The following is a 72,089-nucleotide window of genomic DNA, read 5'->3' as shown; positions in this document are numbered from 1 at the left end:
ACTTAGAACATTCGTTGGTCTATAACTTGTTACATAATTGCCTTAGCTTTTTCTTTAGACATCCTGACTCTTATTCCAATAAAATAATTGCCCTTTTTTTTAAATGCTATGAAAACAATATTCTCTGCAGTTTATATACAGTTCTATGTTTAGGACAGTCAACCAACTCATGTTGGTAAATAATAATGGATTGAATTACTATTTTCTTTTCAAAATCTGGAGTTTCAATGTTATTATGCATTCATCAGTAAAATGTTTACCGCATAACATACAAGCAGTCTCAAGTGAAACACGTGTAAAAGTTACGTTATTTATAATGGTATATTCAAAAATTAAAAGTTACTCACAGTGTATATATATATATATATATAATATATATATATATATATATATATATATTGGTAAAAACGGTAAGATAACAAAAGAAAGAAAGGGACATCAATATTATGTAAAGAGAGGAAATTTATCTATAAAATAATATGTTACATTTACTCAATAGTCAAGATAAAACTCTGAGTTTCAGATGCCGAAGTGGAAATCCACAACACCATCTCTTCGGTTATCTGGCCATCTGGTTTTTCAGATGGCCAGATAACCGAAGAGTTTTATCTTGACAATTGAGTAATGTAACATATTATATATATATATATATATATATATATATATATATATATTAATATATATATATATAATATATATATATATATATATATATATATATTATATATATGATATATACAAACATACATACACATACACACCCATATGTATGTGCATATACAAAGATAATACCTTTACTAATGTTAGCAGCCAGTTAACGTACTGCAACAAAAATATTTGGGCCGAAAAGGAGTAGCAATCCCAGGGTCAAACACAGTGCGTGATCTGGGGATTTATATGAGCAAGGACGCTTCGTTTCATATACTTATCCCCTAGATGGTGGCAATGTGCAGTTGAACGGCCTGATGGGTTCTGAGAAATTTCAGAACAAGAGACCAGGACACTATGCTGGTTTTATGGAGGACATTGGCTCTCAACTGTCTGGACTACTGCTCTGAACTGTAGGCAGTGTCAAATTAATAGCGGAATTTGAGGCAGTTCAGCGGTGCTACACTAGGAAAATTGCATCAATAAGACAGTTGAGCAACCAGGAGAGATTGAAAGAGTTACAACTCTTCTCTCTGAAGCGATGAGGGGAGAGATATGCAGTGATATATATATATATATATATGAAAGATCCTAGATGGGTTGGTACCAGCCACCGAACTGGTGGTCACTGTACTGTTCCCAAGGCTCTAAGTATCCCATCTTGTTTGAGGACCGGGCACGCAATAGCTTACGATTCAAACGCCCACAGCTATTTAATATCTTACCCAAAAAATGTCAGAGATCTACATATATTTGGGTAGATGCTTTCAAGACACAATTTGATCTCCTAATATCCGAGGTCTCACATGAACCTACATCACGAAAAGAAACTCAAAAGAGGGTAGCAATATCAAACGTCCGCCTTTATCAAAAGTTAATCGCAAAAGATTAGCCAATGGAAATGTGATAAATACTCACGGCGTCCGAGCATAGTTTCGGCTGGAGCGCATAACAGAATTGAACATAGGTTCAATAACCTTTGGCTACATAATGAATTTATATAGTGATACTCCAGTGTAGTCTTGACCGTAATGCCTAAAGCAAAGTAAAGCGTAAACACAAATGTTTGTACCTATTTTTAATCTGCAACCTCACTCAGTTATACACCCATACACATCTTATCAGATTATCAGACATGCATGTTTATTTCTCAAAACTTAATCAGTAATATATTCCAATTTTTCAGGTTCGCGCAGCTCTAGCAAAGAAAGTTCGAGACCATATGGAAACAAGAAGTGTAACTACAAAATGTACCCACGGATCTCCGAGTCTTCAGAAGTCTTCTCACGAAGACTATCATCTCGTCTCCCTGCGAATGGCCAGAGTGAGTCCAGGCGATCAAGATAGCGTTTCCCCGCAATGGGATGCTGAAGAAACGTTATGTATAGATCTGAAAGAAAAAAATGTACAATGAATAAACTTGATAAATTCAGAATTATCTGTGTATGTTTTTCTGATACTTCATATACAATCTCAACCTAAGTTCAAATACATATTTTAATTATTCACTGGTGTACGTGCGTATATATATATGTATATATATAATTTTATATATATATATATATAAATGTATATATATAATTATATATATAAATATGTATATATACACATATGTATACATGAATTCAGAACAAATAAGAGAAGAGGTGAGAGAGTAGATCTACATACATATACAAACTTATAAACATACACACATACACATAATCCCCACATACATACATACATACATACATACATACATACATACATACATAATTGTGTACATGCATACATACACTGCACTTTTCTTGGCAGAGAGTGTAGCTGCTTCTTCACAATAGTCACTCTGGTGGGTTATTGTTATTTGCACAGCAGTGCAAATACTAATGATAATAGTAATAATAATAATAATAATAATAATAATAATAATAATAATAATAATAATAATAATAATAATAATAATAATAAATAATGATGCAGTACCAGGCAGTGGCTCTCATGGCTTCTGATCTTAACTGATTGGAAGTGTTATCATGTACATTGTTTTGTCTTGGTATAAAAGATGGGCTACAGCAAATATTCTGCTCAATACTACAGATTTGCTTGTCAGTTGTTTGACCATAACCAGTTGAGCATGTCCCTTGGTAGTTGATGATACGTGCATCTGTGATCACGAGCAGAAGTAGTGGGGGAGCATCATAGTCATGTGTTGAGAGGGATTCTTTGGGGTTTGAATAATTCACCTCTGGAAACATGGGTGGTTCTTTCAACATCCTTAAACAACCCTTATTCAGGGTCCTTTTGAGCAGGATGGGCTACTCGACCTGAAGAAAATTCTAACTGGGCCCCACCTGCAAGGTCATGTGCTGTTTATCTTGATATGAGATCACCATATCGCGCACATATGGTTGTGAGACATTCGAAGCTCACAGTGGACATTCTGAGCATGGAAGACACATTAATTTCGTGGTTCAGTTGCAACGGCAACTACAACAGCAACAGCCTGGTGTACCCTTATCAGACGGGTAGTCATGATAGGTATATTGGGCTTCGTATATTTTACCCTAGTGTCACTTTGATGGCATGAACTGCTCTCTCACTCAATAATAATAATGATAATAATAATAATAATAATAATAATAATAGTAATAATAATAATAATAATAATAATAATAATAATAATAATAATAATAATATAACAATAACTCTTTTATTCTTACTTGTTTCAATCATTTTAGTGGGGCCATGCTGGAGCACTGCCTTTAGTCGAGCAAATCGACCCCAGGACTTATTCTTTGTAAGCCTAGTACTTATTCTATCGGTCTTTTTTGCCGAACTGCTAAGTTACGGTGTCGTAAACACACCAGCATCGGTTGTCAAGCGATGTTGGGGTGTGGGGACAAACACAGACACACACACACATATGTACATATATATATACATATATATGACGGGCTTCTTTCAGTATCCGTCTACCAAATCCACTCACAAAGCTTTGGTCAGCCCGAGGCTACAGTAGAAGACACTTGCTCAAGGTGCCACGCTGTGGGATTGAACCCGGAACCATGTGGTTGGTAAGCAAGCTACGTACCACACAGCCACTCCTGCGCCTAATAACAACAACAACAACAACAACAATAATAATAATAATTATAATCAATTCTTTTATTAGCCTCAAGGGCTCACATACAATAACATTAAATGACATGACACAGGCATAAAAGACAACACAAACTGATACAATGGGTTTTATAGCGTGTAAACAATATATATAATGATTAAAAATTAAACAAATTAAAACTCTCAATGGGGAAGGCGCTTTAAGATCGGAAAACCCCACAAAAGCAAGAGCTCTTCTGTTATTTCTCACAGGTGTACGCTCAGAATTGGCCCTTTCACATTTGCCATTCTTCCAGTATTCACTCATCTTTCAACAAACTTACTAAAGGCAACACTTACCTCTCTACCCCCAACTTCCTTTTCAAGTGAAACTTGAAAAAGTTGAAGAGGGCTCGACCATAGAGGAAAGTGTCTGACTTTAGCCCTTTCAGACGAGTCCATCATACTACCTCTTTCGCTACAGCCACCAGACAGATAAAAACTGCCTACCCCTCCCAAAGTAGGACGGTGAGGCAATCTTCACTATGGATTCAGCTGATAGCAGATGCGTAAACACGCGACAGCAGGTGTTCGACACAAACCTATAGGTTAGCAATGTGGTATGTTTTGTAACGAGAGTGCAGAAGTCGTTGAGACGAGATATTGTTTGGTACGTGTTTTGTCTAATTTATATTTGTATTGTTATAACCTTGTTATAAGTCAAAGTTATGAAGTGACATATACAGTGAGTTCAAAGAAGGACATAACAGTGTCGACGAGACACAATAGGGGCGATGAGATATTCGAAGCTCACAGTGGACGTTCTGAGCATGGAAGACACAATAGCTTCCGTGGTTCAGTTGCAACGACAACTACAGCAGCAACAAGAGCAGCAACAGTTGTAGTGGCAACTATGACAACAACAACAATAACAGAAACAGCAAGAAAATGTATAACGGCAACTACAACAATAAGAACAGCAAAATCAACAGTTGTTGGAATTATTGTTTCAGTCAAAAGCACTTCAGGTTAGTTTTCTGCAGACGCAGTTGCTAAATCAATTGAAAAATTCCCACATAATCCCGAAGAAAAGATTACTTTTTCTGCATACTTCAGAAGCTATGAAGGAATCTTCAAAGAAGAGTCTAAAAGCTGGACGGACGAAAAGGTATGTCTTCTTTTAAGGAAATTATCACCAGCAGAACATGTAGTTTTGTAATTACATCATGCCGAGAAAACCATCCAAAATTTGTTTCGAGAAAACAAGCTATTATCTAAAATATTCAGTGAAAGAAGTTCACTATTTAATATTTGCTGAGAGTTTGAAAAAAAAAAAGAAACAGAAGATTTCGTCACGTTTGCCGGAATCATGGAGAATGGGAAAAATTTAAAATCTACGAATTAAGCCCGGGCATGTTTAAATGTTTAATCTTCGTACAAGGATTAACGGTAAATAAAGGTGTAGAGATAAGGGCTCGAATATTGAAAAAGCTTGGACAAGATTCAAAATTAACTCTACATATAATGTCTGAAGAATGCCAAAGAATTATAAATCTACGACAGGACGCAGAAAAAAATGGAAAAAGATTATTCAAATATACATCTTGTCGACCGGTAACAGATACGAGAAAAGAAAAACAACGGTCAATACTAAAACTACGTTATGGATGTGGAGAAATACATTTCAAAAGAAATTGTCCTTTTAAGAATCTGAAATGTTTTGGATGTGGGAAAATTAGACCCAAGAATTCACAATGTTGGGTGAAACAAAAAAGGTTGAACGAAAAAAAGTTGAGAGAAATTCTTTTGGATTTGAATAATTCACCTCTGGAAAAAAGGAGTGTTTTGTTCATCATCCTTAAACAATCCTTTATTCAGGGACTTTTTAGCGCTACGGACTACTCGACCTGAACAAAATTCTAACTGAGCCCCACTTAAGAGGTTATAAGCTGTTTATCTTGATATGATATCACCATGTCGCACACATATGGTTGTGATGCATATGCTTGGTGTACAAGGGCTCGGGAACAGAGGTGCAAGGGGTGCACTTGTAACCCTAGAATTTTTAAGGGGTGCAAAATCAAAATTTGAACCCCCTACATAGCTTTGCCAGTTTGAGAAAATAGTGACTAAAAATTGATTTGTAAATGTTGCTCGAAGTTAGATTTCGCTTCAAAATAAAAACAAAGGACAAACATAAATTCCGAAATATGATGAAGCTGGTCATAAAATTCCCAAGGACATTTACGACCAAACGACCAACTTCTGAACGAAAGCAGTATCAACAAGAGCAGTTGGCAACAACAGCAGCAGCAACAACAACAACAACATGACCAGCATCCACGGCTACTCCTCAATACATAGCATTAATTGGATTATTGAAGACAGCTTTATTCTGAAATCAATTCGCACTCCGTTAAAAATAGCTTCGAAGTCATGCAATGCTGAAAATGTTGGAAGGTTATTATCCTCTCTCTATCTGTCAATACATTTCTCTATTTGCCGAAGGCAAATGATGTAGCGGGAAATTCGGTGAGGAGGTGGCAAGGATGACCACCAAATTTAAAGGGAACGACGAACAAAAGCTCGAAATCTTGGTTAATATAATATATCAGGAAGGAAAGAAAAGATTTGGCCTTGAAACAACAGGGAATGGAGAATCATCAGCAAAGGTGGGGACCATTGAGGAGAAAAAGGCGGATCGCAATGATACGAGAAGAAAAAACGCAGAAACAGAGAGAGGGATGCAAAGGAGGAGGAAAGAGAAAGGTTAAAACAGCTGTATAGAATGATAAGAAAGGGGCATCGAGAACAAGAAAGAAAAAGAAAGAAAAACAGAAGAAAGGAGAGAGAAAAGAACGTTCGTAGTTTTGTAAACAGCTCATATCAATATGCTAAACGTTTGTTTACTGAAAAGTAAGAGCGGAAGACTGGATTGCACTAAAGAAGAACACCATCTTAAAGGGACATACAGCGACGCAGATAGAAATAAAGTACTCCTAGTAATGCTTGGGCTGAAGAAACCACCTGAACCAAGGGTACCATTCGAATTGAATGACATCAGACGGAAGAAATTGATGAGTTCATTAGAAAAGTAAGAGCAAAAAGTTCATCAGGGAACAACAGAGTTTGCCACAAGGTTTATAAGTATTGCCCGAAATTACGTTTACAACTATTTGCACTGATAAGGGAAATGTGGAAGAAGAAAAGCATAGCAGAACGATGGTGTTTAGCGGAAGGTATCTGTTTACCTAAACAGAAGGAGGCAAAAACACTAGAGCAATTCAAACCCATTTTCACTACAAAATACCGATAGGAAAATCATGTTTGGAATTATTGCCAGACGAATTATAAAATTCGTACAGCATAACGGATATGTTAATGAAGCAATCCCTGGATGCATAGAACATGCATTTGCCATCCGGGAAGCTATCAACTGTGCAAAACAACTGAAGAAAAACCTGCGCATTGTATGGCTAGATCTTGCGAATGCATATGGATCTGTTCCACACGCACTAATTCAAGCAGCTATGGACATCTTTTGGATTCCAGAAGATGTTCAACGAATGTTCATGTGTTACTACGATAAATTGAGGATGAGATTTACAGCAGAAAAGCTCACAACAAAGTGGCGACGGCTTGAAGTAGGTATTGCAACTGGATGCACGATTATCAGTCATCTTATTTGTGCTTGCCATGGACATGTTACTAAGATCAACAAACTGTGAGAAATCTGTTACAAAGACACCATTAAGGGCTTTTATGGACGACGTTACTGTATTATCAGAAAGTAGAGAAGCAGCAGATGGAACCTTAGAGAATGTAATTCAAGGCAAAAAATCTCGAAGCGTGGCTTTCATGAAAGGAGTCCAAAAAGAAGTGAAATTCAGGATAGAAGGTGAAGATGTACCGGCGGTGAAAGAACAACCAGTAAAGAGACTCGGCAGTTAGTATAGAGATTTACTAAATGCTAAGAATCAAAGCAAAGAAACACGATTTAATGGAACAGGGACTAAAGTCAATTGACAGAACAACACTACTGTGGAAATTCAAATGTTGGATACTGCAATTTTGACTGTATCCAAGGATAATGTGGCCATTGCAAGGGTATGAAATAGCCTCGAGTAGAGTAGAAAGGATGGAACAAAGATGCAGTGTGTTTATCAGAAAATGGCTTGGTCTTCCAAAACCACTGAATACAACTGCACTATATGGAAAACCCGTGCTGCAACTGCTGATAACATCAATCGCCGAAGAATATAAGGCAGGAAAGTGTTGGGGTTAGGGTTAGGGTTATTCGAAAAGTAAGGTTTTCGAAAGATCAGATGCTAAGGTATTCGAAAGATCAGAACATCCGAGAAAACCTTTCAAAGGAAATCTAAGGCATGCCGATATAGTCGGAGCGACACATGAAGCAAGAGCCGGTCTAGAGTTGCACAATTTCAAGCCACATTGCCTGAGCAGTGTAAAAGAGATGAAAGTGGCAGAGATACACAAAGTGTAAAAGGAGGAAAGAGAAAGGCGAAATGTACATTTGGTGCAATGCAGTCAACAGAGACAGTGCCTGAGATGGGAGGAATACGTGATCAGGTGCAGAATCTCATGGAAGAAAGTTTTGGCTTGGAAACAAGTAAGAACATCCTTCCTGATCAAGTCTACCTTCGATGTTTTACCTTCACCGGCGAATTTAGTTCGGTGGAATATACAAACAATTAATGAATGTAGATGCGGAGAGAAACGACGGTGAGACATGCTCTGTCAAACTGTAGGCTAGCACTAGACAGGTATAAATGGCGTCACAATCAAGTCCTCCGTGTCATAAGCGCAGCAATCAAGGAGAAGATGGGGAGATATATAGTGGGGAGTACCCAAAAGTGGAAAAGTGCGGAAGGAGAAACTTCATGATGGAGGGAATAGGACATAAGGCCAGGCTTTCAGATAAAGTATTCGAGACAGAAGAAAGATGGAAGGGTTACTGGGAGCTGGCCGCGGTTTTTGAAAGACTGTTAATATTTCCACTTATAAAAACAACAAATTAGACCGGACTTAATCCTATGGAACAGAACGGAAAATTGGAATTTTGTTTGAGCTGACAGTGCCATGGGAAGAACATCGCTAATGCAGATCAACGGAAGAAGAAGCGGTATTAGGGATTAATCGAAGGGTGCGGAGAACAGGGATGGACTGTCGAGTACTACCACCTGGCAGTGGGGCTAGAGGCTTCACTGAAAGGAAAATGGTGACGCTATTTACATTTTCGAGCTCAGAGCTGAGAAAAGTAATAAGGTTGTGGTCGTGGTCGTAGTGAAGAGAGGAGTTCCGGATCTACTCTGCATATTCGTGCAGAGGAGGATCCCATTCCACCTTTTATCGCTGCCTCTGCGCTTGTTTATTAAGTTGCAGAAGTTAGGGTGTTGGTAGCAGCCATGGTTTAAGGTATTCAGGTCTCCTCTCGTCCATAGGGCAGACTGCCTTGAAGGGTTTCTTTTCATTCTACTGCAACACGCATTTGCTCATTGTCTTCGAAGTAAGTGTGTGTAATCCGGAATATCTGCTACGTCTCCAGGTGGAACCTGGAACTCTAGAATGAAACTCTAGAATTATTGCTATTGGAAAGTGAACTTGAGTGCAATTATCTCGCCATGCTTCTACACAATTGCCACCTCTCTAAGTTGGTCCTTGTGAGGTGACACATTGGTGACCCGTGCTTTCATCACTTGTCTTTCCAGATATGAGGTCAGAATTTCCAGATATGAGGTACGCTTGTATTCCCCTGGGGGAATACAAGCGTACTAGCTTCCACTTTATGTTGTAAACAGCAACAACTCCTCCGTGTTAAACCACATTTCTTGCAAGCATTTTCCAATTTGTGCTGGATTGAGATACTGTAGTTTTCTTTCCATATTGTTTATGCATTTTATAGACAATGGGTTTCTTTTGAACGATTTTTACCTCAGTGATTGTAAGTTTCATCAATCACGGCGGAGTAACATCACTTTTATATTTTCACCATATCTTTCCTTGTGATCGCGTGACTATTTAGTGCACTCAGTACTGCTTCTATCAGCAAACGAAATCCATACACTCTGGTCTTGTTGTTGTCGTTAACATTATTATTTTCATTGCCGTCGTTGTCGTTGTGGTTCTTGTTGTTGATTCGTCTTTCAAAAGCACCACCCTGCCTCTCTAACTTTCTTTTCCTATTTACGCATTCTTGCACTCCCTCTCCTTTACATTAAAGAGAGGTGAATAATATTTCTCCATAAACGTCAATGTTTGAGAAAATGAATCTATTCAAAATTACACTGCTTTCTTTAGCACAGTTTTCTAGCTATAAGGTAAATTCGTGCAAAAAATTGCTTCTAGGTCTTAAATTTTCAAAATTAATGATGCTAATTTATGTTGATTTTTCAGTATTGATTTCGCGTGCGGAAATGGTACTTTCAATATCCATAACAATCTTTTAGATTTAACTTAACAATTTTTTAAATTTGTAATTTGGCCGGTAATTGATGAATGTAAAAACAGATTAGCATCATTCGATATGGAACTTATCTTTAATTTTTTAATTTACAACCGTGTTTCATAAGCATTAATAAGATATAAATCCTGATTTTTTTTTTCAAAATTTTAACCCTCTCGTTATTTGAAATGTTGTTTCTCGTTCTTAGGAATAGTACTTCTGTTGATCAAATATGGTTATTAGGACGGGCGTTCTTTTTCGCCAAATACGCTGTTTTTTAATCGTACTTTTCATTTCATTTGCATTCTTTTGTTTCGGTTTTGGTTCATTAGTTGCTTAGAAATAAATCGTGTATAGCTATGGAGAGATCGGTTCATATGAATAATTTGACCTCCGAAATACTGTGATAACACAGGGAAACAGGCGGTCAGTTGTAGTTCCGAATGTAAATTAATAATTATATACAAGGTTCAAAAGATGTTTTCAGATTTCTGTTGATGTGTGCTCTTAATCTTTGCACACACACACACACACACACACCACACACACACACATATATATATATATATATATATATATATATATATATATGCAGGGTGTCCCAGAATTAACTATCTATTTCAATGATATCTGGCAAATTTAAAAGAAAAATATATGACAGAATTTTATGTTTATTACTTAATTATGATACCAAAACAAATATATTTACGAATCTTATGTCAAAACTTTATTGAAAATTTTGAAAATGTGCTCCGTCTGTATCCCTGCGAATTGCAAATCTATTCTTAGCGTGCGAAACACAATTTGAAGCATTTCAGGAGTTATCACCTGCACTGCTAACTGAATGTGTTGTTTAAGTTCAGCTAAGCAAGTGGTCATCAACCGGGGTCCAAATGACCCTCGAGGATCTAGCAAAATAGCAAATTGGGGATCAAGTGTTATTTTAGGGGTTCATGAAAAGTTTAAATGTGTGTATTACAAGAAACAGCTAGGTTTCTTTCTCTAATATTTTACATAGTTCACTCTATACAAGGGAATGAGTGAATAAGAAAATAGGAATTTTGAAAGGTACCCACAAAATTAACTTTTAAACATGGAATTGTTATGGAAGCCCAGCAGATTAAAATAGAAAACAAAGGGGTCTACCAGAATGAAATAGTAATCATAGGGGTCGTCCATAGCTAAAAAAAAAATGGTTGAGAACCACTGAGCTAAACTATTGCTCCACCCTGGGGATGGAAGTAGAGAGAATGATTGCAGCCAAATTGAAAAAAAAAAAGCCGTTGTGGGCAGATAAGCGGGATCCAACAAGAATGAAAATAAATTATTAAAAAATTATAAAAATTATAAAATCATAGACAAAATTAAAACTTCATACACATTTAACACATATTAAACATAAACATAAATAAAAGCGAGGTTTTACAAAATTGCCAGATTTCACTGAAATAAATTCTGGGTCATCATGGAAATATATATATATATATATATATATATATATATATATATATATATGATTTGATTTTGAATTTGATTTTTCCAGTTTCAGCTAATGAGCTGTGGCCATGCTGGGGCACCGCCATTTGGTTTGCTACACGATTTTACCTTACGGATGCTTTTTAGCAAACGCCATCTGATGCATGAGAGAGTTCGATGCAGCTGCCCTCATCTGCACCTCCTGCCGCGAAGTTGGTTCATCCGGGACACCTGGCAGGAAGAGATCCAGTCCTACTTTAAATAAATCAGCATCCACACCATGCAGGTCCCTCAGGTTCTTCGGGAGGATATTGAAGAGCTGTGGGCCTCTGAAGCCCAGGCTATCACAATATCTTGTCCTACATCTTGATGGCAAATTTGGAATCCTTGGTACTACGCAGTGGCGTCCGGTTCTGGCATTTGTGTGACTCTCGATGCCAAAGTCTGGGACAAGTCCTTCCAGGATCTTCCAGATATATATTATGGCATATCTTTCTCGCCTACGCTCCAGGGAATAGAGCTTTAATCTCTTGAGTCTTTCCCAGTAACTCATATGCTGCACAGAGGCTATCTTCTTCGTGTAGCTTCGTTGGATCGCCTCAAGTTCTGTGATCAACTTGACACTGGATGGTGACCATAGCTGAGAGCAATAGTCAAAGTGGCTTAGGACAAGTGTCTTCCAGAGGACCATCATGGTTTCTTGTTCTCTTGTTCTAAAGGTTCTAAGAATCCATCCAGCCAGCCGTCTACATTTCATTGCCAGTTTAGCAACATGTACATGAAAGGTCGCGTCATCACTCATGTGAATACCCAGGTCACGCACTGATTGTGCCTCTGGGATTGCAATCCCTCCGGGTCCAGTGTATTCATTGGGTATTGCATTTAGTCTTGCATGCTGATAGTATAAAGCTTGAAACTTTTCGGCATTGAACTGCATGCTATTCTTTTCAGCCCACTTGTATATTTCGTCCAGCTCACATTGCAGGTGCTTAGTGTCCTCAGGTTTCTGTATTGCCTGTGAAAATTTTGTATCATCTGCATAACTTGTGATCGTGGCTCTCTGCGTGGCTGAGGGCATGTCTGAGAGGGCCATTATGAACAGTAGTGGTCCCAAAACAGTGCCCTGCGGAACACCGCTCATTATTTGCGTGTTAATGGAAGTGGCCCCATTGGCTGCTACCACCTGACTTCTATTCTTCAGAAAGTCATGAAGCCATTCTCCCAATTTTCCAACTATGCCAAGATCACGCAGTTTGTGACATATCATTCCATGATCGACTTTATCAAAGGCCTTTGCAAAGTCGAGATATATGACTTCCACATTTGAGTGGTTGAGCAGTTGTTTCAGCACCCAGTCATAGTGTTGTAGGAGCTGAGTTAAGCAGCTTCTTCCTGGTCGGAAACCATGTTGGGTATCAGGCAGCAAGTCATTTTCTTCAAGGAAGGTGATTAGTTTCCTTCTGACTATTCGTTCCACGACCTTGCTGATGTGTGAGGTGAGAGAGATAGGTCTGTATTTCTTGGCCTCCGCTCTGCTACCTCCTTTATGAATAGGGCATATTTTACCTTCCTTCAGTTTTCTTGGAAGTTTGCCAGCTGCAAGGAAGCTCTGAAAGAGGAACTGCAGTGGTCTTGCTAGGACTCTCTTACATACTTTTTTAGGAGGATTGCCGGGAATCCATCGGGGCCAATAGCTGAGTCTGTTTTCATTTCATCTATAGCCTTTATTACATCGTCTTCCTTTATATCGATGTAATTTATAAAATATATATATATTTATAATTTCTATAAATGCAAGGTTACATAAGTGACACAATGGACGAGAGTTACGTGTGATGTGTAGCACTTAGCAAATTAATTTATAGTTGTAAAACTTTGGCTTTATATATAAGAATATATACTTTCTAGATATCCTTTTTTATGAAAATATTCTTAAAAATCACTTGATAAGTCTATAGTTTTCAAAATCTGAGCATCAAACAGAAAGATTAGAAGTGAAATATAGTAAAATGAAATAATAGAAAACATACAAATATATACGCACACATATGCAAAAACATACACATGCACGCGCGCTCGTACATATACAAGCATATACACACTTTTACACATATATACATACAGGAAACGCACACGTGTATTCATGCACACACACATATCTAAACGCATATATAGTCATATAATCTGCATTAATGAAGATTTCTCAAACATAAAAACGCGATTGTTTAGAAAACGCGGTGCTCAATGTTCCTGTAGCTGCGAGTCTAAAGAAGGCGATTCCTAATTGGTATTGTGTAAAATGCATTTGACAACATGTGATAGGGCCAGAAGTTGGACGTCTGCTGGATGATGTCTGATGGAAATTGCTGAACAGACGTTTATAACACAATGCAAAAGAATAATCTTCCTTGTTTTTAGTAGACAATACAATATAATTTCAGAAAAATTTCAAGAAACTTTATGAAATAAAGTTATCAACCAATCGCTTGCAATTTACAAACTAATCCCATTGGCGACAGCACTATGAAATTTCAGATTTCATTTTAAAATATAGCTTGAACTATTGTAATATTTGTAATTTCTCGGAGAGACTAGAAGGCAATTACACCCCCCGGACGAATAGGAATGAGTCTTATCAAGTGTGCTCTTGTTTATGAAGTGAATGCAATTTCCCTGGTCCCGAATCTTCCACATTAAACTATACAGAAAGCTGGAGTTCTATCTCTCGCTGAACTTTGAAGGGTATGTTAAATTTAGTGCTAGTTTTAAAATGTGAGATTTTAACGGTGAATTTGTTTCTCAGAAGTTCAGAACTTTTCAACATCCAGCGAAGACACATACGAGGTCTTCGTAGAGTTGATGAGATTATTCATGAAACGGTTGGACATTCTAAGACATGACTAGAAGCATAAATCAGGACAGTGCTATCTAAAATCGCCCATTCACCAACAACCAACTACAGAAGAAGCAGTAACCATGGGTTGGAGCTAGTAAAAGAGTGATTATATATAATTCTTTGGCATGGACAGTATCGACAGTGACTTCGAAGATTTGTCCAGCTAAGCCATCATCGGGGAAACACACACACACATGTATGTGTGTGTGTATGTTTGTGTGTATGCGTGTGTATGTGTGTGTTTTTGTGTCTGTATTTATCTTCCATCCCCACCTTCATCTGGTGTGTTCATGTGTTTACGTACCCGTAGCTTCGGCAAATGAAAACGACAGAATAAGTACCAGGCTGACAGAAAAACGTATTGGAGTCAATTCGTTCGACTAAAATCCTTCAAGACGGTGTCCTCAACATGGTCGTAGCCTAACGATTGGAACAAGCAAGATTATAAAAGATACATATATATATATAATATATATAAATGTGGCATCTGTAGTGCAAATAATATCGTTTGCGTTATTATATCTAATTTACGAAACATTTATAAGTTATCTAGAAAAATATGTGGGCATTCAAAATACGATATAAGTTATCGATTAAGATTATTTTAATTTGTTGAGAATCGAACACAAGTTCAATACTTCTAAATTATTGAATATTTCAATTTCTCTTTGTGTATCGTTGGTGGCTTCCATGATTTTCACCTTTAAATGAAAAAATCAAGACGTTTTTTTGTTGAGCGATTTCCACGTAAAATCCTATATAAATAAAAACCTCTGCCATTACGCTTAATAGAGAATTTGAAAATAAACAGCCTTAACTTATTACAGGATGTTTATTCTCAACACTGATGTTGATTTTGCTGTCGTTGTTGCAAAAGAAAAAAAATGTAGAATTTTCAATCTAATTATTATGTCTGAATCTCTTGTGCTAAATGTGATTAATTTTGCAGCGGTACAGTATTCGTGGTGACAGCAGAGGAACTGCAGTGAAAGAATATTATTAGATTTTATTTCTTAAAGAATGTTTTGACATAAAATAAAGCAAAAAAAATATGTATTAGCTTTAATCTAAGACATTTTATTAAAATTAGCTTCCATCGGGTTTCCATTCAACAATACAAGATTTGCATAGATAATCCACAACTAGAGGGGGACAACTATATTTCCATAATGCAGATTACACAGCAGTTGGTATTGAAACAAATCCATTTGCTAAAACATTAAGCTGATCTTTAAAAATACTATTTTATTTTATAAAATGGATTATTTTATTTAAGAATATATTAAATACAGTGGAAATGGATGATACATTTCGAATGGGAGTTACACAAAACATAGCAATAAAATGCTGGTGGGATTTTGGCATTAACGAATAAAATATGTAGAAAATGTCATTAATTCATTCTAATTAAACAGCTGTAGTTCGACTCATATAAACACACCTACACCCACCCGCACCCCTACACACACACACACTCTCTCTCTCCCTCCTCCTCCTCCTCTCTCTCTCTCTCTCTCTCACACACAGACTACATAAAATGGTAAGGTGGTCGAGTTGTTAACGAAATGTCGAAAATATAACAGATCTAAACGACTTCATACACGGCGCAGCTATGTTGCTGTAGAAATTCGTGGGGTTAAAATCAAGAGGCAAAGGCTTGGGAATTAAATTAAACAGCTCAGTAAAGATCTTGAAAAAATAAACGAAATAACTGAAGAGAAGATTGTCAAGGACAGTGACAGGAATGAGATCCATAGGTGGAACATTAGACACAAAGGACTGCTGGCAGCTAAAGAAGAAAGGAAAACAGAAATTAAGGTAATATTACGCAAAAAGAAAAACAACAAAAGAAAACTAGATAACAACAAGGAATAAACTAATAGCAGAACAGGTTCTTCAGAAACAATGAAAAGAGTGTTTACCAATAATAATAAACACCTGGGAAATGACGTGCCAAATGCCGAAATATTTGATATTTGGAACGAAGAGTTTCAAGATAGTTGGAAGTGGACTGGTTACGGATATTTAAATGTGAAATGGTAAATAGATCAAAACAAGGGAATATAATATCACAAATAAAAAAGTGACAAATATGCTTAAGAAAACGTTAAATTGGAATGCCCCTGGGTCGGTTTGTGTTCGGGGATTCTGATTTCAAAACTCTCTTTCGCATACACAGCTATATGCAACCGTTTTGCATTGATTGTATAGAAACTATATACTGTAATTGATGGCAAAAGAAAAGACAGTGCTAATAAGAAAGAGAAACAAAAATGGGTAGAAAGGTCAGGAATTGTCGGCCTGTTACATGCTTACAATCACTCTGGAAAGTATTAACTGGTCTTACAGAATCGGTTACCTAGCGCTGCTGCAGGATGATAAGATTACAGAAAGAGAAATGAAAGAGATGGGGGAGGGAGGGAGTTTTCAAAGAGTCTATCTATCTATCTATCCGCTCAGTCGAAGTCGACTCTCGGTTACTCGTTGGATCAGTGTCCTCCAGTCAGTTCTATCCTGGGCCGCATCTTTCAGATTGGCTATGTCCATTCCGGTATCCCTCTTGATGGTGTCAAGCCAGTGGGTTCTTGGTCGGCCTCTTCCTCTCTTGCCACTGACCATTCCGAGCATGATGTCCTTCTCCAGGGATTTTCTCCGCACAACATGAGTACAAGAGAAGAATTATGAAGGCGCTAAAAGCAAAACAAAATGGAGCGAGTGTTATCAAAGCAGTGAATTTATGAGCCATACCAATATTATGCCAGGTAGGCGGAAAAGTCTATCCCTATTTTCGATCCATCGACCGTCCCAAACAGTTAGGAAAAGTGCCAATAAAAACCCACACGCATCCGCTTGGTAACGAGGAGCTTTCACCCATCCCGACCTGCTTAAGACAGAATGGTGGCTTTATTCCTACGTTACGTCTCTGCCACCCGGGTCCATCGACTAGTCCTTACGCTGGAGCTTTCCACGTCATTGGGGAAGTTATCCCTCATTGCTTTGTATGTCTCTGAGACCAGCATTATTATTTTCAAATATTTTTTGCATCTAAAAAGTGCTGCTCCTAAAGATTAATGATAGAATTTGTGAGACATTGTTCCTACAAACAACGCCCGGACCACTGTCACTCACAGAAATATTGCGGTCGTTGGTGTTCACACACCCATATGTCATTAGAGTGCGAACAACACTAAGACACATAGCCATAGACTACGAGTCTTGAGTTGACATTCATAGTCGACTGAATTCCCCCCAGAACGTGACATGCATTATAATTTACTTATCTTGGAAGAATGAAAGACAGTGTAACCTCGGCAGGATTTGAACATAAAGAGTCGCAACCAATTACCCCAATACTTGTTTCCCTGTTACATAAAGTGCTATCTTTTACTTCGTCGCAGTTGGTAGATTAAGTTAATGAGACGTAATCTACCAGATTTGAAGAAGAGAAGGCAGCCCAGAACCCGCAACATGACAGAATGGCTAAGTGCATTAAAGAAATTGATATACTAACTTTACAAAGAATTATTTTCTGAATGTTATTTTAATCTTTGAATTCAATTAACTTTCGAGACATTTTCTGCGGACGTCAATGTCAAAGTGTGAAGCACCTCATTAAAATAAAATCTTGTAATAGAATATTTAATATTTTGCTAGCAGACCAAACATGTAATCAATAAAATGGTTCAACTTTCAATGATGTTTCTAGAAATATACCACACAGCTGGCGTAGAGACCACCACAACAGAAAGTTATATTCACCTCTAAAACAGCAGCAATGTTGTTTCAATGAAGATTCGTGTAGCAATTTTTTCAAACCAAAACGAAGGGAAAATATCGGATGATACAGAAGTAGACTTCTTTATTGATTATGGAAGCGTAAAAGAAATCATTGTAGATAATTACATTTTCTTGGGTTACACTTACTGGACAGGTAGACGAAACTTAAAGCCTCAAGGGAGCTTCCAATTTCATGTCAGATACTGAGATTCTGACTATATCTTCAAGCTGAATTTGAAGTAGTTTTTCCTAGCACTTACACAGAAGGCATCGAGTGAATGTTAATTATAAATATGTTGGAATGATTTCCCTGTATGAATATTTTTTTAAAGTTGTATATAACAGTGAATGACATGCAGCAGTTTAATACAATTTAGAAATCGTGTTAAACAATCGGGTTTGATTTATTTGCTGAACAGGAAACACATTTCTATGAACGACGAATACAGTCAATTGAATCGACTTTCCGTAGTTTATTACAGGTATTTTACACAATCTTATGAGATAAAAATCAAAATCGACCCAAAAGAATCAGGTTCCATACTATAGAACAACAATAAATACTGTAAGAAGCCTGCGATCAAATTATTTTTCGTGTTCGGCTATTTCATTTTCTTCAACCAAAATAACACTGGTTCATCTGAATATACGAATACAAAAATATAAATTTCGTATTCGTAAATTGTACAGCAGTAGTTGTTCTTGGTACGTAAATTTTATATTCCATATTCATATCGGTAACTATAAATACATAACTTCATATACTTACATACATATATACACATATATAGACATGCATATGAATGTATGTGTGTATGTATACATACATACGTCCGTACACATATATATATATATACACAAACATGTATATATATATATATATATATATATATGTATGTATGTATGTATGTATGTATGTATGTATGTATGTGTGTACGTATGTGTGTATTTATATACAGTTTGCAAAGCGATGTTTTCAAAATGGATTTGTTTACCCTGTAATCAAGATACGAGAGTTATCTGAAAAAAAAAGAATATATCATTAACCGATCATTTTGTCTTTCATAATTCTAACGTGTCTCATACAGGATAATTGCGAATGTTGCGTCTTTTCTCGAAATATATTGAATTAAAAAAAAAAATGTCTGACAACGTCGATCTCATTATTCTATCTAATTCACGTTTTGAGAAGAGATATAAATATCTAGGCAAGTAGTTAGATGATTACATTAGACTAAACAATAGTGGGTTAGAGATATATAACATTACATATTTTACTAACTTTACTCTTTTACTCTTTTACTTGTTTCAGTCATTTGACTGCGGCGATGCTGGAGCACCACCTTTAGTCGAGCAAGTCGACTCCAGGACTTATTATTTGTAAGCCTAGTACTTATTCTATCGGTCTCTTTTGCCGAACCGCTAAGTTACGGGGACGTAAACACACCAGCATCGGTTGTCAAGTGATGTTGGGGTGACAAACACAGACACACAAACACATACACACATACAGTTTCCGTCTACCAAATCCACTCACAAGGCTTTGGTCGGCCCGAGGCTATAGTAGAAGACACTTGCCCAAGGTGCCACGTAGTGGGACTGAATCCTGAACCATGTGGTCGGTAAGCAAGCTACTTACCACACAGCTACTCCTGCGCCTATTTACTTATTGACGAATTGGAAATATGAGTGTGTTTATTTGTAGTACTTGGAGTGCCTGCATGAAAAAAATAAGAGAATTAATAATATATTAGTAATAGAACTGGATACAATTTAAAGTCCACTGAAGTTAGATGCGTATACTACAATTCATATAATGGTGTAGTTATAGCCTGCTACCTTTCCTATTTGCATGTATTCATAGAAACACATACATCCCGCATACATGCAGAATAGTATTCGCTATCTATCAAGCCTACAGCAGAATAGTATTTGATCTCATTTATTGCTGCTATGATGTCTGAGGTAGTGATGATCCGAGATTTTATGTTGGGAATCAACTTCGTTCGCTTCCCTTACGTCAACATCAGTGGGATCACTAAAGAGAGAGTAGCGTTGTTTCTGCAGTATTTCTGTCATTTTTCTTTAGCATCGTGTTGGGGAGTGCCGTTATCATCGATCAATAGACCAATGGGTGAGACAGCGGTTCTACGCTTGTTCGCATATGAGTAGAACACTTTTGAGTTCTGTTGAGACAGCGGTTCTACGCTTGTTTGCATATGATTTGAACACTTTTGAGTTATGTTTGTTGCTCTTGATTTCCCACTGTTCCGCTGCAGCTCTTTGATATTTAATGGAGGTTTTCATGTCGGTCTGCAGATGAAGTTTTTCCAACTCCAGCCTTTTCATTGTTGTTGAATGTGGATGTGTATGTGGGAGTATTTTAATTGGTTGATTATTTTTATTAAGTCTTTTGATGTGCCTGATGAGTGTTTTTTTTTTCTTTTTAGGGAGCCAATTTCTGTTTGTGTTAGTGGATTTCGTACGAGCTTGTTTTGAGCATGTAAGGTGACAATGTTCTCAAAGTGCTGCCATGCGGTCTCAATGTGAGTGGAACTGAGAGTGAAGGACCAATCGAAGGAGAACAGATCCTTTCTGATTGCTCTCCAGTCCGCTTTGTGGAAGTTTATGTTATCAAAGAAGTGCAATGTAGTGGGGTTGGCTGGCTTGGTTTTGATATACCGAAACTTAAAGCTGCAGAGTATCATGTCGTGGTTTGAGAAGAGAGTTTTTCAACTGAAATACTGTGAACGGAGCCAGAGTGGTTGTTTAATATTAGATCCAAGATCGCTTTATTCTGTCTTGTCGGTTCGGGCACAAGTTGAGTTACGAAAAATTTATCCATTAGATTAAAGAGTAATTCTGCTGCTGCTTTGTCTGGTCTAGAGCATTTACTTAAATTCAGTGTAGTTATGGGCCAATTTATATAAGGAAGGTTAAAATCACCCATCACTAGTATGTTACCGGAGTTGTAGTTTTGAAGGAAGGACTTAATTTTGTTGAAGCATTCTTCAAAGCATTTTAGAGGTGCTTAGGGAGGCCTGTAAAGACCAACAATGATTATGTCCTTGGTCTCGTTGAATAGTAATATAGATTCACAATAGCCATTGGAAAATATGTCCTTGGCATCAATTGAAAAGGAGTCATGGAGAAAGATGGCTGTTTCCCCTTTATTTCGGTCTGTGCAATCTGCACGGATGATAGTGAAATCTTTTATTTTCACCGCGACATCCATATGAGTGTTGTTTAAGTGAGTTTCAGTAAGGATAAAGAAAGGGATGCAATGTGCCGTTTCAGCAAGCCAACTCTCTATGTATGGGATTTTTTTATTTTTGGACTGCGAATGATGGGTTGATACCACGTACATTTAACAGGACTGTCGAGGCAAGGGTAGTTTGATGTTTGTATTGTTCTAAGAGCTCAGTGTTATGTGTTATGTTGTTCAGAGGTAGCAGTAATTGTAGTTTTTGTATGGAACTGCGTGTGTATATGATTTTCTAGTTGGTGGTGAGTGTGTGTTCCTTGTGTTTTGCATAAATGGTTGCTGATAGCTAATTAGATCTCCTGGCTTAGGCCGGCCTTCATATTTTCTAGATAAGTTAGTAAAAGAGTTGCGTCTTTGGTTTGCCACTTGGTCAGATGATACATTATTCATGTTTATGTTATTTGGTGTATGGCTTTCCTCTAGTTCTGTCTTCATTGCTTGGTTGAGGAGGTGAAGTGTGGATGGATTTTGTCTTATATATATATATATATGTGTGTGTGTGTGTGTGTGGTGTGTGTGTGTGTATGTATTAAAAATAAAAAGAGAAAATGAAATTTACCAACAAAAAGATTAATATTGCTACAAAATTATTTTCTTAACCTTAATTCTTTAACCTTATATATGTTTATATATATGTGTGTGTGTGTATATATATATATATATATTATATATATATATATATATATATGTGTGTGTGTATGTATGTATATGTATATATATATATAATATATATATATATATATATATATATATATATATATATATATACATATACACACACATACACATTTAACAATTATATTATATCATATACATACACACATACATACATATATGCAAATATAGATAGAAATGTAAAAGTATGCACACATTCATATATATGCACATGCATGTATATATATATATATATATATATATATATATATATATGTGTGTGTGTGTGTGTGTGTGTGTGTGTGTGTATGTCTCCATAATGATTTATAATGCTTTTTAATAATCTTTTAATGTCTATATGCATTTCTCGTGTTAGTTACCAGAAAATATCTGCTATTGTCACCAATTGTTTACTGGAAATGATATATCGAATCTGCGAAGGCGATTCGTGCCTGAATTTATCTGTTTGTGTTAAGGATAATCACTGAATACGATAATCATCGAGAATTTGTAGAGATCGTGCTGACTGAACAATAAGAATGTCTTTAGTATTCTTTGCTCATTGATTTAATGATAACAATGAAACGTGTTGAGTTAACGTCAAAAGAGAACGAAATTGTTTTGTGCAATCAATAGCGGCGATCAAAAAATAATCTGTGATAAACTTGTAATGCTAATTGAAGAAAGCATTGAATATCCAGAAATCTCTCAATCGCATCGATTAATGTTGATATATTTATTGTAACTGATAATGTATGGTGAGGATTATTCCACTAATCGTAAATCACTAGTTGGTACACAAGAATTATGTTATGTCTTGTTGAAACCTTTTATTAGCAGAATTAAGCGGTTGGCAGCATTATCTCTTTCTATGTAACTCGTATTTTAGGTACAAATATAAGGATTTGAAAAGTTATTTTTCAAACTTCCACGAGGTATTGGTAAATTTTTAGGCAGGATCTAATTGCAGTTAGGTTTGTAGGAAAAATGTATTTTTAGACAGGATCCGGTGCACTGCTTGTGGGAAAATGGTATTTCGTTTTATACACAATTTTGGTGCTTCTCATTTTGAAGAATTTTATTTTAACTCTAAGTATTTACATAATTATTTGTCAAAATGCATTTACTCCAAATGATTCGAGAAAAATAGTCTGCCGATAGGATGATTAAGATCAATATGATGACTCTTATACTAATCAATTCCTTTACTTTATAAACGAAAGGTAAGTTTCAATACTTGATTACAGATATTTAATTTGTCTTCTGCCTCAGAAGTATTTTAAGATCGATACCAACTTCTTGATTGAAGTTCAAAACTAAGAGATGCAAATTGGATACTTAAATCGTGCTATTGGGATTTTAGCAGACTTTTGTGAAGACTGCCTATATCCCCTATGATGACAAAACACCTCTGAGGTAGGTAGAGTATAAATAGTACCGAGTAATCAAGAGAGGGGTTAAGTATACTGTATCTTATAACCTCTACTGAGATGCAGCAATATACTGGAAGTGTCTGGTTAATTTACTTAGAAATGGGTTCCATTGGACAGTGCACATGAAAACTGTGAATTTGTGTCTCCAAGGAGGGAGCTCAACAGATAAACAATTGAAGGTATATTTAAGATAGAACTGGCTGTGTGGTAAGTAGCATGCTTACGAACCATATGGTTCCGGGTTCAGTCTCACCGCATGGCACCTTGGGTAAGTGTCTTCTACTATAGCCTTGGGCCAACCAAAGTGGATTTAGTAGACGGAAACTGAAAGAAGCCCGTCGTAAATATATATATATATATGTGTTTGTGTGTGTGTGTGTTTGTATGACTTGACAACCGATGCTGGTGTTCTTTACGTCCCCGTAACTTAGCGGTTCGGCAAAAGAGACCGATAGAATAAGTACTAGGCTTACAAAGAATAAGTCATGGGGTCGATCTGCTCGATTAAAGGCGGTGCTCCAGCATGGCCACAGTCAGATGACTGCAACAAGTAAAAGAGTAAAAGATATAAATAGTTTGGAATATAAAATAATAAAATCACCAAAAAATCAATGCTGCGGTAAGCTTGTCATAATGATGTAAGCGTGTATGTGCGTATACATGTGTGTAGCTGTAAAAAAATCCTCCTCTTCTATCATCCTCCCTAATGATGCAGTATATACACTTCAAATTGTAATGATTTCAAGAAAATAAAATAGCAGAAAATATTTCAATACCGAAACCTGGATCTCAATTGAGTTATTTTCGACTATTCGCATACAGCACTAATATTTACTGTCGATAAAGCGAGTTGGCAGAACCGTTAGCACGCTGGGCAAAATATTTCGCAGCATTTCGTCCGCTTTACGTTCTGAGTTCAAATACCACCGAGGTTCACTCTGCCTTTCAGTCTTTCGAGACCGATAAAATAAATAACAGTTGAACAATGTAATCAATGTAATCGACTTGCATTCTCCCCCGAAATTGCTGACCTTGTGCCAAAATTTGAAGTCAGTATTTACTTTCGTCAAGACGCGGAGCTGGCAGACTTGTTAGCATGCTTGCCAAAATGCTTAGCGGCCTTTACGTTCTGAGTTCAAATTCCATCGAGGTCGACTTTATCTTTCCTTCTTTTGGGGTCGATAAAATAAGTACCAGCTGTGCACTGGGGTCGACCACAATAAAATAAATACCAGCTGTGCACTAAAAGACCACAGTGAAAGGAACCTGATTCGGTAAGTATATTACGATAAGCACATCTGTGCTGCAGAACATACATCTTTGGGACTATACAAATTCGAAAGGAAGTAACACCCAATATCATCTCCAATCATCATATCCCTGTTATTTTAAATAAACAATTTACTATAGTTAGACTTAATTAGTAGGTCGAAATGAGAGATATTAAACTCTATAAATCGCACCAAAATTTGTGCAATGTGAAAAAAACTTATGGAGTAAAAGATGATTACAACGAAAAGCGAATAAGGTCTAAATTCGTTCTTAAATCATCCTATCCCTCTTATTTCAGAAAAATGTAAATCACAATTTCTCAAAATTGCGTCGGAACTGATACAGAGAAAATGATTTTGAAAAAAAATAAATAGAAATTCAAAATTTCTCCTTTTTAAAAATCTCTCCTATCCCCACATCAGCTTTCGAGATACCAACACACCAGATGATTTCCCTATGCCCATTGAACAAGCAGAAGGAAAGAGAGAGGCTTCAATGTGGTCGGTTGGCAAGCTACAAATCTCTGAAAGATAATTTTTTACCAATTTATGCTTTCTTTAAATCACAAACTCCCCACATCTCCAACCGCCCAAGAGAAATAAGAAATGCATTAGTGCAGTTGTTCCCGTTCCTGCCCATCCTTATGAAATAAGATACGGTGAATGATGGGTAGGAGGTTGAAATACTCGTACATGATGGAGATGTAGCTTGTCTATTTAAATTTCGAAATGTTCAGCTAGTTATATACTGGATTATAAAAAGACAACGAAATAGTAATTAAAATTCCCTTCTTTATTAATTAGAAAGCAAATAAAGTACAATGCTGTTTTCTTTCCTATAGTGTTGGGCAAGTTTTAAAGGTTTCGAAACTTTTCTAGAATCCAACACGAAAACACAGTCCAAAACTGTAAGCTAATGTGAGTTTGTAAGATAAAAGATTCGTTTTTTTTCCAGTAAAAATGCGATTAATTGAATCAGGAAAAGTAAAGCACAAGAAGTGGGAGCCTTTAAATATTACATTTGAAATTGAAATTGAGATTGTGATAATATATTGTTTTTAGCGTTATACAAATGAGAAAATATACCCCTTTATGGAATCTATATCGCTGTATGAAAAAAAAAATTCTACAAAAAATCTTCCTTATAAACTACGGTAAATGATGAGAAAGAGGTTGAAATACTCGTTTATGACGGAGGTGTAGCTTGTCTATTTAAATTTCAAACTGTTCGTTGAGTTTCCTCTCATGATTTTCCAGCTATAGCTGAACTGATATTTAGTTATACACCTAGTGGTGGGAAAGAGAGATTAAAATGCACTTTAATTTGCTTAGTAACAAGCAGTAATATTCTGTCAGCTTAGAAATAAGATATACGCAGAGTGTTTATTTTTATGAGGTTTACCTTCTCCCACTGAAAATGAAAATTAATCTTCATTAAATACAATTTGGAATCTTAACCCATGAAATTCTTAATACCGAACATCTTTAGACTCATGAAATACAAAACCTTCTTACCGCCAATGTCTTCTATAAAGCTTGACCATCAAACTTCTTTACACTTAATTTATCTTCCTCAGATCCACCATACACCATTGGGTATAATCTCAATAAGACATGCACAAGTGAGGGTGCTGTGGTAGAAAGACAATGATTCTGCAATTTTTCTTATTGCCCACACGGGGCTAAACATAGAGGGGGCAAACAAGGACAGACAAAGGTATTAAGTCGATTACATCGACTCCAGTGCATAACTGGTACTTAATTTATCGACCCCAAAAGGATGAAAGGCAAAGTCGACCTCGGCGGAATTTGAACTCAGAACGTAACGGCAGACGAAATACCTATTTTTTACTACCCACAAGGGGCTAAACGTAGAGGGGACAAACAAGGACAGACAAAGGTATTAAGTCGATTACATCGACTCCAGTGCGTAACTGGTACTTAATTTATTGACCCCAAAAGATGAAAGGCAAAGTCGACCTCGGCGGAATTTGAACTCAGAACGTAACGGCAGACGAAATACCTATTTCTTTACTACCCACAAGGGGCTAAACACAGAAGTGACAAACGAGGACAGACAAAGGGATTAAGTCGATTATATCGACTTAGTGCCTAACTGGTACTTATTTAATTGACCCCGAAAGGATGAAAGGCAAAGTCAACCTCGGTGGAATTTGAACTCAAAACGTAACGGCAGACGAAATACGGCATCGCATTTCGCCCGGCGTGCTAACGTTTCTGCCAGCTCGCTGCCTTGTGGCCCCTGAAAATTTAACATTACCAACATGCTGCTCATGTGTACACTCGTCTTTCCTATAATATTTTCTCTACCTTCTTTTTCCATTTGAAATCTACCTCCACCAATTTTTTTTAAATTACTCAAATTCAGGTTCCAACTTCAGTGGCAATATTTTAAAGCTTCCAATTCTTGACCGGTGCTTTGCATTAATAAAGTAATCTTTTCTTGATATATCAACAACAGTTACCGCTTAAGACTAAATCGCTTTTTATTACAAAGTCTTACAAATATACAAAATACAATGGTTGTGCTAAACAGACGGATTGGTTAATTATTAAGATTGGGATTATTGAATACTGTCTGATATCTCGTAAGACTTTCGTTTCATGTCGACTTATCTACTTATCTTATCTATTGAGCTGTATTGTAAAAATTTCAAATGTTTCAATAAATAAAAAATAAAACAGTTTATATTGAGAATCGAAACATTGTGAATGACATCTAAAAGCAGCTTTTTCATGAATAGAAGCAATTAAATGATATTTGAATATAATCCATCATCCACTTGTATTTCATGTCCACTTGTATATATATTTCGTTTATAAAGAATTCGTTATCAATTCATGCCAGTCGTATTTAATATTATGGAATATTAGAAAGTTCTTCGTAATGCCAATGTTCATACGAAAGAAAAAAAGAGATGATATATAATCCATAACCTTCTTTGATAATTGTAAGCTGAAGTTGAACATTTGTAGGAGACATAATATACTAATTTCCTGTGATATATTCCTTTCAAATTTTAACACAAAGCCAGTAATTTAAGGGATGGGGTTAGTCGATCACATTGACTGCAGTGCTCAACTTGTATTTAATTTATCGACTCCGAAAGGACTAAACGCAAAGTCGGCCTCGGCGAAATTTGAACTTAAAATATAAATATGGACGAAATGCCGCTAAGCATTTTCCTCGCGTTCTAACGATTCTGTCAGCTCGTCGCCTTACTTGCCTGTAATATATTGCAGGAAGCTTAACAACTACAGAATAATAATAAGGATTTTATTCAAGCCACAAGGGTCAAACATAGAGGGGACGATACGAAATGAACACGGTGTCAGGAAGCGTATGGAAATACATAGAAATGAACAATTAAAAATTTATAATAAAACGAATAAAACACAAACAATACAACAATACAATGAAATGGGGGCGGGGGTACGACCCCGCAAGACACGTTCCTCCACTGGACTTTTTGGCTTACCTTTCATGGTTTACACTCACGCAGGGCCTTTCATTCTCAGCATGTATACCACTTGCTTCCATCTTTTACCATACGTATCCGATGATAGGTACCTCCTCTCTAGCCTTATTATCCTTCGTAGAAGGAAATTAAGAATAAGTTTAACAATCATTGATCAAAGATGAAGATACCTGACACCAATCCTTTCATTCGTGTCCTCTATATAGCCCCTATCGCTATAGCGACCACTACGAGGAAATAAAACTTACCTTCTCTCTTCAGAGAATGGGGGTGGAAAATCTTTATAACTGACTGGGACAACAGCTGTACTCTTCCCAGACGTGACAGCAGTCGTTTGACATAAACCCACAGCTCTGCAATCCCCGAACACCGCACAAATGCGTGCGGGACAGTTTCACTATCTCGCCCACATCTTGGGTAGTTGGGTGAGCATGAGGAACCATGCCTTGCGAGTTTATCTTGAACTGGTAAGGCTCCTCGGTAACATTGCCAGGCTAAGGACGTCTGAAAGTTGTTCAAGGGTCCCAGCCCGAATGTCCTTTGGAACAGGCTGGCCAGTAGACAATCGTCGACGCCCAGGGTTTCTCCCAGGGCGTCATCACATTTGGCCTCTACCAACTCTCTATAGAATGACGAGATGGAACCCACGCTACCAGCATTATCTACAGAATTATAGCTAAACACTTATTTCTTATACTTGAAGTAAACAATAAATGCAAGAAGCTGAATAGTTTGATGTTTTCTGAGGTCTGTGTTTTTAGGTGTTTGTATTCGAAATGACATGGAGAGTATCCACACCGTTTGTCATAGTATTAGAATGCAAATAGAATTAATCTTCACGTACCGATAAGCAGTGATCGAAAACTACACGTTAGTTACATTCTGTATTATGCCGCACCTTTAAAATGAAAACTGCTGATAGCCTTAAGCAACAGATGCCCTAAGGGATAGACATAAAAAAAGAGACAAGTTGTTATTTAGTTTCAAACCAAACTACATCTTTTTAACGATAACAGTTTCCTTCAGAAATCAATAATTATTTAGACACGAAATCGACCTTTTCAAGAAATTGCATTTAACTACTCCTGAGGAGATATCGTTGCCCAATTTTGGATTTGGAGGAAAGATAAATCTGACAGTTGAAATCAATTTAGTGTAGAAGAACAAGACATGATGTCTGGCACTCCTCTGCAAATGACTATACTATTTAATGAGACGTTCTATATCTTAGGCGTTATGTCGCTGAAAACAGATTGCTTAGCATATCAAGCTGTTGAATTTGTTCCAATTTATAAAATTTCCTTTTTAGATCATTCGACACGAGCTGGAATTTTTTCTGCTCATTTTTTTTTTTTTTGCATTTGTTCCATAACGTTTGATAAAATATTTTGAACTAGCAGTATAACCCGGCTTTGCCCGGGATTAAGTTACGATTATTAAGCTCTCCCTTTTTCTCTCTCACTTTGTCTTTACCTTTTTTTTTTGTTAGACGCTGTCAAACACTCTGCTTCTCCCACTTTTCTTTACCTTGTTTTTTTTTGTTAGACGCTGTCAAACTCTCTCCCACTCTCCCTTACACATACTTTTTCTTTACTTTTTTGTTAGACGTTGTGAAACACTCTCTCTCCCTCACACACACATACACACACACATACATCAATACACAACTTCTCTCTCTCTCACACACACACACTTTCGCCTGGCTATGGCTAGAAGGGACTTGACTCATGTTAGCAACCTTCAAAATTGGTAAAAGCTATGGTTGAAAATAGATTTTTACCGCTATCCCCAGGTGCCTCGAGAAAAAAATAAGTTAACAAAACCCAAGTAGGATGGTAACAAATGTCCTCCTAAAATTGGAGCGACATGCGTGCTAATTTGTGGACGTGCATAAATTACATTCACCTGCACACATACACACACACACACACACATCCTGCCTTTTATAGATACAGATATTCCCTTCATGTAATAGCGTTTTTACTTAGTTGTGTTTGTCTTTTGTATGTGAAAGTTCATTCTGCTTCCTTAATGATTTGAGTAGTTTTAACTTACATATATTCAAATGCAATAAGCTTTCACATCGGTCTCGCTGGCAGGGGGAAGCTAAATCAACAAACGGTGACAATCAGAGATGCTGAATGCAGGTGAACTGCTGTGAGAGGTTTTACTCAGAGGTTGTTGTGCAAATTTTTATCGTAAATAATATTTGCCTTAATAAATTCAAAACCGTATATAAATATATACGAAATTCCATATTACACCTTTTTATTTTCAAAATAGCGTTCACGTAACACACACACACACACACACACACACACACACATGTATGTGTGTGTACATGCATCGTCTTATATAATATATATGAATATGAGTCTGTATGTATGAGCGTGTATGCGTATATGTATATGTAAGTGAGCATGTGTGTGTATGGATAAGTCCGTGGCTGGAAGTTTGCTGCTCAACCACCCTATATAGAACCGGGCTAAACAAAGCCCTGGGAGCGAATTCGGTGGACGGAAACTGAAAGATACCCGTATGTATGACTTTGTGTCTGTATTTGTATCCCACACCACTTCTTGATTTGATATATATATATATATATATATATATATATAAATTAAGATAAAGACAACATGCTTTCCTTCACAACCTTGGTACAAAGCAGGTGGTCGATCGAAATATATTATAAATAAAATAAAATAAAAATCAAGAGAACATACATACATACATACATACATACATACGCACTTTTCTCAGGTTAAAAATGTCATATTGTTTTTGTTGTCTGATTTCTAACGATGGAACTTTGTATCTTTGTTAGAAACCAGTTCCTTCCTCAGAGAAAGAATTTAAATGGTTAAAAAACAGAAAGCATACATATATACATACATTCATACAAAACCCTCTATAGCATACAACATCGAACTCGAAACTCGCAGGATATTACACTTAATCTTTTTATATTAGATACACATAGACACACACACATATATATGTGCACACACACACACACACACATGTATGTGTGTGTACATGCATCGTCTTATATAATATATATGAATATGAGTCTGTATGTATGAGCGTGTATGCGTATATGTATATGTAAGTGAGCATGTGTGTGTATGGATAAGTCCGTGGCTGGAAGTTTGCTGCTCAACCACCCTATATAGAACCGGGCTAAACAAAGCCCTGGGAGCGAATTCGGTGGACGGAAACTGAAAGATACCCGTATGTATGACTTTGTGTCTGTATTTGTATCCCACACCACTTCTTGATTTGATATATATATATATATATATTATATATATATATATAAATTAAGATAAAGACAACATGCTTCCTTCACAACCTTGGTACAAAGCAGGTGGTCGATCGAAATATATTATAAATAAAATAAAATAAAAATCAAGAGAACATACATACATACATACATACATACATACGCACTTTTCTCAGGTTAAAAATGTCATATTGTTTTTGTTGTCTGATTTCTAACGATGGAACTTTGTATCTTTGTTAGAAACCAGTTCCTTCCTCAGAGAAAGAATTTAAATGGTTAAAAAACAGAAAGCATACATATATACATACATTCATACAAAACCCTCTATAGCATACAACATCGAACTCGAAACTCGCAGGATATTACACTTAATCTTTTTATATTAGATACACATAGACACACACACATATATATGTGCACACACACACACACACATATATGTTACGTGTGTGTGTGTGTGTGTGTGTGTGTGTGTGTGGTGTGTGTGTCTGTGTATGTGTAGGAGTATCTGTACGTATCTGTGAACACCTATGTTCCAAACAAGGTTAAGAAAATAACACTCGATTATGAAAGCCTGAATAAATATAGGTTTTTATTGAAGCAGTAAAAATTCACAAATCGCTTCACGTAATTGAGCATCGTACAGAAGAGAACTTGTGAAACAATGCAATAATTTAAAAAAAAACTATAGTAAAACTCACTTGACAATTAATCTAACAAACATATAAAGCTATATATCACGCTCCCGTTGTTTTTTCTTTTTTTTTATCTTTTTCTTCTTTTTAACCGAAATGCATCGAAGTATAATTGCGTTGCTGATATATTTTTAGCTTTAACGTTTTAATAGGTTTCACGCCTCACTATTATCTCCCGTCTTCTCTCTATCTCTTTTCTTACAAAACCTTTCAGCCGCTATTTTTTTCTCTATATTTCTACACCTTACCCTATAAAAAATTGTTTATTTGCCCTTGTTTTTTAATTTTACTGTTAAGTGAACTCCAAAATAGTTTTTGCCTGCATTTTCCCTTGATTTTTCTCCTTCATCAAGACATAACGCATCACTTTATTCGAATAAATTGGCTCGTATATTGTTTATCTTAATTTGGTCATCAACGAAGCGAGCTATCAAATACATTCTATTGATTGCGGAATGTGACAACCTCTTGTCCAATCAGCTTCAAGTGTTTTTGATTCTTAATCAACTGGTTCTCACAGCAGTATTCCTCTTCTACATCTTGATCGGTTACTTCTCGTAATCCATCAAGTAACCGATCACCCGACAGAAAAGAACTTTCATATAACGACCTATAAAATAAAATTCTCCAACTTCAAAAAACTCTCTCTCTTTCTCTCTCTCTCTCTCTATTTATCTATTTATCTATCTATCTCCCCATGCATATATATATATAACTTAGAATAACTTAGAAAGGTTTTGGCCAGTATTGGCCCAGGCCATGTCTAACTTAATAACACCACCTGGCGAAGTCTTTCAGTTCAGGATTTGAGCACCAAGGCCCATTCGAGCAGAGAGTTATTGTTTGCGGAGACATATCCGGGTGTGGGTGGTTTGTCCGGTACTGTTTGAAGGAATTTGTCCAAAGACTTCTTGAATTTTATGTGGTCAGTTTCTTTTTTGACGTGTCCTGGTGTAATGTTGAAGAGAGCGGGTCCAATTGAGGTGAAATAGTTGTGCCGTATTGTCGTTATGTGATGCGATTTAGATTTTTGTTGTGGACGGATGGCACGTGGTCCAAGCCTTGGATGTATTTTGAAGGTGATGCCAACATCATTCGGACAGTGCTGATGGAATATTTTCTACATCATACAGATAATGTAGCGTTCACGGCGTCGTTGGAGTGAATACAATTTCAGCTTCTCTAGTCTACCCCAGTAGTCAAGGTCTGACATGCCATCTATCTTTTTTGTGATTGACCTTTGGGGAGCTTCAATTCTCATAATATTTTGTTTTGTGTAGGGAGACCACAGTGGACAGCAGTATTCAAGGTGGGGTCGGGCAAAAGTGGAGAAGAGAAGGATAATAGTGTGGGAATCTCTCGACTGGAAGGTTCTGAGAATCCAGGAACACATTCTGCGGGCCATGTCAACTTTGCTGCTTATATGTGTAGCCCAGCTTATGTTGTTGTCCACTGTTACTCCCAAGTCTCTGATGTTGTTAGATGCCATGAGAATTTCTCCAGAAGGAAGAGAGTATGGGAGTTTCAGAGCGTCCTCCCTTCGAAAGTGGATCAGTTCGAATTTGTCTTCATTTAGCAACATGTTATTCTTTTCTGCCCATTGGACAACAGCCAGTAGGTCTGAATGAAGGTTTATTCGGTCATCCACGCCATTGATGACCTTCTGGAGCTTGGAATCATCAGCGAAGGTTCTGATGTTACTGTGTTTGATGGTGTCAGTAATATCATTTATGTAGATGATGAAGAGAAGTGGGCCCAACACAGTGCCTTGTGGGACACCACTGCTGACTTTGGCTGGGCTGGATTTGACTCCTTCGACTACAACATGTTGGGTTCTGTTAGACAGGAAGCACTTGATCCACTGCAGCAGCTTTCCACTGACACCAATATTGGACAGCTTTCTCAGAAGGATCTTATGATCAACCCTGTCAAAGGCCTTGCTGAAATCAAGGTAGATGACATCAGTGTTGGAACCTTCTCCCAGGGCTCTCAAAATGTCATCAAAATGATGCAGTAGCTGCGTCAGGCAATCTCTCCCATTACGGAATCCATGCTGGTTGGGGTTCAGCATATTATGACTCTCAAGGAAGTGAGTCATACGCGATCTCAGCACTCTCTCAAATACCTTGATGATATGAGAGGTGAGTGAGATTGGACGGTAATTCACAGCAAGCGATTTGTTTCCTTTTTTGAAAACTGGAACAACAGACTGGGATAGAAGGTCTTCTGGTATATATCCAGTATCCAGTGAGTTCCGCCACAGATTGGCTAGAGGGGGTGCAAGTTGGTTTTGACACATCTTCAAGACACAAGCAGGGAACCCATCGGGACCTACCGCTGAATTATGCTTCATTTCCTTTATTGCTGCTAAGACATCAGGAGCGCCAAATGTTATGTCCGATAAAGTGTATTGGGGAGTAACATCACTGATACAGCCCAGGTCAGTCATATCAGGATTGCTGAATACAGAGCAATATTGTTTCTGCAATATCTCTCCCATGGTTTTGGCATATAATATATATATATATATATATATATGAATAAAAAATGGAGTTAACACCTTTACTTGTGAGATTTTTACTGCCCTGGTAACTATTTATTTATTTTTCCGTGTTAATTGTTAACAAGGTAAAATACACTCATCTATTTATATATATATATATATATATAATATATATATATATATATATATATACTACAAAATTAGAGAATGGAGAAACATACTTAAATCAATAAAACATCAACTATCCGATGATACCCAATCATACTTTAATACACCATTACATATATGAGTAAGGCATTATACAGAATGAGATATACAGTAATAGTAAAGATAAAGAGATATAAGTAAAAAAGTTTCAAATATATATGCAATTAAATCAAAACTGACAGCGTTTCGCAGTGAGGGCAGTCATACCTCATTTAACCTATAAGCCATAAAGGCAGGTATAAATGAGGCATTAACAAGGATGCCCCACGGCCTCTTCAGAGATTAAATTAATTTGTTATAATTGTGAAAAATATATATAACCATATACATATAAATATAAAAATATAAAATTGTAAAATATAAAAATATCGTTATTTGAGGCACAGTTATAATTTTGAAGGACTAAATGGTAGCATAGTTGCTTCCCTTTTTGTTTATCTATTGTTGCTTGTGATTATGTATGTGATAAGTGTATGTATATACATATAACTATGTGTGTATGTGCGTTGATCTGTAGATGCGTGTGTGAATATGGCGTTCCGTGACTAACCAACCGTATAATTTTCTTTTGTGATTTAATTTCAAACCAAAGCCAATCGAATTATTCTAAATTTCTTTAACTAGTGATCAGCATTTCTAAACTCATAGTTATTTCGATCTTGAAAGGATGGACTTGGTGCAAACTTAACTGTATCTATTATTATTATTATTATTTTATTATTATTATTATTATTAATATTAATAGTAATTTTTGTATTAACTTTCATAGCTTTAGAATTTATGAACTGAACCATGGTTTTAATTATTAATTTTTCATCTCCCTATGTGTTAGTTTTTTTTAAAAAAATATTAGCCAATATTATAATATCGGTACTTATTAATATTAGTATATACACTGATATATATTTTGTTTTATTTTGTTCTGTTTACCTTCCTTTATTGTACCAATAAGTATTATATTATATAATTGTAGCATTATGATGTATAAGTTTTTATATTTTTTATATTTTAATTTTTTATTTTTATATTTATATGTATATGGTTATATTATATTTTTCACAATTATAACAATTTAATTTAATTCTCTGAAGAGGCCGTGGGGCATCCTTGTTATGCCTCATTTATACCTTGCCTTTATGGCTTATAGGTTAAATGAGGTATGACTGCCCTCACTGCCGACACAGCTGTCAGTTTTGATTTAATTGCATATTTATTTGAAAATTTTTTACTTATATCTCTTTATCTTTTTACTATTACTGTATATCTCATTCTGTATAATGCCTTTACTCATATGTAATGGTGTATTAAAGTATTGATTGGGTATCATCGGATAGTTGATGTTTTATTGATTTAAGTATGTTTCTCCATTCTCTAATTTTGTAGTATTAATTACGGTAATTTATTACCTTTACCCATATAATACAATAGATGAACGATTGTTTTGACAATTTTTAACATCTATGTATTAATCTTGTTGGGTACCTATCTGGCAGTATATTGGATATATTTATCCCATGGTGGGTTGAATTTTCAACCCCTATCTCATTTTATATATATATATATATATATATATATTATATATATATATATATATATATATATATATAGTATGTATATCAACGTTTATGTGTGTTTTATATACGTATGTATGTATGCATGTACTTTTTCTTGTTTCAGTCATTTGACTGTGGCCATGATGGAGCACCGCCTGAAACGTATAATTTGATGGTCAACTATGGTACAAAGGAGTCGCTCCAGTCTAGATGTATACTCGTCAACAGAAGCTTTACACATTCACACACATGCAATATACAAAAAAGAAGAAAAACAACCTAACACTTGCACCTAAATACACGCACATGAAAATCTTATACACCTTTCCTGAATACGACTATATAATGTTTCTAAAATTTTGCCATAACACTGTTCTAGACATATTGAAAAAGGCCAGCAAAGACACACATGCAGGCATTCCACAGCAGTCAACAAACGGATTCATACTTTGAAACAAAGCTATCTTCAACAGTCACACATACAAATACACATAGTTACAACACGCACCCATTACAACCAATACAACTCAGTCACAAATGTATTCACACAACTACAACAATAATACACAAATATATACGAAAACGCAGTATGCATATTCATACAACATACATTTAACTTTCACGTATATACTCGCATACACGCACACAGTCGTTGTAAAGACTGTGAGACAAAAGCAAGGTGACACCACACACTACAAAATAATACACATACGCACGCACGCACGCATGAGGCCAATACACCAATTTGTGTATTATATTCAACTTCACAAGTGCATGCCGCAAACTTTGAAAATATAGATTTGCTGCAATTCAACAGCACGACAATATTTACTTATAAAAACGCTTTTACGTAAGCCTTACAGAAAATCGAGGTAAACTCACATACAAACACCTTATTACACAACACCAAAACCACAAACACACACTTACATAGATATATGTAACTCACGCATGCAAAAACAACACACACCTATAAGATTCGCACATACGAAAAGGTAGCATTCGTACACACATTCTACTTCTATACAGTTATACACGTACACATAAGACCATATACAAATGCAATACTAATACATTCAGCTGTACTAAGCGTACACACGCAGACATTCAAAACACACCACCAGGCAAAAAACCAATAAAAAAAGACATATTAATAATCATTACACACACACACACGTATTTAGTTCTCCCATTTTAAAAGAAATACACAGCATATTGCATACACAACGTAGCAACAAAACAACATTTCTAAAGCAACTTCCACATCCATCCATGCACTGACACGCTACCTCCATAGCTATCGTCATTACCGCGCTTCCTTCTTTCTTTTCTTTCTCGCTTCGGTATTTTTCCAATGACATTCACATGTTATACACCAGTGGACATTCTGTCTTGGCGGTTTTTCTTTCCATTTCCTTTTTTCTTTCCTCTTATTTCATCTCTTCTCATGGAGATCATAGAGAGCTTACTTTCGAAACGCCAAGCACTTATTTCATCTTGTCTTTCATAATATTTCCGTGGTTACAAACAGCTTTGTGTGTGTGTGTGTTCGTATGTGTGCCTGTACACACACACACACACACACACACACACACACACACACACACACACACACACACATACACACACACATACATTTATACGTGCATTCATGTATACTAGTATATATGTTTGTGTGTGTAGTCTGGTGTTTCGGATTCCAGGCGACTCAGGTTCGATTCACGGCATGAAAACGCATATTTTCTTATAGGCACAGGCGTGACTGCGTGGTTAAGAAGCTAGGTTCCCGACCACGTTGTCTTGGACCGATATATATATATATGTGTGTGTGTGTGTGTGTAACGGTCTTCTTTCAGTTTTCGTCAGCTAAATTCACTAAGAAGGCTTCGATCGGGCCGGGGCCGAACCCAAGACTGTCCTTTCCTTTTCGATTTAACTGATTACAAATGATGAAGGGAGCCAGATTAAGCTTTCAACAGAGGAAAGTTAACCTGAGGCACTGCTAGAAGTTTGAAAACGCAATCGAAGTGAAAAAGGCAGTTTAAAATGGAGTTTCAATTTGAAGAAGATGAAATTGTTCAGTGTCCACAAGAAATGTTCCAGATAACTAAGAACATCGACGGGCCTCATAAAAAGGTAGTAGAAAAATATTGCTTGAGTTAAATAAAATCTGTATAGTAGGCGAGTCGTGAGAAAGGAATTTCAAAAGCAAGCGCCCACCACAGTTTGAAGAGCTGTCATTGGAAAAATTATAGTCCATGTTTTGGGTTGTCCGGAAATTTCGTGCCGATTTTTAAAGGAAAGAAAAAAGTCAATAAATACTTCCCATTACACTTTTAATCAACCAAATATGATCCATTCTGTTGCACAATGCGTCGCCATCATTCCTTTAACTTGAAAGTACCCTCTTCCCAGAATTGAGGTGTTTCATGGCGAAGAATTCATCAAGGTATATTTTTACATCATCGGAGGAATTGAAATTTTTACCATTAAGACTATTCTGCAGAGACCTGAATAAGTGGAAATCCGAAGGAGCAATATCTGGTGAATATGGAGGGTGGGGTAACACATCCCAGCCGAGCTGCAGCAATTTTTGTCTGGTTCCCAAAGCATCAAGTGCCGAAAATGAACTTTCTTATCTCCCACTTTAAAGGGTTACAATATTAACACAGGTTATAGGAACATAAACCTCCTTCCACGAAAAGATAGCTTAAACTGTGCTCTAAATGGAGGTGTTGTCAAATCCTATTTTATGGACTCCACCATGTTTTAAAATAAGTCGAAAGGTAAGCTACTATAAATTGGCACGAACTTTCCGGACAACCCAATATAATCCATGCTCTCAATAAAGATGAACCAGACCGAGGAATGGCGCTTGGCATGATGTGTTGAAGATGCACACTTTCCAACAAAGAATTTTTGGAGTGATTAGGTTACATTTAAGCCCAAAATGCACCTGCTGGGAACCTGAGAATCCAGTTATTAAGGAGGAACATCTTATTAATTTATCAAGTATCATTGTATGGTGCGATTTATCATCAAAAAGATTTAATTGGACCTTTCGATTTTTTACGGTATTGTAACTGGTCCCATTTACTTGAACTTGCTGTAATAATCTACCACTCCATGTATTCAAGAGGGCCTCGAAGATGTGAAGTTTATTTCCAGCAAGATGGGACACCCCTCCCGATACCATAGTAATGTAAGAACCATTACTTCACGTTACCAGCAGTGCCTGAACCAGAACATTGTCCAAGCATTACTGCTAACGGGAATTAATGAACATGTGTGCATAAAAAAATTAAGTTGTTTGAAGATTCTATTCAATTTTGATAACGAAATGCATTTCAATATGCACTGACTTTATAATCTTTCAATGTGTGTATACCTTTTGGGGATACACCCTGTGTGTGTGTGTATATATATAAGTGAGTTGTCAGCTATTACAGCGTGTACACATCTTTCTGGAACATCATGTACATGAATGTGTGTGTGTATGTATGTGTGTGCGTTTGTGTATGTATGTATGTGTGTGCGCGCGTGCGTGCGTATGTATGTATGTCAAAGAGAGAGAGAGAATTTGAAAGACACATTTAGCGAATCCTTGAAGTAATACCCAACTATTTGTTAATGTAACCCTGACTCTAGCTAATAGTAATATCAAGTTCAGCTAATCTTTTTGTAGACCTCAGCACACTAATCCTAATTATATACGTGTGATGTTTATGTCTTACGTGTGTGAGTGTGTGTTGTGTGTGCGTATATGTGTGTGTGTGTGCGCGCACATACATGCGTAGTGGTTACTTCCCATTCCTCTGGATACTAAATATGGCTATATAACCGTTTACAGAATAAAATACGCTTACTCTTTTAAAAGAGTCAAAATCATTTTTACAATTCGTATTTTATTTAATTCTAGCAGTGTTGAACACTACACACAGCAACACATTTTTATCCCCACATTTGTATCTGCTCAAACCATTTGTATATCCTTTCGGCTAAATAGACAACTGATCTTATCGCATCATTGGCTCTGATGTTTCTCTTGTCATGACATCCGACTTTCAATAATTTATTGTATTTATTGAAATGTTATTTGAACGGACAGATCTTTTCTGTACGAAAGTGGTTGCTATTTGCACTGGTGAGCACAAATAAAATCGTTTGGCAAAATTCACTATCAACAGATATTTCATCCAGTAGACGAGATGTAGTTTAACAGAGTAAAGAGCAAATATAACCTCTTGCACTACTCAGTTGTAACAGATAAGATGCAGGCAAAGATCACAAGAAACTTTGGAAAATAAATACTCACATTTTTTATTACCTGTCACCTGAAATAGATAAGATGACTATACTCCAATAATACTGGAGACACTTTGCACCATTAACGATTGGGTTATATAGACAAAAGTGAGTTCCTATTTTTATTTTTACATTATTTTGAAAAATTTTAGATATGACAATTTATCGAAGATTTTAAAATCTCTCAAACTGCTTCGTTTCTCATTTGTAGTATGTTTCGTTTCTCCATAAAACGGAATGAACGTCCTAGTTTTCCCATAAAGACTATTTTAATCTAAAAACTGTAAACTGTTACACCAAATGTTTCGCTGAAAATTGCTGAAAATACCGAGGTGTTCGCGGATTTGAAGTCAGATAAATGGAATCAGGGATCTTTTCGGTTTGAACGGCAGTTTTTTCTAGCGGTGTCATATGATATTATCACCCATAATTATGACCCTAGTATCGATCTATTGCATTTCAATCTGTTTTAGAGTTAGGGTTAGGATTAGGGTTAGGGGTGGGGGGAAGGGTATCTTTTTTTCTGCAGAAATGTAAATAAACCCAATCTGCTTCTTAAACGAGGGACATATTCATACGGTACAGAATGTTTTCACCTCAATAGACGTCATTGATTGGCTGAAATTGCAGAAATTGAAGAAAAAAACAACAAATATCTTACAAACTATAGAATTTTCTCAATAAAGCCGAGAGATAAAGATGTTTTATAAACACATTCTACCAGTGTACGAAGTTTAAAAGTGTTTAGTTACGTGGAAATTATTTTCAAAAACTGCCGTTCAAACCGAAAAGATCCGGAATCAGTTCACTGTGCAGAGGAAGTAAAATAACCTTGTGTTGGGGTCGATTTGCTCGACTAAATGCGGTGCTCCAGCATGTCCACAGTCACATGACTGAAACAAGTAAAAGTGTAAAGAGTAAAAAAAGAGTGAGAATAACAGTTTATGATAATTTTGATCATTAGAAGGAAACTAAGTTCATTTGCTCGAATCCGTAAAAAAGAATAAAGAAAAGCCGGAAGTGATTTGTACTGTTAACATTTGCTGTATTTTGTGTTATATATGATTGCTCACGGCTTTCATATATTGAAAGTCAAATGTATGTTAATCTTTACACAGATGTACCGCAAGCAGAATTATTCTAATTTCGAAAACAAAAATAAACTTTGAAACATATCTCTTCTCTTTTATCTCTTTTACTTGTTTCAGTCATTTGACTGCGGCCATGCTGGAGCATCGCCTTTAGTCGATCAAATCGACCCCAGGACTTATTCTTTGTAAGCCTAGTACTTATTCCATCGGTCTCTTTTGCCGAACCGCTAAGTTACGAGGATGTAAACACACCAGCATCGGTTGTCAAGCGATGTTGGGGGAACAAACACAGACACACAAACACACACACACACATACACTTATATATACATATATATGACGGACTTCTTTCAGTTTCCGTCTACCAAATCCACTCACAAGGCTTTGGTCGGCCCGAGACTATAGCAGGAGACACTGCCCAAGGTGCCACGCAGTGGGACTGAACCCGGAACCATGTGGTTTGGTAAGCAAGATACTTACCACACAGCCACTCCTGCGCCTATAATGCAAATTTGCAATAGAAATTCATTTAAATGTAAAACAGAATTATGTGTAGTTACACAAGAATTATAAGTCGGGACACACTGTAGTTATACAACATTAAGTTCACATGTGCACATACACACATCGCGAGAAACTTACAAAACTTACAAAACCCAATAATGGTAGATATGTGCTAATGAAAAGTTCTTTACAAACACTCTGATATGTTAAATCAATTTATTTGAGAAATTATTTGCTGCAATGATATATTTGAGAAAATAGTGTTTAATATCTACTTCATACATAGAGATGATTTTCTTATTGTGAAATAAAAAGGAATAATGTTACTGTTTAACGGTTATTTTGCATAACTTAAGCAAAAGATTAATATACAAGGGAGTGTCAAAAATTACACGCACTCTTGTTTTTCAACGTATTTACACAAAAGCAGAGGATAAACAGGTACGTCATTTTTTATATAGTTTCCTTCCTTTTCGGTGCCCTCGGTCCAGTGGTCCACAAGCTTACGAATTCCCTCCCAGAAGGTTTTCTGTTGGTCGTGCAACTATTTAAGCACCTCTTTCTTCACATTTTCATCTATAGGAAACCAACGACTTTGTAAACCATCTTTGAGCGTCTCAAAGATATGATATCAGAAGGGGCGAGATCGATCTGGGCTGTAGGTAGGGTGTTCTAGCAACTCAAAACCCAGTTGGTTAATGGTTTCAATGGTCTGGGCGGCCGTGTGTGGGCGTACATTGTCATGCAACAACAAAACTTTCTTCGACAATAGGCTTCGGCGTTTGGTGCGAACTACTGGTTTCAGTTTATTGGCCAGCCCAGCAAAGCACCATATTTTGCATTGTTGATTGTACACCCCTTTTCCAGGTAGTCTTCTAGTATAAGCCCTTTTGAGTCCCAAAACAGGGTTAACATAACCTTTTCCGCGGAAGACTGAGTCTTGAATTTTTTGTCGCAGGCGAGCCAGGATGTTTCCATACTCTGTTTTCTGGATTCTACCTCATAATGATGGACCCACGATTCATCTCCTGAGATTATTCCGTTCAAAGTTTCCTCGCTCTCATTGTTGTAGCGATCGAGTGAATAACGTTGGCAGACCTCGAGACATTTGCGCTTGTGCTCTGCATTAAGCTCTCTTGATACCCATCTTGCACAGACTTTATGGAAGCCGAGCGCATTGTGGATGATGTGATAAGAACCATGACTAATCTGCAGAGACCGAGTTACCTTATCGACGATAACTCACCGGTTCACTATAACCATCTCTCGAGCTTGCTGGATTTTCTCGTCAGTGGTGGAGGTTGACAGGCGTCTACGTATTCTGCTAAAAGCCTCCGATGAATTTCAGCACTCGACATACCTTTTGACCAGAGGAATCGGATCATTGCCCTTTGTTCTTCTGTAGTGCACATTGCTAGTGGAGCGGCTATGTTTACGCTATAAAGCCAGAAAAAACAAATGGCGCGATCAAGCTCAAACTTCGATCACGTGACCACAATAGTACCAACTATAAGCATGCTTGCGCAGGAGGCAGTGTGACAATAATATGGATATGTTACAGCAAAGTACAGACAATTTTTGACTTCTCCTCGTAGAATATATCAAGCTTAGTATTGGTTTCAAATTTTGGTACAAGGCCAGTAAGTTCAGGGAAGAGAATAAGTCGGTTACACCTGCCCCGGTGTTAAACTGGTACTTATTTTATCGACCCCGAAAGGATGAAAGGCAAAGTCAACCCCAGCGGAATTTGAACTCAGAACGTAAAGACGGACGAAATGCTGCTATGCATTTCACCCGGTGTATTAGCGATTCTTCCAACTTGCCACCTTATATCAACGTTAATATTATAACAACGAACTAAGTCGGTGAACTGGTAGAATAGTTCACACACCGGGCGAAATACTCAGAAGCATTTTGCCTGTCTTTACGTTCTGAGTTCAAATTCCACGGGCGTCGATTTTGCGTTTCATAATTTTGAGGTCGATAAGGTAAGTACAAATTAAACACTGGGGTCTATATATTCGACTTACGCTCATTCCCAAATTTTCTGGCCTGTGCTAAAAGTTGAAACCATTTATAACCAGGGAGGGCAACTAATATAACAATTCAAAATCTTTTTAAATAAAAGAGTTAAAGCAATATAAAAGTCGATATTGATGCGTAAAATTATTTAAAATACATTACGCTTGCCGCTAAACTTTAATTTCTTTTAGATAATATACTATTTCAAAATAAATTGTATACTAATGTATGCATAATTATATTATACACTTTAATTTCTTGCATCTTTGATCTTTGATCTTTTACTTCTTTCAGTCATTTGACTGCGGCCATGCCGGGGCACCGCCTTGAAGAGATTTCGTGGAACAAATCGATCACAGGACTTATTTCTTTTTAGTCCTAGAACTTATCATATCGATATCTTTTGCCGAACCGCTAGGTTACGGGAACCTACTGGTTGTCAAGTGGGGAATGCGCAAACACAGACACAAAGACACACAAACACACACCACACACACACACACACACACACACACACACACACATATATATATATATAGAGAGAGAGAGCGAGCGAGAGTAATTGAAATGACAGCGTCTATCTCTTATTCAGCACGTGGCAAGGCACTTAGCTGACCCCTGATTATAATTATGTATATAATTATAGAAAATTTATATATGTATATAAATGTATAGGTCTTCAACGGACCAATTACTGATTACCATATTTCTAATGCAGAGAAATAGAAATAAATGGAAGGAAAAGAGAGAGAGAAAGGAGGAGCAGAAGGGAGAGAGACAGAGAGATAGAGATGGGGAAGAGAAACAAGTTAATGCACTTAACACAATATAGAACATGGCAAGGGTTATCGTTCGCAAAGTACCAATATCTGGTTTTCTAGCTGTTGCTTACATCCTTTGATGACATGCATCAGTGAACACGTAGGAAATACTTGCTAAAAGTATCACGGAGTAATACTTTTTGCTTTTTACTCTTGAGCCATGTAAGCTCTCGTGTTAATACCAAAGAATTATATGGACGCTAACGGGTCAAAATGTTCAGTGAAAAATTTTAAAATCTATTCTCATTTCACTGAGAAAAATAGATAAACAAATCTTTAAAACACATTACTGAAACAAACCTATAATTGCATTATCCAATACTGAAACACAGAAATAGTAAAATAAACAGGAAAAACAGAATAGTCCAGTATGTTTGAGTGATACTATCCATTACAAAAAAGCAAAGAAACTATAAAAGATGTCACATCTAACAGGTCTTTTACATTTTTATCGGGATAGCAGATTATAGTTAAACCACACCGGATATTATCAAAATGGTTTCGAGGTTTGTTTTGCCAAATTTTATCTTAGGATATCATTAACAGGTGTTTTCAGCCGTAATGATTTGTTTGGCTTTACTTAATGGTATAAAAAGAAAAACGATAGATTTAAAATGTTAGAAATAAGTGATTATTTTAATTTCATGCATGTATTTCATTTATTCGATTTATTTTAATGAGAAAATTACTCATGCCAACATTATAACTAAGTCAACTGCTTAGATATAGCTTAATACCAAAATTGAAAACAGTTTAAAAGACATAAAACAAATCTATGCAACCAGCATAAAAGCATTCTATGGTATGCAGTCATCGTTAAGCTTTGACACATATGAGATTGGGTAAATGATAGATTCATTTGCTTTTGTAAAAATTGCGAACAAATGTGATTTTTCGGTAGGCGTTTCATATATTTGTTGTTGCTGTTAGTGTTATTGTAGATCATTTTAATATTAATAACACTGTTATCAATTGTTATTCCGTTTAGGGTGATGTGGTAGCAACAAAGTAGTATAGTAACCAAATTGAAGTTGCGCTGTTGCTCTAAGTGAATTTTTTTTATTCTGGTAGTTTTATCGTCTCATTATTTTCTCGGCTGGATGAAAAAATTCCTTCAGAACAGAACGCAGGTTCGTTTGAAATAGGTGAAAATGCAGGGGAATTATGTCGACACCAGGTAGCAAAAAAGGTACTACATTTACTAGCTGAATAATGTTATGTAGGTTCGTACTTTATTCCAGTGAATCCGGAAGAATGAACGGCAAAGAAGATTTCGGTGTACAGTAATCCCTTGCCATATCGCGGTTCATCTCTCGCGGTTCACCTATCGCGGTTTATCATTTAAGCTTATGTCGATTCCTCCTTGGTGTTATTTTACATTTATAATAAAACTAGCTTAAGGTGACCCGCTCTACGCGCGGGTAAGAGTGTGGTTGTTACTTTCTGTTGCTTCCTTTCTGTTTTTTATCAACACATTCTCCCTCTTTGTTTCTCTCTCCTTTCTCTCTTACTTTCCCACTCTCTTACTCTTCCTTTCTCTCGGTCTCGCCCTCGCTTTCTCTTACTCTCTATCTCTCTCCCATTTATAAACAACAAAAAGATTTTGAGTAATTTGAGAAAGAAAATATTTTGAAAGTAAGCAGGAGTTCCTGGAGAATTCCAAGGAGGGGAGGAAGGACTTCCTAGAAAGTCCGAGGAGGGCGAGGAGGGACTTCCTGGAAAGTCCGAGGAGGGGGAGAAAGGACTTCTTGCAAAAGTCCGAAGAGGAGGAAGGGAAGGATGGAGAGGAAGGACTTCTTGAAAATTTAGAGGAAGGGTGAGTGGGACTTCGTGGAAAAGTCCGTGGGGGTATAGTAAGGGGAGGAGGGATGGAAGGACTTCTTAGACATGTTCGAGGAGAGGGATGAAGGACTTCCTGAAAAAGTGCGAAGATGGGGATGAAGGACTTTCTGGAAACGTCCGAGGAGAGGAAGAAAGGGAGGAGTGGGAGGAAGGACTTACCGGAAAATTCCGCGGAGGGGACTTCCTGCAAAAGTCTGAGGATGGGGAGGAAGAGGAGGAAAGAATTCCTGGAAAAGCCCGAGGAGGGGTAGAAAGGCCTTCCTGGAAAAGTCCTAGGAAGGGGAAGAAGGGGGAAGGACTTACTGGAATTGAGTGTCATTGTTCGTAGCTGTGCTCTTGAAATTACAACATATAATTGGCCATGAGTAAATACCGGTTGAGGCAAATGTATTCCAACTTTTTCAAATGTTTGCCCTTGAATCTTATTGTCATTGAATATACAAGTCGAAGTGGAAACTGAAGTCTGTTTAGTGTGAATGGAATATTTGCATCACTTGGGCTAAGTTTAATTCTGGGATATTTTTTTCCATTTCTTCTGGCGTGCAGTTGTTGAAAATTTCTGGATAGAAATGTACAAATTGAAATGCAAAGGAACGAAATAATAAATGGATTTATGAATGAAAGTTTGGTAATTGCGTTTATTTCCACCACGCAACACCTATTATTGAAAACATGTTTTTAACTAACCTATACTATACACACGCACAAATACATTCAACTATATATATATGTATATATATATATATATATATATATATATATATATATATATATATATATATATATATATAGATATATATATATATATAATATTATATATATATACATATATATATATATACAATATATATATAATATATATATATATCTATATATATATATATAGTATATATATATATATATATATATATATATATATATTACAATTAATAAGAGGAATGACCACTAAAGTGGATTCCTATACGCTAGAGATAAGCATCAAATCGCCTACCACAAAGAGTGTGTTCCCAAGAAAGAAAACCAGCAAAAGCCAGAGAACACACTCTTTGTGGTAAGGTTATTTGATGTTGATTGTGAGTTAATATTATTCTCGTGTGATAATGAAAAGTGAAAATGACAGCCAATATTTGCTGTGTTTATGGATCTATGTATGAACTGTCTCTCTCACTTTTTCTCTTTCTCTTCCTTTGTATCCTTCTTCTCTCCTGCTTTTGATTAAACAATGTGTATATGTATCTATGTGTCTACTTCTCTTGCGATGTGATAAACAATTTAAAAACACAAAACAAACGCCGTCATCACTCACTGTCTCTTTAACTTTCTTTCTCTCTCTCACTCTCTCTCTTTCCCTTTGACTTTGACTTTTTCTCACTCTCTATCTTTCTCTCTTACGTCCTCTCTGAAGCATTTAAAAACACAAAACGAACGTCGTCACCACTCACTGTCTCTTTCATTCTCTCTCACTTTCTCACTTTCTCTCTCATTCTCTCCCACTCTCTCACTTTCTCACTCAATTTCTTTATTTCTCTTTTACATTCCTCTCTGAAACATTTAAAGGCACAAAGCGAACGCCGTCACCACTGATGTCGCTTTCACTCTCTCTCTCTTTCTCTATCACAGTCTGACTTTCTCTCTCACTCTCTCTTTCTTTCTCACACTCTCTTTTTCTCTCACACTCTCTCGCTTCCTCTCTCTTTCTCTCTTACTTCTTCAACATCTTTAGACCAAATATTTCACTCCACCTAAGTCAATCGTCTGCTGCTAGTACAAAAAAAGAAACTTTATTTGTAATATCTCATCAATACATACCAGCAAATTAATAGCGGGGCACCCATTAAATCAAATCGGTTGCATTAGTAAAATAAACATAATATCGAAAAGTATGCCACGAATAATGCGAAGACAAGCTGTTAATTCACGCTCCCATAATCCCAATGTATAAACTGTGTGTTGCATATCATAACTTTCTCTCCAGCCAACAGACAAATGGAAAGAAAGGAGTTAAAAGATTTATTGATAACCATTTAATCATCGAATATACCTAAGGCAGATGAGGCTTAAAAACGATACTCTCTAGAAAATACGAGTTGACTGAATTCCGAAGGAAAAAAACTCTCGAATTAGCAGGAAAAAGTGACACACAGCTATATTACCAACAGGTTTCTAAATACCAACAACACAGATACTGGTGTAGAAGGAATAAGCATTCACAATATAATGGAATAATTATAGAAATATCAAAGATATACAAACAGAATAAACGAATATAAAACACATAAAGTAAGTTAGTGTGCTACGGGCGGAAGTGAGTTCTGAGATTGTCGATTTTTTTCTTCACTGTTAATCGGTCATAATTATCTATTTCTTTACTACTCACAAGGGGCTAAACACAGAGGAGACAAACAAGGACAGACAGAAGGATTAAGTTGATTATATCGACCCCAGTTTGTAACTGGTACTTAATTTATCGATCCCGAAAAGATGAAAGGCAAAGTCGACCTCAGCGGAATTTGAACTCAGAACGTAACGGCAGACGAAATACCGCTAAGCATTTCGCTCGCCGTGCTAACGTTTCTGCCAGCTTACCGCCTTAATCGGTCATAATTATCAAGGACAAGCAAAAAAAGGTGGGGGGATAAAAAGTGCACTGTTGTAGAACTTAGTAATTGTTTAATTCACAAACATCATTTTTATCTAATCCCGTCTCACTCCTACCATAAAGAAACATGAATAATATCTTCTTTCAATCCAATTCTGACGATACCCTTACAAGCAGAACTGTGAACGTCAATCTTCAATGTTCCACCAACCGTTGCCGAAGCACATTTCTTACTTTAACTGCTTTCATACACCAGTACGATGCTGTACAGAGCTTCGCTCACGAGTTAGGATTACTGACAAAAGCAATATCTTGGAATTATCGGCGGCAAACCAATGTAATTTTTTCTTGCAATCATGAGTGCGTAAATTATCGAGAAGATAAATAATCTCAGTCTAATAGTCCTCAGCACTTAACTCAGGAACCTCAGTACATTACCCTCTCTTTAAGCGTTATTAACACAGCAAATCGTTTGTAGTCATTAGAGCTACTGCGTAATAATTGGTCAGAAGGTTTTCTAATTGAGCAATTAACCAGACACGCGCTCGCACATTTACATAGATGTATTGTTTACGTATGCGTATAAATTCACAAACACACACATGTATATATATGTATATGTTTTGTGTGTCTGTGTATGCTCTCATATGTATATATATATTTATATAATATATATATATATATAATATATTATATATATATATAGTATGTATAATATATAATATATATTATATATATATATATACATACATACATATATATAGATGTGTGTGTATATATATATATATATACACTATATTATATATATATATATAATATATAACACACACACTCTGAAAGTCGTATGATTATACATATATATATTATATATGTACATGTACATATGGTTGTGTGAATGCACTTACATAAAAGTCCTGAAAATATATAAGTGCTCCTCAACATTTAATTCTTCATATCAACATATACACATGCGCTTACATTCACATTTATATAAACAGAGAGTTGAAGTGTCCGCTTACCTCTGCTACATTCTATACTTGATGCTGCATTTATTATAAATTTTCTTGTCATGGTTTTGCAGAAAATTGCTTACACGCGGCTAAATAAAATGCAATTTGCTTCTTCCTATTTCGTATCCAGTTTCCTTTCGATAGTTATCTTGAATGCACAGCTTCTACATTTGCGCAGTAGTAAGATTCTGTTTCTTCTGTCATTCATTTTGGACAACTAATCGAAGGTTTCAGTTCAAATGCGTTTCTGTAATGACTACAAAGATCATTTGACAGAGTAGATCGCCTGGAGATAGCAATATTTGCTTGGAAAGCTCTTGGGAAAAAATGAATAATACAATACTGTTACTGATGTAATTCCACAACATAAATAATACGCGGAACGAAATTATTTCCATTCTCCCTATAAAACATAAATGAGTTTCAATGAAAGATTATTATGTTATATCAAAATTGAAGAAAAACGAAACAAGAGAGATTATCTTTGCTTCTAATAACAAAACATCGATTTGAGGAATGATTTTGGACGATGTATACTTTCTGAAAATACTTAAGAGTGGTTTCTTTCCAAAATAAAATTATATAGATATATTATGTATCTAAAATGCGACAAAATTGACATCAGTTCGAATTTGTTCGAATTCAATATTTCGTTTTTGTAGTAATACATGTCAATTTACTGTGTCAGAAGTGGTGAAATCCAAAGCCAGTGGCGTCTGAATTCACAACGGAAGGGAATGGAACAAAATATTTTTAAATTCCTGCTTCGTAGACATGTCGAGTAATAACATTTTTTTTACTTAACAACGCATAAGTCTGATGGTAAATGGGAAATTTATGTATGGCATTGATAATGGTATCCAGTATCTAATTTTGATCCACGCTTGTATCAATACGTTACTGCACTCTAAAATTTATCTATTTATCTATTTTTCCGTGGTAATTGTAAACAAGGGAAAAATACACACACACCACACACCACACACACACACCACACAATATATATGTTATATATATAATATATATATATATACATATATATACATATATAATACATATATATATATATATATAATATATATATATATATATATATATATATACACACACATATATATATATGTATATATATATATATATACTAGATGTACCCGCCGTGACCCGTTGGCTCGCAAACGTTCCAAATTGAAAATGTCGATGCGCACCGGGAAAGGAAAAATATACTATTTCGAACTTCGTGTAATAAAATTCTCAAATAATACAGTTCTACTGCCTTTGCTGTGACAACATAAACACAACCAAATGTTTCTTCTTTTGAAAGCGTTCAAATGGCCTTTAACTTTTTCGGTCGCTTTTTTCATTACCATTCTTTGTTACTACTGCTCCAAGTGAAAAGCATGGCTACTTCAGCATAAAGTAATGTCTTTTGCAATGTCATCATTCTATCAGCAATTCTGTCAATGTTGTTTTCATATGTCGTTCATTGACAGCTATATGTATCCTCATTATTTCTGAGCAATATTCTCCGTTCATTTCGTTGATGAACTTGCAGTCTAACTATTGCAGGCGCCCTGTCATGAATTGAAAATCCTAAAATGAATGTAACTGCTTCGGATGGTCCAATATACCTACCCATTAGATATTGACTAATTTCGTTATCATTTTTTATTTGAACAGCAGCCTGGTCATTTCCTTTCAATGATAACTTATTTAATTGACCTCACTGAGGCAACAATTTCAGCGTTGCGGTAACATTTGAATGACTTTCATTATGAGGTACATCCCATTTGTGGTTTTTCTTTTCCATCATTATGAGATTCAGTTTCTCCTATCGCAACTGATCTTCGTCTATAAAGAGATAGCCTCTCTGTCTGTTTTCCTGCCTTTTGATTAAAAATGATAAAGATTATAATATTGTTTTAAATAAAATAGTAATTTTCATCTTTAAGAAAATAAATCAAGTACAAGTGGTTCAAAAAATCTCATAAAAATATTGTGAGAACTTTCTGTCTTTCAAGTCTACGGCACTCCGAAAGTTATATAAATGATTAAGGGGAGAAAAAAGAAAGAAAAATGAGCGGACAGACGACGACTCTTTCAAGTGTTGACATTTTCTAATTGCTTTTTTTTCTTTTCTTAAAGGGTGAAATGAATATTTTATTTGTAATCTTTATCATCTTAATCTAATTGAAGGAAAACAGACAAACTTTGAGTTTTAGTATAATATAGATTTTATCTTTCAGTCATTAGATCGCAGCAATGATGGGTCACCGCCTTGAAAATCTTTAGTCGAATATACTTATTTTTAAGCCTGGTATTATTCTAACGGTCCCCTTTGTCGAGCTGCTAAGTTACGGTAACGTAACCACACCAACCTAATATCGGCTGTCAAGCGGTAGTGGGGGACAGACACAAATACGCACATACACACACCCACGCACGCGCACACACGCACACGTACACGTATGTACAAGACAGGCTTCTTTCAGTTTCTATCTACCAAATCCACTCACAAGACTTTAATCGGTCCAAGGTGACGTGCAGTAGGACTGAACTCTGAACCATGTGGTTGGGAGGCAAACGTCTTACTACACGGCCACACCTGCCCGTATACACTCGCACGCGCGCACACACAAACACATACACACGACATACACACACATACACACATGTGAGTGTATGTATATATATATATATATATATATATATATATATATTATATTATATATATATATATATATATATAATTGGGTTGTCCGGAAAGTTCGTGCCGATTTTTAAAGGAAAGAAAAAGGTCAATAAATATTTGCCATTACATTTTTAATCAACCAAATATGAACCATTTTGGTGCAGAATGTGTCTCCATCTTTCCTTTAACTTGAAAATACCCTCTTCCAGAATTCGAGTGGTTTCATGGCGAAGAATTCATCAAGAAATCTTTTTACGTCGTCCAAGGAATTGAAATTTTTACCCATAAGACTATTCTGCAGAGACCTGAATAAGTGGAAATCTGAAGGAGCAATATCTGGTGAATATGGAGGGTGGGGGGTAACACATCCCAGCCGAGCTGCAGCAATTTTTGTCTAGTTCCCAAAGGATCAAGTGCCGAAAATGAACTTTCTTATCTTCCCTTTTAAAGGGTTACAGAATTAACACAGGTTATAGGAACATAAACCTTCTTCCACGAAAAGATAGCTTAAACTGTGCTCTAAATGGAGATGTAGTCAAATCCTATTTTATGGACTCAACCATGTTTTAAAATAAGTCGAAAAGTAAGCTACTATAAATCGGCACGAACTTTCCGGACAACCCAATATGTATGTATATATGTATGTACGTATATATGTGTATATCAATGTATGAACCGGTTTTCTATGCCAAACATTAACCTAAGATATTTTTCCTTTCTATAGAGGGTAGTCATAAATCTGACTATCACTGTAGTTACTTAATTTACATACTGATACAACAATGAACAAAGAACAGAAAAATATAACACAATTATAGAACACACTTTAACGAGTATGTTCAGTAGAAATGAAGCATTTCAAGGTTAAAACGCTTACTTACCTAAATTATAGGAGCACTCATAAACTAAGGATAGTTACATAAAAATATTCACTGTCAATACACAGTCATTTTCTTTTTACTCTTCTCTAATTCCCTTCCTCAATCCATATAGAACCGTTATATTGTCATTGAGTGAGATCAGTTTTGTTTCAGTCTTATCTAATCAACGCATGTTCATATATTCAAACTCTTCCTTGTACGTCTTTTATGTAACATTGTTATGTTTGTGTTACGTTTTCGTAATCGTCCGAAAAGAGGAATTGCGAAAGTCGTTATAAACTATTTGCGTAGTATCAACTTAGAATAAAGTAATAAAGTATAATACACACACGGCACACCCCCATATATATATATATATATATATATATATATATATATTATATACTAGCAGTAAAGACCCGTCGTTGCCGGGTCATAGTGCTAGTGCATGTATATCTCTCTCTATATAAACGGCAGCTTGTCTGTCTGTGTGTCTGGGTCTGGGTGTCTGTCAGGTTGTACCCTCACCCTGACCACGGCTTTCAACCGATTCTGATGAAACTTGACACACACATAGCCCAATGTCATAATTCAAAACTAACGCAGCGAAAATTTTGAAAAGTTCCCCAGTTCTGAAAAAAATAGATAAATTCGACATGGGGTCGAGAATCTAAGCTTTTTATATGCAACACATTTTCTGTTGTAGTTTTCGCAACTTGCAATCGATTTTCACCAAACTCATGCTGAAGCTTAATGTTACCCCAAGAAACTTAATTCTGACGTTAGTTTTCCATGCAATACCTTATCATCAGAAAAATCGATAAAATCATGCCATTTTGGGAAATCGCATTCAAATTCAAGATGACATATTTTCGACAATATCTTTCACAAATTGACAGGAATTTTTTTTAAAATTCACAGCGAGCATCATGTCTGCTCCAAGGAGCTATATGGTCCTTTTTATTCTAATAGGATACTTTATTACTGGAAAAAATCGGTTAAGTAGCACACATAGCAAACCGATTTGTGTATTAAACACAAACCACAGACTGTCTAGGGGACGCAACTCGACCTTTTTAAATCTCGGAACACGTGGGGTAAAAATCCCAAAATGTATAAAAATGTACAAAAACGGCAAAAACGCGGGCAGCAATGTGAGTGACAATAACGAAAAAGTCAAAAGTGACCAAACTGAACAAACGAATGGAAAAGGTTTTTTGGTGCACACGACAAAAGCGGTTTATAATAAACCAAGAGTTTGCAAGTAGCGTCCGAGGACCCTTAGGGTACGTCAAAAATTTAAGGTAAAACGTTTGGAGTGGTAGTTATAAAGAAAGTTTAAACAAAAAAAGTATTCGAATAACTTGCGGCTGCAGCAGCTATTAGCAGAAGTTCTATTAGCAGAAGTTGGGGGTAAAGTCTCGAATGTAATTCTTCCTGGTAGGAATTGGTTGGGTTGAATTATCGATAGTTGTTTGATAGTTATTTGGGAGTGAAGAGAAGACATTGCTACCTACACATGCGCCTTCGTTCCCTAGAGGGAAAGGACTAGATTGGGATTAGTCGTTGCCTACTAGGGGCTCTTACATACCCGGGCAACGCCGGGCTATGCTGCTAGTATGTGTATATATATGTGTACATATTACATGTACATCTATATATATACATCTACACATAAAGTACAAAATACAAAGTTATATCTTGATATCGCTAGTGATAACAATACTCAAAATATATAACAGACTGGAATTGTTAGCCCGTCTCTTGTAATTTCGATCAATTGTATCTTGTCCTCCCTCTTGTATAGAAGTGTGGCTACAATCCAGCCTACCTCTACTTCGGGGTGGGGGGTACTTAAAATTTTTTTCCGGCACGTCCTACGTCCCAGATATAAAGGTAAAAATAAAATATTTCCACTTTGCAAGTTCGAGTCGAGTACTCCCTTGCACGCTCCGTTGACTCGAACCTTGCTTCTATTGTGGCGAATTTACCGCCTCTGATTAGATACCTTTCATAGTCGCACCAAGACACTTTTCGAAGGTGCTTTCCTCCATGTGTTCAAATCTTCTTTTTTCTCTACATTGTATACTTTATAGACAATAGTCTTTTCTTTAATTTAATTTTTTATTATCCATCTGGACTATTCAATTTCTACACGCTAATTTTTTAAAAAAATTATTCCCATTCATGTGAAACCACTTATTCAAGTTTAAATCATTGATGCAATTTTATACCAATTGCTATTTTTACTTTCGTCATGTTACTTTAGTTTGATTTTAATTATTACTTACTACATATAATTCAATTGTTATTATTATTTTTATTGTTAATGTGAAAGTATCTGACATAAAATAGAGAAACGTTTTTGTTTCACTTTTAACACGTAATACTGAAATAGTGGAGAAGATATGATATTGCTATGGGCTCGCTCTAGGTAAGAAGTTGAACATTTTTTTTGCCCATGAAACTACATGGACCGTAAGGCATGTATAAAATTTGAATGGAATTGGTTGTGTAGTTCTCAAGTTTTAGGGAATCGTAGCGGAGAAGATATGATATTGCAGGCTCGCCCTAGGCAAAAAATTCAAACTTTTTTTTGCCGATGACACTCCCCGGACCCTAAGTAAGGCATGTGTAAAATTTGAATGAAATTGTTTGTGTAGTTCTCAAGGTTTAGGGAAACACACAGACAGACAGACCACACACATTCTCAGTTTTATATATATAAAGATATATATATATACTCTTTACTCTTTTACTCTTTTACTTGTTTCAGTCATTTGACTGCGGCCATGCTGGAGCACCGCCTTTAATCGAGCAACTGGACCCCGGGACTTATTCTATCGGTCTCTTTTTGCCGAACCGCTAAGTAACGGGGACATACACAGACACACAAACACACACACACATATATATATATATATATATATATATTATATATTATATATATAATATTATATATATTATATATACATATATACGACAGGCTTCTTTCAGTTTCCGTCTATCAAATCCACTCACAAGGCTTTGGTCGGCCCGAGGCTATAGTAGAAGACACTTGCCCATGGTTGCCACGCAGTGGGAGGAACCCGGAACCATGGGGCTGGTAAACAAGCTACTTACCACACAGCTACTCCTGCGCCTATATATATATGCACATTCCATATTGAGTGCTCTCTAGTTTATTTCTGCGCAGTTCACATTTAAGAATTTATGTGTGTGTGTGTGTAAGTATGTGAATGAATAAATCACTGGTACTTTAGAAGTGCTATGTAATTCATTCTTTGCTGAAGATTTTGGTCAAAGAGAAAAAGAAGGATCAGCCGCATTAGTCTCAAATCTGTATTGGTATTTCATCAGTGATAGAATTTACTCTAAGTGTGCGCAGAGTTGCTGCTTATAAATATTAGTAGATTGGATTGACGGATAGACAGATAGGCGGATCGATATGGATATAGAATATATGAAGAATAATCAAGAACAAAAATTGCTTGCTTTGCAAAGAAAAATAGAAAACAAAATAGAATGAAACGCAATGTCTTTTGATTTATAATAGATGGCAAAGTGACAGATATCCTTACAAAAAGCAGATTTGGTATGGAGGAAATTTGAAATCAGTGTGTATTAGACGACATTTTTCTAAAAATAGTTGAAGATATAACTCACAAATTGCTCATTCATTCTCATCTTGCTTTCATTATGTATGCTTTATTTCATTCTTTATTTCTATTACTGTTTATTTGGCGAATATTACTTTTGAAAACCAGTATTCTATACCTACATAAACACACGCATATATATATATATATATATATATATATATATATATATATTCAAATATATACGTACACACACAACTATCTATATATCTATTTATCTATCTACCTAACTAACTAACTATATATATATATATATATATATATATATATATATATATATAAATATACATATATATAGATATATGTATATATACATATATATATAACATACATACATATTATAGTATATATACATATATATACATACATATATATATATGTGTGTAATATATATATATATATATATATATCTATATATATATATATATAACATATATATATATATATATTATAATAACATATCTATATATATATATATATATATATATATATCTATATATATATATATATATAATATATATATATATATATATTATATATATATATAGGGTGGGTATGGTGCGTGCTATTTACATCGTATTTTGTCATACAGTGTGCAAAGAATATTTGTAGCCAGTAAACTTTATTCTTCGTGTATATTAGCGATTATGCACAGTTCAAACACATCGACATCTGCTATCAAGTTGTTCGAGACAAACGTGTTTATCGCCTTGTTCTCGTTCTAAAATGTTGACCAATACTTGTGTGACCGGAACTAAATATCCGAGATTAAGAGCAAACTAAAAATCCATCATAATGCAGCGCAAAATAGATATCACGAAGGTTGAGAGATGATCCGCGATCGATGTATCAATATCTTTAAATCATCAATCAAATAAAATACGACTTCATCTCACTATGTTAAATCTAAACCTTTTATTCTAGACATTGTTAGATCTAATTCTTTCTTTTATATTTGATGTCTCCTTTTTGCTTTAGCTCTGTTTCATTTTCCTTTCTTTCTCAGCTTTTCTTTCCATATCTCTTCATTCTGTTTTATTCTAGGATGTTTACTTACTTTTCTTGTATCCACTTTTATGTATCTGTCTATCTCTTTCTCTTTTATCTCTCTTTTTTCTGTCTCTTTAAATGTGTGTATATGTGTGTATATGCGCGCGCGTGTGTGTGTATATATGTGGTTATTTTTCTTCGTGTTTGTACGCCTTTGTATCTATCTAAGAACTTAACTAACCAGTTATCCATCTATTTACTGTCTTTTCTTTCCTTTCTTACAATCTCAACAAAGACAGATTCTGAGATATATAATTTGAACATGGGCAGTTTCGTCTGGGAAATAGCTAATAGCAAATTAGCACTGCAATGCCACATTGTAATTCTACGGCCTGAACAGGAAGCAAAGAAAGAAATAAAGAAAAAGAAAACTAAATATATTATAGTGCCAAATATTCATGATTGATTGAATGTAGATGGATGTTGAAAAGTATAAGTAATCACAAATTTAAGATTAATACATCAACGGATATTACTATCTACAAACTTTCAGAAAGAACTCAATAACAGAGATGTATTAGAAGAAGTAATTACCTTCCCAGTAAATCCAAAAATAGCATTCCTTTATGATATAGGAATAGCTGTAATTTACTTAACGGAGATGTTAATTATTTTATGGCATGTATGTATATTTAAATTAACATTCAATTAATTAGATGATTTTCATAAATTGGTTCAGTACTTTTAAACTCGGTAGTTTTTACTAGTTCTTAAAATGGCAATCACATATGACTACGATGAATTAAAAACATCAATTAAAGTGTTTAACTTCCTCCTCCACATTCTTCTTCTCCTTCTCCTTCTTCTTTTTCTCCACATCTTCCCTATTGTCACTACTGGCAACATTCTCGTTACCAATTTTTATCCCCAATCATCTCTATAACGTTGCCAAAAATAAACGTCATTATCAATATTATCATCTTTAATATTATCATATTTCTCAACTGCATCAACCCTAACAACTTGCCCTATATCATCATCATCATCATCATCATCAAAATGACTGCCACTACCATTATTACATCAACATCACTATCATGAACTGTATCGTGGTCGTCATCGTCATCGTCATCATCACATTATTATCATCACATTTATCGTCACTATTTCATCGACGTTATCACCCCCATCAATATCTACATCGACTTTGTGAACGTTCGATCTACTGATAAACTTCATATCAAATAGCATCGACTTAAAAACAATATATTAATAATATATTACAGGGTATACAATACTTGAAAAAGACGAGGTCGTCACGGCTGGAATGTCTTTCATGATTGATCTGTCCGATCAAGACCAGATTTTGGGCAAAGCAAGAACAACTACAAATTATCATCATAATCCGCGTATGTGTGGGTATTTATGAGTGTGCGTGAGTGTATACGTGTAGATGTACAATATATATACATACATACATATACATACATATACACACATATAGTATAACCTTAATTCTTGTTTCATTCTTAGTCACAACTGTCCGATGAATAGGAACGTGAAGCTCTTAGCAGCAGTATGTTGTGATATTTCTGTGATGTTTTGAAGCGTTAATAATAAATTACTCTATCTTCGGTATTCGAGTACTCTTTTCCCACACCTTGTTTCACGATTATGTGTCTATTCTGGTATATATATATATAGAATAATAAGGTAGCCAGAAGGTTGGATGATTATAGATACTTTTTATTTATTTACATATTATTTACATTTCCAGTGCTTTCATTCGTTATCGGATTTATCAAAAAATTGGTTTAAAGTTAGATTTCTTGGCCTTTTTATAAATAAAGAATTTTGTGGGGTTTGCCAAGCAAGGGAGAAGAAAGAAGTTTTTTTTCTGAGGAGTGGAAGACAAAGATGCGTGGCTTTTGTATTGGTAAAAAATATTTTTTTCTTGTTTCTACTCCCTTGCTTGGTAAACCCCACAAAATTCTTTGTATATAAACAGGCCAAGAAATCTTTACTTTAAACCAGTTTTTTGATAAATCCGATAACAGAAGGGCTAGAAATGTAAATAAAATGTAAATAAATAAAAAAATATCTCTAATCATCCAACATTCTGACTACTTTATTATTCTAAATATACTCTATCAGTACATAACTTCAAAAACTTTCTCTCTCTGTATATATATATATATATATATATATATATATATATATATAATGTGAATCAGCTAAGTGAGCGGTCCCTACTGGTAAGGCTACGGAATTAACCGAAACTGATCGATCAGTGTAGAGAATTCCAGACTGGTGTTTTGGGGCCATTATAGTCCCTGTCAGTACATATGTATACAATTATATGCTTTAACCACAGCATTAGAGGTTTTCAGTTCTTATATGTAGCAATGTAGGTGTTCTAACACACTAATAATATTTATTGACGATTATAGTTTTCCTTTTTGGTAACACATTGCACTCGGCTGTCTATATTAATTCTATATATATTTGTGTGTATATGTGTGTGTGTGTGTGTGTGTGTGTGTGTGTGTGTGTGTGTGTGTATTTCAACTCCAACTTGCGAAGTCACACGTTTTATATTATAACGATGTGCAGAAGTAATATGCAGCATTTAGATAGGTAAGCAGGCGAGGAACATTATTTTTACAAGTCTGTGTATTGAGAACGCTAAATACAAACAATCAGAGGAAGCGGTCTGTTTTATCATTTATTCTCCCATCACTTCTTTTAACTGCAAACTGAGCGACCAATACGGTTTTTTTTTTCACAACAGCGGCTACACTTAAATAACAGAAAGAAGTTGAAAACATACAACTCTCGGGGGCTATGGAATTCAGTTATTGAATCAATAAAAATATAATTTCAGTTTGAAACGTGAAATAATTTGGAGTCCTAATCACATAACTGGGAACATGATTTGCATGTTTCTCATACATAAATGGAAAAATCCAATCTAATGCAAAGGAGCCACGTTATTAATATTGGTTTCAAATTTTGGCAGAAGGCCAGTGGGTTTCGGGAGGGGTTTATGTCGATTAAATCAACTCCCTTGCTCAACTGGTATTTATTTTATCGACGTCGTAAGAATGAAAAGGAAAGTGGACGGCGGCAGAATTTGAACTCAGAACGTAAAGACGACAGAACGTAAAGACGACGAAATACCTAGTGCACAGCCTTTCCTCACTTTAAAAAAAATCTTCTTGTACAGGCATTGCACGATAACAACATTGATTAAGCTTCGCGCAATGGCCATACTCGATAACGAGGGGGCAGCCACCATGTATGTATGTGTATGTGTATGTATGTATGTGTGTGTGTGTGTGTGTGTGTGGGGGGGTATTGAAGACACTATGTTTTTATTGAGAATTTTAGTATCTGCATATTAGTCCCTTATAGTTCTTTTGAAGTATTAAACTTTCTAAATTAGCCTTCATCAATTTTTCCAGGCTTTCTCGTCCTCATCTTCAGGATGTGGAATGATGCTGGCTTCTGTACGGTTCCTGTTATAATGGTAACAATGAATAGAGGGGGTAAGTAGGAGTGAAGAGACGAAGTAGGTATCGGATGAATTGAGGAGGGGAGATGAGCCCATGTGGCGCAAAGGAGCGAAGAGAGAAGATTAATTCCTGTTCATGGCGAAGTGGGGAGTCCCGATGTCCCTTGTGCGAAGACAGTCCGAACACAGACAGTTGTTGTAGTGAATAACAGATAGAGCGTAAATGGCGTGAGACCGGAAGACTCGAAGCATGGTGTGCTGGAGGGGTAGGGTGGACGGGTAGTAGGTGGGGGAAACGGGAGACAGGCAACGGCGGAGCGGGTGCGGAGAAAAAGGAAGAGAAAGAGAAAGAGAGAAAGTGAAAGAAATATATATATATACATACATACATACATTATAATATATATATATATAATATATATATATTATATATATATGTATATACATATCTATGTATATGACCGTTTCCAAGTATAACAATATATATATATATATATATATATATATATATATATATATATATATAATATATATATCTGTATGTATATAAGTACACATGTATATATATATATATATACATGGATAAATACATAGAAAAGAGGGAGAGAGGAGGACTGAATACTAATTATAAATATTAATGAGATTGCTAAATGAAAATATCTAGGAAGAGTGTTCTGCATACTGAATACTAATTCTGTTGGAGGCGAATTGTATATCATATAGTGAATTGTGTAAACTTCGGAAAATTGACGAGAAGGAAAAACCATTCTCATGGTTAAACAAGACATCAATCGGTTTTTATTCCACTTCTCTAATCCCCTTCATATCTCGAGAATAACGTAGCCTTATGTATCACACTTATACACATACATACAATTTTTATCGCAAAGTCTTAAGTTTTAGTTTTAACATGACATAGTTTCTTAAACACCTTTGTATTTTCTCGTTGCACCAGTAAAAGTTCACTGACTAATCAGATATCTCGTTTTGCTTTATACAAACAATCAATAAAAGTTGCTGCAGGCTCTATAGTGAAGGTGTGGATTTAGATAAATTCCTATGCCGTGTGGTATTATGAATACTCGATTTTCGTAACTGATACATCATTTGAGAGAAAGATAAATTGTTTGAAAAGTTTTGAGGTAGTACTAAGACTATACAAATTAAAAGGGAGAGAGAATAGGGAGAGTGAAAACCCGGAGAAGGAATTATGGATAGAAGGTAATTGTAGTAGGGTGTAGGTAAGTCAGTACGTAGAGTGATAAAGTAAATTGTAGGAGTGGGTGGAATGCGACGAGCTTGACAGAAACTGTTGAGGATAACTTGAGTATCAGAAGCAAAGGTAAGTGTTGATGATGCGTCATTGATCAGAGTAATGGAATGAAGTAGGGTTAGGATGAGTTAAGCAGAAATAGATATTTCAGTGTCAGAAATAGATATTTCAGGTGGCGAGCTGGCAGAATCGTCAGCACGCCGGGCGAAATGCTTAGCGGTATTTCGTCTGTCGCTACGTTCTGAGTTCAAATTCCGCCGAGGTCGACTTTGCCTGTCATCCTTTCGGGGTCGATAAATAAAGTACCAGTTACTCACTGGGGTCGATATAATCGACTTAATACCTATGTCTGTCCATGTTTGTCCCCTCTATGTTTAGCCCCTTGTGGGTAGTAAAGAAATAGGTATTTCGTCTGCCACTACGTTCTGAGTTCAAATTCCGTCGAGGTCAACTTTGCCTTTCATCTTTTCGGAGTCGATTAAATAAGTACCAGTTACGCACTGAGGTCGATATATCGACTTAATCCGTTTGTCTGTCCTTGTTTGTCCTCTCTGTGTTTAGCCCCTTGTGGGTAGTAAAGAAATAGGTATTTCGTCTGCTGTTACGTTCTGGGTTCAAATTTTGCCTTTCATCCTTTCGGGGTCGATAAATTAAGTACCAGTTACGCACTGGGGTCGATCTAATCGACTTCATGCCTTTGTTTGTCCCCTCTATGTTTAGCTCCTTGTGGGTAATAAAGAAATTAGAAATAGATATTTCAGTGTCTATATACTTTTTAACATATACAAGCACCTTAACATAAGCAAAGAAAGAGAAAAAAATATAATATATTTTGTTTTGATAAAAGAGAAAGTCCCAAGCACAGTGTCGCTAACTAAAAAGATATTTCATAATAACAGGTCAGCGGAGAAGGAGAAAAGGAAATTGCGGAATAGAAAATCGTTTGTTTGTGGAGTGGCGGGACCAAAGGTTAAGGCGTTTTTCCTTACGTTTATGGGCATGTGTGCATTATGAATTTCAGAAAGTCACGTCAGCGATTTATGGTCAATAGTGCGGTTAGATAAATTCAAATGGTGAATAAAATGTTTGCCATAAACGCGGCAGAATAGCTATCCATAAATGGGTTGCGTCTGACATAGCGTATTGCAAAATTTGCATACTCTGTAGTATATGAGAACAGTCAAAGTGCACCAATACGATCCAGCCTCTGAAAACCTGCCAATTTATCAAGCTGATGCCATGTAGCAATAGCTTTCAGTTGATCAATAATGATAATAATAATAATAATAATAATAATAATAATAATAATAATAATAATAATAATAATAATAATAAGACACCGGGGACGTTTAAGATGTAAGAAGGAAAATACAGAGCTCCGAAATCTATCCACAAACATCGAAAACAAGGACACCCTATGGAGCCAAAGATTTACTAACAAAGAATTGGACTATATCCGAGTAAGTAATACGAATTGAAATTTATTACTATTTTCGAAACGAAATGATGTATTTTGACTCGATATTATCTCCACCTCTAACACAACACATGTAAACATGCGTGGAACAACACGATCATCCCCGACCTCAAACACCATGTACAAAGGAACTACGAAGAAATTAAATGCCACCGATACTATTCAACCCAAGAATAACAATCGAGCGGTACGTACATTAAACCTACAACAAAAAATGTACGAAAAACTACACGTGCGAAATAATGTGACAACAGAAATAAACGGACCGGTACTACCCTACAAAATGACGACCGTCAAAATAATGGGCCGGGCGTTGTACCTCATGTCCCGCAATTAAAACCCAAAAGACGTAAATGGACACGTGAGGAATACATTTCTATCTTACACACATACTTCACAGCAATGCTCTACACCCACAAATGAAAATACAACAACACATACATATAAAATATGGAAGGAAAATAATAGAGATATAGACTTGGATACAGCAATGAACCCTAATAAATTAGCTAACGTACGAAGATACATTCTCAAAGCCAAAAAAATATCAGAAATAGAAATAGAACATTTAAAAGAAAAAATACACCAGGAAAATGTAGATAGAAGCCACACAACAATGCCCAATAATATAAACACTGAAACTGTAAAACACGAAGACAAACGCAACATTCCCAACAAACACGATGTAAACAACGAAGGGGAGCCTAATGATTATGATAATATAAAAAATAAAATAATCAGAAAACTAAAAACCACAGAGCTCAAAATGGACCACCGACCATACCTCCCAAGAATAAAAATAAACGCAATAACACACCCATTATAACAACATAAACCTAGCCGTCACTGAACTAGCCACTGAAACAAAAAAAGTGATATCACTGAACTAAATGACTTGATATACGCAGCAGCCACAAAAGAAGCTGGATACTCACCCAAACCCGCCCAAACAGGAGTACCACCACCCAAACAAACCCTGTGGATAAATAACATCCAAAACAAAATAAAAAAAAAATTAGAAAAGACCTGTCGATTCTTAATGAAATCAGCAAACAAGCAACGCTACTAAGCAACAAAAAGAGAACAAAAATGCTCCGCAAATATAACATCACAGAAAAAGATTTGCCGGAGATAAAAGAAAAGCTGAAGCAAGATAACCTTGCCAAAGCTCAAAGGATCCGCCGGTACGAGAAACGCCAACGCTTCTTTGAACAGAACAAAAAGTTCAACTCCGACCCCAAAAAGTTCTACCAAGAACTGGGCAAAAATAAAATAGAAGTCACTGCAGCACCAACGGCAGAAGAATTGGAAGAATTCTGGAAAGAAATATGGTCGGCGAACGAACAGCCAAAAAAAGGAGTATGAAAATAACAAACTCGGCATCTGAACAACTTTGGACCCCCATAACAACTGAAGAGGTCACCCAGGCACTGCAAAAACTAAGCAACTGGAAGGCACCTGGGCATGACAAGATCCCCAACTTCTGGTTGAAATATCTAACAGGAATGCACAAAAAGCTGGCTGAAAACTTTAACAGCATACTAGCAGAGCCAGAGACAATGCCTGAATGGCTCACGAAGGGGAAAACCATCTTAATTCCTAAATCAAATGAAACAACAAAACTAGAAAACTACAGACCAATAACCTGCCTCCCTACTATGTTCAAGGCATTTACTGCAGTGATATCGCAAAGGCTGAACAAGCACCTGGACGAAAACAAACTGTTCTCAGAAGAGCAGAAAGGATGCCGCAAGGGCTCATATGGCTGTAAAGATCAACTAATGATTAATAAAGCCGTAACTGAAGACAGCCACAGAAAGAAGAAAGGCCTCAGTATGGCCTGGATTGACTACAAAAAGGCGTTTGATAGCATCCCCCACACATGGATCCTCGAAACACTAGCCATTAACAAAGTAGCACCAACAATCATAAAATTCATAGAGCACTCTATGAATAAATGGCAAACAGTCCTACACCTCCAAACAAAAGAGGGACTCATGAAAACCAAAGACATCCCCATTAGAAGAGGAATATTCCAGGGAGACACGCTCTCTCCACTCCTTTTCTGCTTCCTGTCACTTCACCTCTATCTGATATGCTAAATAGAACTGGATCGGATATAAATGTTACGGCAAAACGATCAGCCACCTTTTATATATGGATGACCTAAAACTATACGCTGCAAATGACAAACAGCTGGAAACACTATTAAAGACAGTTCATGGATTTACCAAAGAAATATATATGAAATTTGGATTAGAAAAATGCGCCAAAGTAACCATGAAAAGAGGAAAACTAGTTAAGAGTAACAACATCACACTAGATAAAACCAATGAAAAAAGAATTAGACCAAAGCCAAACTTACAAATACTTAGGAATCCATGAACTAGATAAGACACAACACACACAAATGAAAGAGAAAATAAAAAAAGAATATTATAGACGAGTTAGATCAATACTAAAAACAGAGCTCAATGCTAAAAACAAGATAATAGGTATCAACACTTTAGCTGTCCCAGTTATAAGTTACAGCTACAATATCCTTAACTGGACACGAAATGAACTGTCCAAAATAGATAGAAAACAAGAAAAATACTGACAGGATCTAGGATGCATCACCCAAAATCTGACATAGAAAGACTATATATACAACGTATAGAAGGTGGCAGAGGCCTTATACAGCTGGAAAACTACTATAAAATAACCACCATAGGACTGCAAAAATACCTACTTCAGAAGGAAGAAAAACTGATCCAGATAGCAGCAAAACACGAGCAAAACAAAAAACTGTTCTCAGTATTTAAGGAAGCTGACAAATACAAACAAGAAATCATACCACCTATTAAACACAAAGAAGAAGAAGATGATGATAAAGAAACAACAAAAGCTATAAAACAAATGAAATCCAAACTAAAAATAGAACAGCAACGAGCCATGATAAAACGATGGCAAGAAAAACCCCTTCATGGTAAATACTGCACTAAACTAAACGCAAAAGAAATAGACAAAGAAAAATCCCAGCAATGGTTGAGAAGCTCAGGACTCAAAGCAGAAACAGAGGGATTTTTAATTGCAGCACAAGACCAAAGCCTCCTCACCAGAAATTACCAAAAACATGTAATGAAAAGAAATATTACAAGTAACTGCAGAATATGTGGAGATGGACAAGAAACAATAAATCATATTATCTCTGGCTGCCCAGTCCTGGCTTAGAAGGAATATATTCACAGACATGACAGAGTTGGAACCTACATACACTGGAAGCTATGCCAACATTATGGAATAGCAACAGAAAAAAGATGGTATAGGTACACACCAGAAAAGGTCACAGAAAACGAGAAAGCAACCATACTCTGGGATATGCCGATACACACAGATAGAGAAATTAAGGCCAACAGACCAGATATAGTTGTCAGAGATCATGAAGGAAACAAATTCTTTCTAATTGATGTATCAATACCGGCAGATGACAACGTGCCTCTAAAAGAAATGGAGAAACTCTCAAAATACAAAGACCTGGAAATAGAGGTAACTAGAATGTGGAACCTGAAAACAGAAACAATTCCTATCATAGTAGGTGCATTAGGCATGATAAAAAAATATTCAGACAAATACATAACAAAAACACCAGGACTTACAAACACATATAACATACAGAAAATTGCACTACTAGGCACTGCACACATCCTACGCAGAACACTTTCCATACAATAACCATCAGAGCATCACAACAAATCACAGCACATACCCAAGGCACACAGAGCTGCGCTCGGTAGTGAAGTGAAAGCACGCTATAAAAATAAAACTACTGAATAATAATAATAATAATAATAATAGTAATAATAATAATAATAATAATAATAATAATAATAATAATAGTAATAATAATAATAATAATAATAATAATAATAATAATAATAATAATAATAATAATAATAACGAGAAAGCAACCATACTCTGGGATATGCCGATACACACAGATAGAGAAATAAGGCCAACAGACCAGAAATAGTTGTCAGAGACCATGAAGAAAAAAAATGCTTTCTAATTGATGTATCAGTACCGGCAGATGACAACGTGTCTCTAAAAGAAATGAAGAAACTCTCAAAATACAAAGACCTGGAAATAGAGGTAACTAGAATGTGGAATCTGAAAACAGAAACAATTCCTATCATAGTAGGTGCATTAGGCATGATAAAAAAATATTCAGACAAATACATAACAAAAACACCAGGACTTACAAACACATATAACATACAGAAAATTGCACTACTAGGCACTGCACACATCCTACGCAGAACACTTTCCATACAATAACCATCAGAGCATCACAACAAATCACAGCACATACCCAAGCACACAGAGCTGCGCTCGGTAGTGAAGTGAAAGCACGCTATAAAAATAAAAATAAAACTACTGAATAATAATAATAATAATAATAATAATAATAATAGTAATAATAATAATAATAATAATAATAATAATAATAATAATAATAGTTAGTTAGTTAGTTAGTTAGTTAGTTAATTTGGCTCAAAAGCAAATAGCAAGGCCATGTAGGAGGACATGGAGTTAAGTACAGGTGGTGTTCATGTAAAGAGTTCAGGCCACTTGAGGTCAAGGGAGGCTTTGAACAAAGCGGTCGTCGGCGTCTTCACCATCTCGTCTGGCAGCTTGTTCCACGGATCCGCAACCCGGACGGAGAAAGCTCCTCTCCTTCGATTGAGATGAAATCGTCGCAGGTAGAGCTTTTCGGAATGACCCCGCAGCCGACGCTCTGGAGCAGGAGTGAAGAACAGCTCTTTCGAGAGGTTACACTTTCCGCTTATGATGTTGTGGGCGAGAATGAGATCACCACGGCGGCGGCGCGTTTTTCAAGAGAATAAAGGTCGAGCGTCCTCAGCCTTTCTTCGTAGGACAAATTTTTGAGACCATGAACCATGCGGGTAGCCAGCTTCTGGACTCTTTCGAGATGCTGTATGTCTTTGAGGAGATAAGGAGAAGAGGCTTGAATCCCATACTCCAATATGGGTCTCACCAGCGTGACATAGAGTGGTAGGAATATGGCTGCTGTGAGCATTCCGAATGACCGTCGAATCAAGAACAGAATTCCGCGTGCTTTGTTGGCAGCATGGACGCACTGGGCCGAAGGCGAAAAGGAGGAATCCACCAAGATACCTAGGTCCTTTACCTGATCGGTCCTCTCCAGCAGCAGACGACCCGGCTCGAAATCAAGTTGAGTTGCAGGAGTAGAGCCGACAGGCAGATGACAGCACTTTGACACGTTCAGACACAGGTCCCAATTGTTAGACCACTTCCAAATTTGGTGGAGGCATCGACGAAGATCCTCTATATTACCGCGAGGAGTGACCAGTTTGATATCGTCGGCAAATAGAAGGGTGTGTTGCGTGAGGTCGTCGGGCAAGTCATTATGAAGACTAAGAACAACAAGGGCCCAAGCACTGAACCTTGAGGCACGCCACTGCTCGCACTGGAGACGTCGGACGCGCGCGAACCATTAACTTGGACTTGGAAGGAGCGATCTGAGAGGAAGGCACCAACCCATCGTACAATATCCGGATGGAAACTATATGCTTGAAGCTTGACAAGCAATAGGCGGTGGTTTACCGAGTCAAAAGCTTTGGCAAAGTCCAGTAAAACGATGTCAACAGCATCACTATCATCGAGGATGCGCGTCACCAATTCTTCCATTACTAGTAGGTTGGTCAAGCATGATCTCTTCGGCACGAAGCCGTGTTGGGAATCAGAGATAGAGGCTGTGTTTAGGAGGTGGAGCATCATACTTTTCTTAAGGATGGTTTCGAACATCTTGCTGATAATTGATGTAAGGGAAACCGGTCGGTAGTAATAGTAATAAGCTGATGCATTCCATTCAAAGCGTGTATTGTTAAACTCGAAGGGACTTGAATACAAATACTATCTGAGAATATTTAACTATCTTTTTATATACCCGACCTCATGTATGCAGCTGCTGATAAACAGTTAGAAACACTGCTACAGACAGTGCATGAAGTCATACTACTGTAATTAGCATGAGGCTCGGATTTAAAAGCGTGCCGATGCAATTTCAGCAGAGCGAAATGGATTAAAAACACTGATGTCATGAAAACATTTAGGTATCAATGAATGCAACATATACGTATGTAAGAATAGATGAAGAAGAAATACTATAGACGCATTATATTTATACATAAGACAGGGTTTAATGCAAAAATTAAGTTAATAATCTCAACTTTTTGGGGTCAAATCAAGCAGCGGAGCAATTGACTTGGATGGTGGCTAAATCGATTGTATATCCTACGACAGTAACAAGAGCAGTTCGAATGGTAAAAAAGCTTCTAAAAGCCCGGTCATTTGGTTATTTAAATATTTATTTGTTTATACTCTTATTGTCAGCGTTTTTAATGTGTAGGAGACACATTATTATTTTATCTTCGTGTTTCCGAAACCCAAAACAAACCTACTAAAGAAAAAATTGTACATTGATAAAAAATAGAATATTTATTCTCTTACACAAGCAATCTGACAGTTTAGAGTAGTTCTAAGAGTAATCTCAGTTTCCATTTACAAATTAAATAGAAAAAGATCTGAGTGACTTGGTTTTATTAGTAATCAATTACAAGTCAAACATCATAACAACATAGGAAAACTATATCGTTTATTTATTCATCTCTTCCAAAAGGTATGTCCTGTTAACTAAACATCTTTTT

General features: G+C 36.1%; 1 protein-coding gene across 1 annotated transcript in view; it reads left to right on the top strand.

The window, feature by feature from the left end:
• LOC115215927 (corticotropin-releasing factor receptor 2-like) overlaps window positions 1–2,086 on the top strand; it is a 365,649-nt gene extending 363,563 nt beyond the window's left edge. The window contains exon 12 of the mRNA XM_029785287.2: window positions 1,835–2,086. Within this exon, the coding sequence (XP_029641147.2) occupies window positions 1,835–2,062 (228 nt within the window). The 3' untranslated portion in view covers window positions 2,063–2,086. The remainder of the gene's footprint in view (window positions 1–1,834) is intronic.
• The last annotated feature ends 70,003 nt before the right edge of the window (window positions 2,087–72,089 follow it).

This window comes from Octopus sinensis, linkage group LG9 (assembly GCF_006345805.1).
Source record: "Octopus sinensis linkage group LG9, ASM634580v1, whole genome shotgun sequence".
Classification (NCBI taxonomy): Eukaryota; Metazoa; Mollusca; class Cephalopoda; order Octopoda; family Octopodidae; genus Octopus; species Octopus sinensis.
This window is presented reverse-complemented; position numbering and strand designations above follow the sequence as displayed.